This window comes from Leuresthes tenuis, unplaced genomic scaffold (genome assembly GCF_036924035.1).
Source record: "Leuresthes tenuis unplaced genomic scaffold, fLeuTen1.0.hap1 SCAF_3, whole genome shotgun sequence".
NCBI lineage: Eukaryota > Metazoa > Chordata > Actinopteri > Atheriniformes > Atherinopsidae > Leuresthes > Leuresthes tenuis.
The window spans coordinates 29,025,925-29,098,013 of record NW_027325357.1 but is presented as its reverse complement, the minus strand read 5'-3'; the positions used below and the strand labels follow the sequence as shown (position 1 = coordinate 29,098,013).

At 40.8% G+C, this 72,089-nt stretch overlaps 2 protein-coding genes across 4 annotated transcripts; both read left to right on the top strand.

The window, feature by feature from the left end:
- Positions 1-22,878: 22,878 nt before the first annotated feature.
- nucks1a (nuclear casein kinase and cyclin-dependent kinase substrate 1a) lies at positions 22,879-42,858 on the top strand. The gene is made up of 8 exons (XM_072382933.1): positions 22,879-23,188; positions 35,846-35,895; positions 37,532-37,622; positions 37,992-38,038; positions 38,122-38,274; positions 39,668-39,817; positions 40,007-40,159; positions 40,364-42,858. Exons 1-8 carry the CDS (start codon positions 23,172-23,174, stop codon positions 40,612-40,614), a joined length of 912 nt encoding a protein of 303 aa, XP_072239034.1. The 5' UTR covers positions 22,879-23,171; the 3' UTR covers positions 40,615-42,858.
- Positions 42,859-57,655: 14,797 nt separating this feature from the next.
- On the top strand, positions 57,656-68,322 carry LOC140303930 (Krueppel-like factor 15). Of its 3 annotated transcripts, none has more exons than XM_072382919.1 (3): positions 57,656-57,695; positions 60,737-61,889; positions 66,231-68,322. In XM_072382919.1, the coding sequence occupies exons 2-3, from the start codon at positions 60,802-60,804 to the stop codon at positions 66,397-66,399; spliced, it is 1,257 nt and encodes a 418-aa protein (XP_072239020.1). In that variant the 5' UTR covers positions 57,656-57,695; positions 60,737-60,801; the 3' UTR covers positions 66,400-68,322. The 3 variants fall into 3 exon arrangements, with proteins under 3 accessions (XP_072239020.1, XP_072239019.1, XP_072239021.1); XM_072382918.1 differs by lacking the exon at positions 57,656-57,695 and adding an exon at positions 58,585-58,768; XM_072382920.1 differs by lacking the exon at positions 57,656-57,695 and adding an exon at positions 59,812-60,007.
- Positions 68,323-72,089: the final 3,767 nt, after the last annotated feature.

Here is a 72,089-nt window from a genome sequence, read left to right as displayed (position 1 = left end):
CATTGACAAAAACAAAGTCTAAAATCAATAAGAATTGATCCTGCTTATGTATCTATGGATAGATACATCTTATTCTCCTGTGTCTTATAGATGCAAAAACGTGAGGTCACTGAGCGATACTGTTGCAATAGGTGACATCCATGCATTTCCATGGACACCCACACTGCTTTTAATTTAGACTCAGACCTACAAACAACATCCTGCAACTGGAAATGCTTGCTACAGCAAAATACATATTAATCCACAGCTGAAAATAGTGCCCACAAATCCATGGTACCTTCCTGTTTAAGTCAGACCTGCTAAGACTTATGTAACATCAGTAAATTTCTTAGAATTCTTTTTAATCCACTGTACAAACTAAAGCATACATTTTCAGTAATTACCAGATTGTCACATGCAGAGAAGGTCATCTGTGCATTATCAGAAAAGAGGCAGTGTAATTCCACACAGGATAGTCTGGTTATTCGTTAGACAGATCTAAATGCTAAAATTCTAACAAGCCTGCAATGTACTGGGACAATAGTGCTTTTTCTTATTCAGTGCAAAAAAAAACGGATTGTTAGCAAGGCTCCTTGATTGCTGACAGTGCTTTGAAAATATTTTTCTCGTGTTGTTGCCTTGTGACCTGCTAAAATAGATGTCTATCATGTGATCAACAATACAAGCTTGCCACTTTGAAGATGCAAAATAGCTGCAGTTGTGAAACGAAAAATAAATAAGACAAAATAACAACAAAATGTAATGAGCACAAGTATTCATGCCCCCCAAAGTCAATGCTTTGTTGAGCCTCTTTTTGCAACAACTACAATATTTTTGCAAGTCTCTTTGGGTATATTATTGACTTTGGCACAACTTGTGTCACGGTTTATTTTCCGTTTCATGTCTTGTCTCGTCATTTCCTGTTTTATTTTGAAAAAGCACTAATTTTGTCCTCTCGTTTCAGGTGATTTGCCCTTCCTCCAGTGTCAAGAGTCTGATTGTCTTCCCTGATTCCAAGTGTTTCCACCTGTTCCCCTTGGTCCCTCGTGTGCTCAAATAGTCTGCGTTTCCCTTGTCTTGTGCCAGTATGTTGTCTCTTTTGAGCGTCACTACCAGCCACCTTGTCTTGTCTCGTCTCCACAGATTCCACGGGCCTGCAGCGAGCGACTCTCCTGCAGTGCATCTTGTGTGGTCATTTATTTCACAGCCATAGTCTTAGTTTATTTATTGTTGAACGGTAAGTTTCATAGCCTTTGTTTTTCCTCCATTTTCACGGAGTGATTTTTCGTTGTAACCATTCATAGTCGCCTCCGTTAAAGGAGAGCCTTTCAGTTAAAGTTAAAGTTTTCATAGTTTTTGGTTTTCCTCCCGTTGTGGAGAGATTTTAAGTTTAACTTTCATAGCCGCGCTCCTCCTCCCTCGTAGATACGGAGGAGAGCGCTTAGGCGTTTATAGCCCTTTTCGTTTGCGCTGCGGGAGATCGCCCTGCAGTGCCGCCGTGTTCTGTCTTGTGTTTGGTTATTAAATAAACCACCTTGAAACCACGACCCTGCACCTGTGTCCTGAATCCCTCTCTGATACTGACAACTTGTCCCTGGAATTTCAGTTCATTTTTCAAAGCCGAACTGTTACGGCTCCCTCAAGCTGGATGGAACCCATCCAGCAGTCTTCAAGTCAAACCATAGATTCTCAGGTGGAGTGAGTACTGGAAATTGACTCTGCCTGAAATACTGGGCCATTAAGTGTTCCCCTTTAAGCATCCGAGTATTGATTTAGCATTTTTCTGGGACTCTGGTATGCTGATTGGTGCACATCTGTCCATGCCTCAATTCTTTGAAAGAGTGAAGAAGGCCATCTTCGAGAATATGACTGGATTTAGCATCATACATTACTCCCTTTCCCGGACCTTGCTGATGATAAACATTGCCATAACATAATACTGCCACCACCATGCTTCGTTGTGGGGAGGCTGTTCTCAGTTTAAGGTGTTTGTGCCACGTAGAGTTTTCCCTTATGGCCAAAAAGTTCAGTTTTGTCTCATCTCACCAGAGTTTGGGGAGTGTGTGTCCTCAGGGCCTTTTTGGAAAAAGTCAAAACAGGCTTTATTGTTTTACATTTCCACTTTTCCAAAAAAGATTATCTTTGTGGAGTGCTGTGGAGCTTTGCAGCTCCTGATCAGTTAATTTTGGCCTCTTTATAATATATCTGTAGGGCAATTACATCAAATCCCCAAATAAATTAATTTAAAATTTCATATTGTAATGCAACATAACAGAAAATAAATGCCAAGGGGGTAAATACTTTTTCAAAGCACTGTATAAGTTTATATAGCCTCTAGATACATTTAGTTATCTACAAAAGGATGCCAAAGTCATGAAACTCACTCATCAATCTACACCTTAAGTCATTTCTTACTCTCCTTTGGCTTCGGGTTGATAGTTCATGTCAAAGTTAAAAGGTTGATGTAAAGTGGTTGAAATAGATTTTTTCATTTCATAGGGAAATTTAGGCATTGTTATTTTCAACCATTTCAAAAAATGATTAATGATTACTTTCGAGAAATCTTTAAGTAAAATATGGATTTTAAAATTGGATTTTTTTACTTAATATCACAAATGGAATTTTCATTTTTATACAGTTAGGTGCACCCTCTGATAGGACTCACGGGGGCGTTATAACACTGACTATATCTCAGTTTCAATTCAGTTCAGTTTATTTATATAGCGCTGAATCACAGCGAATGTCATCTCAAGGCACTTCAATGATACAGTCCAATTCAAGCCAACTGTAGTTCAGTTCATTGTAGTCATAATCCAATCAAATATAATTCATTGAATTAAAAAAAATTTCATACCTATAGATCCAATTCAAAAACAATTGCCTAGCTAAGGAAACCAACATATTGGACTGAAACTTCTCTTCGGCCCAATCTCCCATCCTGAGCATGCCTGAGGCAACTATGGAGAGAAACGACTCCCTTTTAACAGGAAGAAACCTCTGGCAGAACCAGACTCAGGAAGGGTGGCCATCCGCCTCGAACAGCTGGGGTTTGAGAAGACAGAAAAGAGGAGACAACAAACACCATAACACCAGACCAAGGATACCTACAGAGAAAGAGAAACACAAGTTAATGACAGCAATAATACCAAATGTATATAAATAAAAGGGGGGAAGAACAGAGCAAAGTGAGAAAAGGCATCTCATAGGAGGCCCCTCAGCAGCCTAGGCCTATAGCAGCCTAATTATGGGATGTTTCAGAATCATCTGAGCCATCTCTAACTATAAGGTGTCTGCTTCCCAGACATAGAAACAGAAAAACAGTTATCTGCTTCAACATTAATCTGTGATCCTACAGCAGGCTAAATTGAAGACTTAGTTACTTCTGTCAGAAAGCTTTGTATTCATGCTGATGAGCACAATTTCGGGTTTTTTTTTCATGCCACCCAGCATCACTTTCAAAGTAATGTATTTCAGTAGGACATTTGGTTAGTTTGTCAGTTATTTTGTGTGTTTATTAGAGGAAGTGGGATGCAGTAGCCAGTAATTCAGGAATAAGACCTTTTGATGCAAGCCGTCATTAGTGCACATTAGTACTGTCACTTTACAGCAAGGAGGTTCCTGGTTTGAATCTCTGCTAGGTTCTTCCTGTGTGGCGGTCGCATGTTCTCCACGCGCATGCCTGGGTTCTCTCCGGATACTCCAACCTCTTCCCATAGTCCATGGATAAGCCTGCTAGATCAATTGGTCAGTCTAAACTTGTGTAAGTGTGAGCTTGTTGTTGTCACTGTGTTGTCTCTATGGTGGACTGACTACCTGTCCAGGGTGTACCCGAAACTGATGGGCTGAGCAGTTTTTAAATCCCGACCTTAACTGACTTTATAATAACAAACCCTAACCAAGTAGTTTGTAGTGTGTGAAATAGTGACTATAGAACAACTGAATACTAAAGTGACATTTCAAAGTAAAGATGCTCCATCCCCATCCTCTTTCACCTTCAAATGTGGATTTTTATTTATTTTTAGCAATTTAACAAAATGCAGTGACACTGCATTCCCCTATGTAGTCATGCATGTAGTTGTGTATTTTCCTGTTTGAAAGAAAAAAACTCCTCAGGCATCAGATGAAATTATGTGCAGAATTGGTTCACAGGTAAAAAAAAATAAATAAAAAATTCAGTGGTGTTTCAAAGGTATTGACTGAACATTTAGACTTAAACTCAATATCACTGTGGCAGTGAGAGAAGAAATAATCAAATCCCTGATATCAGGGTGGGCACACAGAAGGATGCCTAATGCAGAATCAGAGACAAAGGTGGAGGTTCAAACAGTTTACTAGACAGCGTTAGATGGTACAATAAATGTACAGGCGAAAGTACAAAACACAAGGCAATAATTGTGGTAAAAAAAAATAAAATAAAAAAAACAGGCTCAAGGTCGATAATCAGGTTAACTAGGAATACAAGACAAAGTAATGCTGGGACGCTGCAGCTACAAGACAAGACGAACTGGCGACAAACAAAGGAAGCACAGGGACTAAAATAGAGAGGGAAAAGGGGAGAGGAAACACAATTAGGCACAGGTGAAACACATTGAGGGAGGCAGGTAATCAGGGAGCAGGGATGACACACAGGAGAAGGCGGAGACCTAAAAGACAAGACAGGTGAGACCGAGGCCGTTACGACCAGTGAGGATACCGAGGTCGTGTCCTCTGTATTTTTTTTATTTTTCTTTTGCTTAAATTGTGGTGATTTTATATTTGAAGAGCCAAGAGTAGCGCGACTGTTTAATAAAACAGTGGCTAAGTTTGGGCATACGTGCTGCGCGTCATCAACAACACGCACAGTCTATCTCTGGTAACAACCACACAGTCAGTCACACCAGTCACTGGAAGAGGAGCACATCAAGCTAAAACTGTAGGTGGAGAGCAGTTTAAGTGGCACATGACTGTGAGGAATAAATGCATTTTAATGTGGAGATATTTTTATTGCAGCCCAGCGTACTACTCGGACAGCAAGGAAACATGAATCAAAGTTTAATTTGGTTAACTCCGTCAGTACCGGTCGTCAATCAATTTCCACCGGTTGAGTCAACATTCATTTTGCGATTGAAATGTCAGCGACGTCTAAGATTGAAAATGAAACGTTTATTCAGTGTCGATTTCTTGATGTTGGATGCTGAACCTGTTATATATTTCTGCCGGAGCACAACGCAGCAACACAGCACAGAGCAGCTCGTGCGGGACAGGAAGTCGTGCGCAGAAACAAAATAAAACATTTTTCCCTTCATTTAATTTTCATAATAATAATAATAAATAATTTTCTGTGGTAACTTGCCCTTACTTCATGAGTCACCCTATTGGTCCTTCAAAAAGCCTCATAATGCCCCATTTTTACCTCAAATTTCAAAAGCTCTGCACGTCCTAATTTTTTTTTTTTTTTTAAGATTTCTGACACATCTGAAAATATGTGAAACGAAACGTTTTGAAATGGCATATTGTTTTAATTTCTATCAGTTTAGTATTGACTGTGTTTCTATATTCTTCACTGAAGGGAAAACAGGATGGGGAGGAAAAGGCTGGGCCAAACCAAGCTCATCTTTGGGCCAAGCAGCAACAAGAGGAGCAGTGAAGAGCGAGATAGAGGGAGCACAGGCACTATAAAAGGAAGAGACTATGCCAGACCTGTATACGTTTTAAAATTCAGATGTATAATGCATGATAATTGAAGTATTGTGTAAGATTATAATAGAAATGTGTTCAAAAGCTGGTTTTCCTTAACAAGATTGAACAGATTAGACACTATCATCAACATGATAGTGTAATAGAGCTTGGGTATCTATTTTAAATACTGAAGGAAATATGAAGCATTTGTATATATTATCCCTCTGTCACAGGACAGGTCATTCCTTTTTATTCCTAATCCATGACTCGATAAAATTCATTGTCCAGTTTTACAATGTAACTCATTTGCAAATCATTTAGGATGAGGGTGATGTTCTCTGATAGCAAACAAAACAAATAAGCCTGAAAGTCATCATGATGTTGTGTTTGCTCCTCAAGACTCTGACAATGGCCAGATTTAAATAACGGAATTAAAACAAATTCCAGGGGAGTATGCCCCCGAACCTGCTTAGAAGTACTCATGACCTCAGTATTTTTTGGCCCTGGGTGAGACATGAGAAGAACTGAAAGCATGATTTATCAAGGCATGACACCTGATCTTTGTATTGCCCGCATAACTTTAAAGTTAAAGTTCCACCATCACAACATCATATGGCTGAAAACATCAAGGCAAAGGTGACATTCTTTTTCTTGTCAGCACACAGTGGTATATTTTTATGACAATTATACATGTTTCAATAAATGTGTTGAAATTACATATTTGTATAGGACACAACATTACCCACCAGTGAAAGGTCATTTTGGACCAATCCCTCATTTGTGGGTCTTTCAACCCACAATGAAGCAACTTGTTGAGGCATTTTATTGAAATTATGTTAAAATGAATTTGAAATGTGTTCACACTAACCAAAATTGTTGCTTTCAACCCATAACTGAACATATTAACAAAATGACTGAACAATTTTGTGTTTTTCACACACTGATGTCATAGCTGCTTTCTCACCGGTTGAAGAGTAAATGTAAAAGTTTGTGCTCGGACGTGTTCGTGAATGCCGCTTTAATCTGGGAGTTTAACACAGAGGAAAAACACTAAAGAAAAATTTTTTGACTGTGATAAATTCTTCTGCTGATATTAAGTTATTCTGAGAAGTTCAGAAGAGACGCCGTGAGCTTTTAAGAAAAACCTTCTTGTTCGTTCGTACTAGCCAACTGGCATCGGAGAGGCCAGATCAACACAGTGGCACATACATTGGAAATGGTGCACACATTATACATCTGCATGTGTGTGGATAATTGCCTGGATTTTCTGCTGAACAGGAACAGTCAACTGTGTCACTTGGATTTTCAGGGACATGGGTTCACTTACAGGTGAACGCGGCAGACAAAGAGCCCTGGAAACACACACACTAAAACCCACGCTCACACACACTGACTGTGTTGTGTGGGGGCTTCCCGGATTAGTGTTTGCACATCACAGCGTTATCTTGTTAACTGAATCTGTGGGATAGAGAATCATTTCATGTAAAGAGATATATGGTGGTGCTCACAGTGACATGTATGCGTGATTCCCAAACAGTGCCAGCTGATGTGCACAGTGTTAATGACTGTCCCACAGATGAACTTTTGCTATTGAGAGTCACAGCGAACCGAAAGGGAGCCTGATCAAATAGTCCAATTCCCTGCTGTTACCCCCCGTGTTTTAATTCACACACATGCACAGACATAGAAACACAGAACAGGACAACAGTTGAATACTAATGTCGGACCTATTTACATTTCAAGCTGAACAACTGTCAGTGCATTTCTGTTTCAGGGAGAGAGTGGGGAATTGTCAAGAACACACGGTTCTCGTCTGCTCTTAGTTTTATTCCAGCCTTTAAACTCACAAAATAAACGGGTGAAACTCTCACATCAAGAGCTGATAATGAAACTCTGGTTAGACCTTTTTCATCTTTCATTTTGTTTACAAATCCCATGTTTACAACTACTTCCCATCCTCTGAGAAACGAGCATAAATTTGGGTCTTATCTGTTGGATACGTTTTTTATCCATTCTGTTTATCTGTCTTCTGCTTCACTGCAGACTGGCCCATTGAAAACAGTCTGCCGTATGAATAGTGCTGCTTTTCAAAGTCTAGACCTATTCAGATATTCTCATTAGAACTCCTTTTCCCTGTTAAAAAAGCTTAACAGGTCCTATGCTCAGTTTTTTCTGAAAGAAGGCAAACAGAAAGCAAAAGCTAATGAATAGATGATTACTTGAAAGGAAACAGTCTGAACTGCCTTCAGCACCGCACATATACATAACAGAAGATTCAAGATTAGAAGATTCTAGATTAGTCTGACTGAGTGAGGTTATAAGATAGCTAGATCTATTACCAAATTACATATTTATTTAAGGGGTGAACAGTGGTGTGGTTAGCACTGTGGGTTCCTGGTTTGAATTCCAGCTGGGGCCTTTCTGTGTGAGTAAGTCGTAGTTTATGCTTTAACGTCATGTCTACCGACGTCGTCGACGTTGACCCCTCGGCCGTAGCCTGACTACACTACAAATTCTAACGACACGTCGCGTAGACGCGGGCCGTAAGGGCTGTGATTGGTCCGCTCAGAACGTAATTTCCGGCACTTGTCTTTTCCAGTCTTAATGGCTGTATACGGCGAAGAATCACATTGACATTCGAAATGATCTAAAGTGCATTTGTTCATCCAGGTTGTAAATTCACCCGTTCCCAGCCCCGGCCGGTCGTACAGACCATCCCCGCGAACGTCTTCTCTGTCGCCTGCGCTTCAACATTTGCAATTTAAGCATTTGTTCTTCAATACTGATGAGCTCCAACTGCAAATACAGCTACTCCACCTCGGTTGCCATTGTTTACTGTTGTTAACTGTGACCGGAAGAAAAAGCAAGGATTCGGCTATAACCCCTGAAACCACACAAACACACAGCCACACCTCCCTACCCCCATGTGAACTGCAGAGCAACGTGTTCCCTCGACGCAGAACTTCGAATGCTCAATGAAGACGTCACGTCAACATCGTCGACGTTCTGGAAGAGTGTAAATCTAGCTTAATAACTGTCCAGATTCCCCACACGAGAAAGACTCTAAAGGTGATGAATTTAAAGGTACATCATGTAGAATACAGTGAGACAGAATACCACCCACACACCCCTAAATAATTTTGAGCATGGTCAAAAACTTTCCACTTTAAAGTGTTTGGTGTGTCTTCAATGTTACACACTGGAACTTTAATATGATGTTCAATGTAAAATTATTATCAGGAACAGCTGCAAATCAGTCAGATCACAGTCAGTGCAGTTGAAAGCTTTTTTGTCTTTTATAGAAATGTTGGCGATTAAATGTGTTTTTGCATGTGAAGTGATCATAACATTCCCCAGAATGAAGAGTCTGTTTGAAAATAGTGTTTATTGTGGCCTGAACTGTAAAGTTTGTTTGATGTTGGGTTCCCTGAAAGAAAAATGGATCAACAAATAATTGTTTTTGGTCATGTAGTTCAACATAAAATGGGTAACAATGTTTTACCTTTGATGCTCCAGTGCATCCAAGTGCCGATAGAAGCCTGTCAGATATTTTTCCCACTTTGTGTATTGTTTTAACCATAAGCAAAGATTTTTCATCTGAAAAGTGCATCTTAATTATTTAAATTTTCCAAGATGTTACGTAATGGGAATAGCTACAACAGGGATGCTAGTAATTATGCGGAGCGCTAAATGAGAAGTCAGTGTCTTACCTGCAGCAAACAGCAGACAGAACGCTCTCTGTTTTGAGAATCAAGGAGGAATACTGGTACTAAAAGCTAGCAGGTACTCTCTCTTTCAATTCTATGGGTTTATGTATCATTTCCAAACTATTTGGAGTCCATCATTCTACAATGAGAAAGATTATTCACAAGTGGAAAATATTAAAGACGGTTGCCAATTTTCCCAGGAGTGGATGTCCTAGCAAGTTCACGGCAAGATTTAGATGAGCAGAAACTGCAAAAAACGGTTAGCATGTTAAAAGTTAAATGGTGGGCTTCCTCCCACTGTCCAAAAACATGCATGTTAGGTTAATTGGTGTCTCTAAAATGTCTGTGGTTGTTTGTCTCTGTGTGGCCCTGTGATGGACTGGCGACCTGTCCAGGGTGTACCCCACCTCTCGCCCGATGTTTGCTGGGATAGGCTCCAGCCTATCTGCGACCCGACTGACGGATTAAGCAGGTATAGAAAATGGATGGAGGAAGTATGGGTCGTTTTGAAGGGTTGCAAGAGAAAGTCTCTTCTCTCTAAATGATTACATCTGAACAAACCACAAGACTTCTGAAACAATGTCCTATGAACAAACGAGACCAAAGTGGAGATGTTTGAACATAAAGTACAGCACCATGTTTTGTGAGAACCAAACACAACATGTCGGCACAACACTCATATTCCACCACCACCATTGACAGTTGGCAATGGTGGTGGTGGAAGGATGATGATTCGGGTTCATTTTGCAGCCACAGTACCTGGACAGTTGATCATGAACTCCTCTGTATACCATACATATACATCTGTTTGAAAGATAAAGCTTGGCTGAAACTGGGTCATGTAACGGGACAATGTTCCCAAACACAGCAGTAAATCTACGACAGAATGTCTGAAAAATTAATCAAGGTTTTGCAAAGGTCCAGTCCATTAGTTTGAAATGCTGTGATGGGACCTTGACATAAACAAATGTCCGCGAACTTCCCTGAACTGAAGCAATGTCGTAAAGAACAGGGCCAAAATCCCTCCACAGTGATGATAGAGGCTGATAGCTGCCAAAGGTGCCTCTACAAGCTACTGGGTTGTACTTAGTTTTTCACACAATGCCTCTGCATTTTGATTCGGTTTTTGTTAAAAAGAATGGAATAGTTTGACATGTCATATGCTGTTGTTCATCTGAGGTTGTATTTGCATAATTCTTTTTCACATCACTGGGTAATTTTGTCTTCTTTTTCATTATTATTAACATTGTGTTGAATTGCACTTAACATGAAAATTTGTAGCTCTGTTTTTGTTGCATTTTACTGTATTACTGTTGAAAGTATCCCTTATCATGGAGAACAGAACTGACAAAGTTCAAACTTGTCAAACTGGACATCTGTATCTTGGCTGATATTCAATTCCTCCACCATACTTTTGCTTTGTTTGTGTGCATCTAGTAATATTTCCCACACGTGCTTTACATAAATCACAGAGTTAAAAATTGAGTTAAGCAGCACAGCCTCCTCTTCATCTATCTCTCTCACACTCTCCGTATTTCTTGCTCCACTTATCCACAGTGTTGCCTGCAGCTACTCATCTGAGAACAGAGCAGAGAAAATGAGGGAATCAACTCCAAAGTGGAGGAGCCTGATGTGTAAGAACAATCATTGTGCCAGGAGGCACGATAAGCCTTTGAATAGGAGGTTCATTTATGGAAGTTCTTAACCATGTTGCTTTTTCTGTTTTTCTCTTAGTGCATCAGTGGGTTATTTTCAGACTGCCAGACAATGAGTTCACCAACTGAGGGTGTCACAGCCAGGTCAAGAGACATTTTAATCAGACTTTCACACACATATTGAGAAGTATTGAGCTAAACACTCGGTCAGCAGCCACTAGTGGAATCCACCACTAGTGGAATTGGAAAGGTGCCTCATACTGACAACCTGTAATCTGTGAGCCTGCACTGCCCTCTTTGGGTCCAACTGTGAAGTGAAGAGGGCTTGATGTGAAAAAATAGCTATCGTCTTATTCCTTTCATCAGTATCAGTAACTTAATAGTTTCTAAATGTACCTTTACAGTTTATCCTCTGTTAGAGGAAAAAACTAAGTGATGGGGTGCCAAAACCAATTCATGTATTTCTCTTGTCGTCTTAAAGTGATTAAAAGCTACTAGAGCCTCAAACCTTTTTTTTATAAACTAGAGGATTAGAGGATTTTTTTAAGTGAATCAGATCTTTTTCTTCTCCTTTCCTCTTTCATTAATCATCTCATGACCTCTAAAACCAGTGGCCTGAATTATCTCACTGCGTACTAAATAGATGAGCAGCTAAATGTACACTGAAGCATTAATGATGGTTATGTAATGATCCTAAATAAAATTAATCATCTGGGACATTTCACCATTGATGAGTGAAGCACAATTTGCATAAGATTCTTTTTCTCAACTGGTTGGACACTTTATTCTAATGTTATATTCTTTATTTTCATTTACATTGATTGCATTCATTTCTATTTGTGAGTTCCTTTTTGTTTACTTATAGAAACATCTGTGACTAGTTGGGGCTCCCTTTGTTGTTTCAGGCACTTAAAGGCATTTGAAACATCAAAAGGTATTTCAGATGGATTGATTTCTAAAGAAATGAAAGTACTTAACTACACAACAAAAATAAAAATTGGAATAAAGGTACATCTTTGTTCAATTTTGCCAGTTTGTTGTTGTTAATTTGCTCTACTCAGTAGTTTTTGAACTTATCACACAATCTTAATCTGCAGAAGGATGGAACTGGTCATGCAGATGTTCACTCTGAGAACTTTCAGCACATCCTATCCATTTCCCATAGAAAGACAAATGCAAACCCCAAAGCATACCATTGGTTGTTGGGGACCTCTGTCCCAATCCGGACCAATTCAATTTCAGCCTATTCAGCGTGTTGAAACGTCTCAAGGAGAGAGACCATTCTCATTGACTGTTCAGAATCCATGATTTCACCCACTAAGTTCAGTTTTTCCTTATTTTTGTCTCTGCCTCTTCCAGTCACAAACAACAGGCGAGACTTGGCCAACACAACTGCTGCTACAAAGTTCTACATGTACGTCTGTCTCTCAATCTTTTAGTGCACTGTCAGCATTGTCAGACTCCCTGATTGTTTTTCAGCTGATTCATAATGTAGAATCTTCATCGCATCTGTCGGTGAGAGAACTTACTCTGATTGGCAGCTTCAACATGGCGAATGAGTGCACCTGAAGAGACGCAGCAGTGATGACAAATGGCTATCCTAACATGTCAGATGCAAGCTCTTCTTATTTGTTATATAAATTTTTTTTTAAATCATGGCTCAAGAAAGAGCAGCCCTGTTTGACATCTCTGTAAAACACAAAGCCCACACAGCTATATTTCCTTTTTGTTTTCTTTTTAAATCAGTCGCCCGGTTTCCTTTCCTGTGTGATGTACATACTACTGCCCCCAAGCTATGTTTTCTTGTGCAGGCATTGATTGTACAGCCTCGCCAGCAGTTGGAGGTCAACTTTAGGGTGTGTTCGAGTGTTGTTTGCCCAGACGGTCGCCATGCATGGAGACCCAGCAGGGGACTCTCTTCGCCGCTGGTTCTTCACGAGTTTGATATATGAGAGCCTTCACAGATGGTCACGGATGGTTCTTTTACCACTGAAATACAATGTTTTCCTTATTCCAAACATATTTTCCAGGACTTTTTTTCCTACAGCCTTCTATATAACCACATTTAGACTACGGTAATGCATAGATATTTTGTAGTGTAGGAGAACTAATTGACAATCTGGCAATCTTAATTTTGATAGATGTGAAATATGTCTAACTGAGCTGTTTCATCAGACAAACTTTTTGCAAATCATTGCTTTCCGATGTGTGCTTGATTTGTATGAACAAGTAAATTGAATAGTTTGAAATCACACCAGTATAGGGTCCTGAAAATGTAATCTTTCAGTCTACTGATTTAAATACAAAAACAAATTAAAAAACCTTTTCACTGTATAGCATTAAATTTGGTATCTTTTGGATGCTTTATTATACATTTTCTCATAGACATCCTTGAAAAATGCCACTATATCCACAAATAAAAGCATTGTGCAATTTAACAGTGCTGGTTAGTGGAAGCAGACACTAAATGGCTCATGCTAAGCATGTAGCATAGATGAATGGATTATGCTGCAGTAGTTTTTTGAATATTTTTGAGTAAAATAGAAAGTATATTTCCATTTTATTCTATTCTATTCTAGTACTTTCTAGGGATGTTTTTCTACTTAAAATTTATTCATCCATCTTCACACACGATGAAAAATGTGCACGTTCCAAACATCAATGTAACATAGTGATATATAGTGATAAAAATGAAGAAAACATGAAAGGTTTTGAGATGACATGAAACTTGAAACCTCCTGAGAGGTTAAGGAGGTCCTTTGTCCCCACAGCCATAAGGCTTTTTAATAGTGACTGCTGACATGTTCTTCTCTAATTTATTTATTTAGTCATTGATTATTATTATTGTTGTTATTGTTATTATTATTGTTGCTGTTGTTGTCCGGTATGCAATCATTGTAAATATTTATAATTTTTTGAGCTCGACTAATTTGAATTTCCCCCACTGGGGGATGAATAAAGTATTTTTCTATTCTATTCTATTTTTATTTCTATTTTGGACTGGATATTAGCGTTAGGTACCAAAACGTGACGCTTCTTCCCAAACAATCTCCATACTTGACCAAATAAAAATACACACTTCAGTGCCTCACTTTGGTGCCACTTGAGCAGTTGATTGAAAGTTTTGTCCTACTGTGCCTCAACTAGGATGCAACAGACAACAGAAGAAGTGTTCAAGCTTGAACTTGTAAACATCATCCTTGCACAGGCAACATGTAGCAATGTTGCTAGCTACTGAAAACATGGTCAAATGTCCAAAACAGTCAAAGGTGAGGCTGTTTTTTTTTATTTTCTTTTTTTTTAGATGTATTTACTTTGGAAAAGTCTGAGAAAAAAACACTTGAAGAATGAAACTTCAGTGTGAGTTTATACACAGCTAATCCAAGATTAATTATATATATTTAAGAAAGCTGCTACTTCAAACTTGAAACTGTTTAGATTTAATACAGTATGTTGCTCAATTTCAAGCACATACCTCATTGACTGCCATGTTAAGTATGGATCAAGGAAGTGCCCTGCCTGCCTATATTAATAAACTGATGCTACTAATAATGAGCTATTATAAGTGATCTTCAAAAAGATATTTTATCAGAATTGATCTTTCGATAAAAATCAAGTTTAAAAACATGTATTTGAGAGGTAAGTTTCATTTTACATAAAATTTTAATTAACACGGAATGATTTATAGTTAGATTCTGAATTAAAGAGTAGTTCATTTAGAACTTCCCGCGTTATCGATTTTTGGAGATAGACCTTTGCATTGATCAACAGAAGAAGTGCAAAATGTACATACAGATATTCTGTTTTCAGGTTCACTTTATTTTTACTACAGTACAAAACCATAAGAGCTTAATTAAATTCAATTAAATTCAGTTTATTTACATAGCGCCAAAACACAACAGATGTCATCTCGAGGCACTTCAATGACACAGAACAATTCAAGCCAATTAGAATTTAAATCAAATCCAATTTATTGAATTAGAAATTTGTCCATATCATACATAAAGAGCTATTTCAAAAACAATTTCTTAGCTAAGGAAACCAACAGATTGCACCAAAACTTCTCTTCGGTCCAATCTCCCGTCCTGAGCATGCATGAAGCGACAGTGGAGAGAACAACTCCCTTTTAACAGGAAAAAACCTCTGGCAGAACCAGACTCAGGAAGGATGGCCATCTGCCTCAACCAGCTGGGGTTTGAGAAGACAGACAAGAGGGGACAACAAATATCGTAACACCATTCAAACGATTTCTCTGCTGAGACAGAGAAACATAATTTAATGACAGCAATAATGCCAAATGTACATAATGTCATATGAGGAAAGAAAAGAAGGGAAAAAAGAGAGCGAAGTGAGGAAAGGTATGTCATAGGAGGTTATTACGTCACCTAAAGTTCTTAACTTCAGTGCATTGAATGAACTGAGCAACTCAATAACAATGACAGCATTTAAAATTATTTTTGGGAAATTTAAGTGAACATAGCCTGTTGGATAGAAAGAAATGTTAATCTCCTCTTAACTATATTGTGTTGGACAAGACGACAGGACATTCTCTGTATACACACCTAAAATAAAAATAAAAATCACATAAAACAGAAAAGGAAAGTAAGCTAACAGTCTATTTTAGTTGTTTGCTGAGCTTATGAATGCTCTTTGTCTGACACTGTGGCTATAAAATCAGTATTTCATTTGTGTAGATCAACAGTCAGGAAACATTTAAGTGACCATGAGCTGACATGTAGTCTTTTTGTGATTTTCAAGCACAACGTTGGACATGTTTGTGAAAAAAAGTGAAAAAAGGACAGGTTTGTAAATTTGACATAGGCCATATGTTTTAGTTTTAGACTTGTTATTCGAGAAAAATGTTTATTAGTTTCAGTGACATTCATTCACTCATTCTACTTCAGTATTCATCTAGTTTTATTCAGTAGCAACCTTTCTTCTTTCTATTCTTGAGAAGATTCTAACTTTAGTTAAATGCTTTAAGAAAAGAAAGATGATTATTTGTAAAACAAAATTGACTATCATATTAGTTTTTAAAAGGAAAAAGTCCTCTTTCAAGTTTGATTTTGATTCAGTTTGATGGTCAGTTTACTTCATGAGCAATTTACCTTTAATCTGAGACAAACTGAGCCACGGGAAGACTATTTTATGAGAAGTCATATTTTTAGAACTCTTTGTCATAGATTCATTCTGGTTGGTTAAATTGACAAGACGCATTCTGAAATTTGGTTTCTAGCTTGCATTTCAGTCTAATTTTCTCTTATCTTGAGACCCAGAAAAGTAAAAACCAGCTCATCTTACACCGTTACCCCTCTGCATTTCTGTTTTTTACAAAAAGATGGAACTTTGGAACATGTACAGAGCACATTGGCCCATTTGAGTCTAGCTGTGCAAATACAAGCAGGAATGATTGGATCAGCAACTGCCTTATCTGGTTGTGTTAGTCTGAGATTGTAATGCTTGATTTCACAGTCGGATAAACACGTTTACATGCAAGTTGGGCTTTGGTCGGACAAATAGAATAAATTTTTCTTCTGGTCGTGTAAAAGTTCTCATTGTCAGATAATATAAAATCCCAGAAATCAAAATTCTATTTCAGTAAAACTATTGGCAGGTGCCTTTGCAGAGGTATTCTAAGTAAAAATGTACTTAAATAATTAAAAGCAAACAAGATGTGCTGTAGTACAATCTCCCTTTTTATAAACTGATGAGTATTTTTACTCGTGTTCCTGTTTAAATAAAGTACTTTTACATCCTGACATTTGGACAGGAAATCACTTCTGAACAACTCTAAGATGTCTGAAAAGTAACAACAATTCCCAACTAGAAATACATTTTTTATTAATTTTTCAATAGGAGATCAAAACCCAGAAATTCAGGAAATGTTTTACAATTTGAAAGTATTTCATGGGTTTATCATATGACTTTGACACAAATCTCACAGAATAGAAAATAAGCTATTTCACTCAGTTTAACGCAGCATAGAAAGAAAATATTGATAGAGCTAGTTACCTCTGAGTTACTCATCATCACCGACATAAACACAAAATAAGACCAAACGTTTCAGAAGGATGTTTTTCATCTTTTTAGTAAAGTAGGATAATTCAACCTTTATGCATGTCTTTGCAGATTTTTTTGTCACCCTGCATTGCAGTTGACTATTTGAGCCTCATGGTGTCAGTGTTAGATAGATGAGAAAATGATTTGATGCACTGCCGACTGATTCTTTTTCTGGCTGCAACTAAAAATTTAATTTGAAGTATGAGTCAACATTTCACCTGAACAACTAGGCATGAGGGGATTAAGGGGATGAAAATTAATTCAACACATGAACACATCTATGTTGACTCCAAATTGTTGTTTGCTACCCAGTACACTAATGGTGCTCCAACTGCATGAGTCATTAAACCCACAGGAGGGATACTGTGAAAGTCAAGGACTTCTACTGCGGTTCAACACTGAAGGATGCGAGCTCAGACTAGAGATCGATCTGGAGGCAACTATGAAGGCTAGAAGAGAGGCTGGAGTCACTTCCCTGGTTGCCATGGAAACATACCTGCTCCTCACTAAAGCATCATCTGCGAACATGGAGACAGAAGTCTGTCCGAAGTCTGTGAAGAAAGAGAGACGAGACCTGAATTTTAACAGATTCTTATCAAGTTACAAGCAACTTTCAAAACAGCGATCAGGATTCAACAGCCTCTCCTAAAATCCAACACCGCATCATTTCCAGGGTCTGATATACACACACACACACAAACACACAGCATGACTGAAATAATTCACATTCCAAACAAGGCCTCAGCACAGCCTACAATTTGACAGAACCTACTTGAACTCACCACATGTGTGGGTGGACCTGAAAGGCCACTTCCAGCCAGAGTCTTCAAAACTCAACTGCCCCTCTCAACAAAAGACTGTAGCAATATATTTATATGATATAACTGTTCATCTTGATGAAGAATCTACATTTTTCAGCTTTCCATGCTGAAGTCAGGCGATTCAAAAGCTATAACAGACAATTTACCATAAGCTGAGCTGTGGAACACATTCATTTTCAAATGCTGTGTATCGAGCTTAAAATGAGTTTGACAATGAAAAATTAACTTGGTGAATATTGATTCATTTGAATTATAAAATATAATCAAATCTACAGGCAACCTAGCTTTGGGATTTCATTTTTTTTACCTTGCATTTATTTTTACCTTTAAAGTAACAAGTTGAGGCTGTGTTTTGTTCGTCACAGTTCATGTTCCCTTTAACCAACGCTGAGTGACACCACTCAACAGCTGTTTCTTAATCTCCATCTGGAGCCACAAAAGATTTGACTCTCTTTGAGTCTTTTTAACAAATACAATCCTGTGATAAATGTGTGCAGTTGGTAGATAAACCTGTAAGGCAGAATAAATGAAGGAATAAATAACAAACATACCTGCTTCTATCCGATTCAGGGTCACGGGGGAGCTAGAAGTTATCGCAGCTGTCATCAGGTGAAAGACAACATCATGGACTGGCCAATCGCTTAACAGGGATTGTCGCTCCTAAAGTCATATTACAATCAACATTTAACCTAACATGCATGTGGGAGGAAGCTGGAGAACCCACACATGCAAACTCCTCACAGAAAGACTCCAGCTGAGAAATGAACTTGGAACCTTCTTGGTGCTAAGCTCCACACCACTGTGCAGCGCCAAGTGAGGAATCAATAGAACCTAATTTACAGAAGCAAAACGTATAAACTAAGTAAGGGGTCGCAGGTACTGACTATATTCAGATGCTTTTTTGCTTTTTGCTTAGGAAGGCTCCAAACTGGGTGAAATGACCCAGAAGTATCTAAGTGACAGTCATGAAGAGAGCTTTAGAGTTCACTAAAATTGCTACAGAAAGCAATTAATTAGCTCATTGTAGTATCTCTTAAGCGGATCAGACTTTATGAAAGGAACAGAGATAACTCCACACTCCGTTTTCATCCATAATTGAAAGCAAAATTCTGTTGCTTTCATCCAGTGGGAATTGTGTCAAATTTTATGTAAACTTTAGTGTTTTTCATTACTTGTTAGAATAATAAACCTTAATAGTGAAGTTGTTATACTAATATGAACCTCTGAAACAATGTGATGAGAACATTATTATCCAAGTACTTAAAAATGTTTTAAACGCTGTAGTTTAACCACTGCAGATCCACATCACAGGTTAGAGTCAGTGTGGTCCGGTTCTTGTTGCAGTGCAGTTGTCATTTCCTAAGTCTTTACATGTTTTTCTATCCATCTTTCCTCAAACTCATGACGCATTGTCTAACAGGAAAACACTAAAGAAGTTTTTTTAATTTTTTACGGTTTAGCCAGATCCATGGACTGACCTCTTCTGCCCTCTGCTTTGATGTGCTGCTAAGCTACTAAAGTTGTCCAAAAGGGATACACCAAACACGTATTCGGTTGCTTGCAATTTACAGTTTGCATAATTAAACGTCACTAACGTCTCCCCGAAGTATCTTTTACTGTCCATTAAACGTGGAATACATGACCTTAGAAAACCACTGGGTGTCGCACTTATACAGTGTCATTTCATTTAAAAAAAGTCAAAGTCAAAACTAAACCTAACTTGGAGCGGTTCTCGTAGCTCATAGCTCTCTTTGCCGTGATAAAACCAGAACAAGGTTGACTTTTGTTTCATTTTGCTCTTTTTGAGAGGCTTTTTAGCCAGAAATTGTTTTTCATTCAGTGGAGAAAAGGCTGTAAGTTGGAACCACATACAAATGGATAGAGACCATACTTTCTGCTTAGAATGCCATTATCGCACCTGTGTATGTTCATATATTATATATATATATATATATATATATCATTAATTTGATTTTGGAGTGCGTTTTGAAAATTACCACCGACTCATGACACTGTCAGGATCTGACGGTATCCGACACACCTCCATGACAGCTGTTACACGCACACACACCATTTATAGTGAATAGTAACAACACAGCCCTTATAGATGGATCCTGTGTGCCATCATCTTTTATTTTTATTTTTTAAATCCGAAATGAGCCCACATCCTCCTGATCCTCCCCTCTGACTGTAGATTTGATCCTTAAATTATCTTTCAGTATCAATTTGATATCATGCAAACATCACAAGCTTTGAAGAATAACAGGCAGAGAGAGGGGGGGGGGCTTTAAGCTTTTAAAGACTGTATCACATCTGTACACATGTCTTAAAACATGTAAAATGCATAAACAGAAAGAAGGGACTGTTATCTGTTGAGTAACGCACATTTGTCGGAATGGCGGGATGTCGGAATGGGTGGCACAACCCATTCTACACATGAGAATGGCAATATTACCTCTATAAAAAGTATTTAGGAGAAGAGTCATTTTCAGAAGGCAAAGAAAAGGAGGAAGTGGAGGAAATGTGCTTGTGGAGGGTGTTTTGTGAGAATTCTGAGGGTAAACATGGAGGATCATGCTTACATGATGCAAGACCAAGACACAGCCCATTAGAGTTCACTGACACTTTTTCCCTTAAGCTTTTATGTAAGGTCAGAGAGACGTTTGTCGGACGTTGATACTTATGTTGAGTGAGGGTTTTATGAGAAATGACTCATGAATCCCAACTGTGAACGAAAACATTAAATCTGATTCCATCTGATTAGCAGTTTTCAACAGCAGATGAGGAGCAAATTAGTCATCCATTCCCGCAAGAATTAAAACATAATTTGAAATGAGTAAGTAGAAATAGGCTAGTTATGTCGTTCCTCCTTGTTAGGTCACCAGGCCAAGTAAATGATGCAGAAAATAGTTTAAAAGTAAACAAAGAAGCCCAGACATTTAAATAATCATCTCAGTAAATGCTGTCTGCTGTTCTGGTGCCACAGCTTCCCAGTGAAGTCATGCAAGGCACAGCACATTTCTTCGTATAGCAGCTTAATGTGGACAGTGAAAGTGTTTTAAGTAAGATATAATGGTATTAAGATAGATATCAAAACAAAACACTATCAAGAAACTTCCACACTTCCACTGCATTTTTTCATGGGAGAGAAAATAAATCTCTATGAGCTCTAAAGCCATATGGTGAAGTCAAGGCATGAAATAAAAGAACTCTTTATACTATGATACTGTTCAGGGATGTGTGTGTGTGTGTGTGTGTGGGTTGGGGGGGGGGATTCGAGATTATCCCAGATGTCTACTTCGTCCACCACGAACATGCTGCCTTTTCATCACAGGTCTATGCAAAGAAACTGACAACTGTGCACACTCAGTTTAGAGTCATTAACTTACCTCATACATGTGCGAAAGGAAAAGAAAAACTAAAAAGTATTCGAACTCCACACAGAAAGGCCTGGCTGAGACTCAAAGCAGGAAATGACCATATGCGTTAGATATTTTATTTTCTTCTTGCTTATCATTATCATCATTATTATATCACAATGCTTTTTTCTGGCCAGCACTAACACGTCTGTCTCTTTATGGTGCCTGTAAAGCTCCTGAAAGTTGCAGACTTTTGGGCTTAAGTTTATTTTGAGCTATGTAGGTTGGTAGGCAAGTATAGAAATAGCATGCACTGCATAGCCTGTGGTCTCAAGACACATGAGAGCAGCCATGAGTTTTTGTTGTTTTGTTTCCGTGAACTACATCAAGAACCCAGCAAAAATGGACACATTTTGGCTGTGTGCAACACTAGGTGAATCAGAGGCACTTTGATTGTGAGTTTGTAGTAGATCTGCTGTATGTCAAATAGCCAAAACAGTAGTGATGAACAACTGCAATTCCAATTCTTTTCACCAAAAGAACATAGAGCACATCAAATATTGAAAGTTTGAAGGATTTTTTTTGTTGTTGTGAAAAATCAAAAATCAGCACATCTACATTTTGATGGCAGCAATCCATGTTGAATAAAATTGATCATAAGCTAGTTGGGAATATAATAAAAAATTGTTTCACAAATGTACTCTGTCAATAATACTAAAACAGTCAGGATCTGCAGCTGTAGGGGCCATAGACCATTCGCTTTTCTTTTTATAAGCTACCATTAACCTGATACTGGAGATTCAACACGGAATGTATAAAGCTGTGCTCATTATGAATAGGAAACTGTACAGTATATTACTCCTAACATTTCATCACACAAGCTCCTGTTCATCCATTTATACCAAAGTGGAGCAACGTGAGACAAGTACAGTTACTCAAGCGTGACCTGAGTACTGTTGAACTATTCAAATGTACCTGAACCACATGGTTGGTACTGCACCAGAGTAGCTCTCTTAAACAAAAACTGGAAGAAGCAATTTCATTATGAAATCTGCTTGAGATCTGTTTTGCATCAACATTTGAGGAAATGTAACAGACTTGAATTAAGTTACATATTCTTATTAATGTCTGAGACTATAAAAAAAGTAAATCTGTGAGAAGTCTTACTTTGAAATGACAAATGCATAAATTGTATAATCTTATAAGCCTTAATAAAACCTGTAATGCAGATGCATCTGCTGCCTACATCTCCTGCTGCAGTAGCCTGCCAGGTGAGACAGAAGAAAAGCCAGTCTCAGTATTAGCACAGTCAATGTGCCTGCTAAAACATATTATATGTCATCATCATATATACATGATGTCCGTGCAGGTTGTAACCTATAATTGCAATGTTACTTCTGCTCTTCTGGGACCCACGCTGAAATGCATGTTTTAAATCCAACCTGAGGGCCTCTTTTTGTTTTCTCAACAGTGCCGTTTCAACCGAGCCTGCTAACGGAGGCGGAGAATTACTTGCAAAAATGCTATAAGGAGCACCTACGTTGTCCAATAAAAATGAAATCTTGCGTTCGAATCAGCGAATGGGAGCAACAGAGAGCCGTACTGGTCCTCTCACGACCCGCAGGGGCGGGACTTGTTGGCGAGGACCCACCCCTCAAGGCCGCGGGGTTTGGTTGCACACGAGCTGCAGTTTCAGTTTGTTTTATTCACCATTTTGAGTAGCTGAGGGTAAAAATAAATAAGAATATTTGTATTTGGAGAACAAGGCGCTGCCGTACTTTTTTTTTCACGCGCTAGCTTGGACGGCGGACTTGTGCGTCAACCTCGCTTCCCTTGGTGTTGCAGAGCGGGAATCTATTTCTTTCCCCCCCCCCTGTGCTTTTTCTTCTCCCCCTTTTCTCACATCCTTAACCTCTACAGTATTCCTGCAAAATGTCAAGACCAGTGAGGTAGGTGTGCTAAATCCGTCCTCTGCTCTCCGCAAGTTAAATAACGACACTGTGTTGTCTGGTAACTTGCACACTCCCTACCATGTTGGGTTTTTATGAGCCGCGGATGTGTTTATTTCATGAAAAAAACAATGGGAATGTGTCGTGAGTGTCTCCCTTCTCGCGTGTGCACCCTCTCTTTCTAACATGGATCCCGGCGGTGTGGACCGTTCGCCATGTCTTGTGGAGATAACGCGCAGCCCGCCGCTGTGTCGTGTGTGTGTCATGCTTTTAAATGAATCCATGATGTGCATTGTTGGCTGCTACATAGGCCAAGCGGGAAATTAGTCGGTGTGATTTAACTAGCTACGTTCAACGGCTCACTTTAATCGGGTCAGAAAACGTTTTCCCCTCTCTGACTGAGAATGAGAATATGGCTACCCATTCATCCAGGGGAGGTTCCAAAATGCTGCTAATACCCCAACAAGAAAAAAAGGAAAAAAATCACCGGAGGAGGTGGTTGGCCTCGGGGTTTGATTTTGTTGCCGCGCAGACTGAGCGTGTCGGTGTTGTCGCCATTATCACGTATTTACAACGCGTTTGTGTGTGTAGAACAATAGAAAACCATGTAGGAGTCCACGAAACTGTCGTGGTTGTGGGGCCAAAAATGCGGGGAGAGCTGGTACATTTTCAGCGCTGGCTGTAAATGAACACTGCTGGCTGATGTCAGAGGAAGGCGGAGAACTACAAAAGTCACCACACCCCCTCCTCCACCCGCCTCTCCACTGCGAGATTCCCACTGTGATGATAGCGCATGAGGTGATTCTGGGCTCTTTTAATCCTGATTAAAATGCCCCGTAGCCTGATAAGACGTCGTTTATGCCAACATATTTGTATTTTGGAATCCATTTGTTTTCCCACGGAATCTAAATAAGGTTTTACCGGTGTGTATTTTTGATTTTTAATTACTATCAAATGAAATGTGGGATGTACATTACGTTACATGTGGGATGTACACGTTTTTGGTCAATTTGAATTGTGCTTATGGGTCCGTGTGCATGTATGGCTGTGTCATCGTGGCAGAGGTGGTCCTGGAGACCCATGAAAGCTGCTCATAGGTAGATATAAGTACTTTGTTTATCTGTTGATGAGCAGATTTTGTGGCACCACAACCGTGCAAGATGAACTAGTAGATCTGATACATGCCTGCTTACAAAGTTATGTGGTCTGCTTTGGCAATGGGTGTCTTATGGCCCCTGAAAAAAGCACCTGAAGAAGGCAGGTCAAGGGGACTTCACACCTATGTACCAGGCTCTTTCACTTCCTATTTATTTGTAACTCCTCATTCGAACTCTCTTTAATCTGATATCATAAATCCATATCAGATTCTGATGCTTGATTTGTCTCATTGGATATCGCACTGATGTTGCCAATCCTTGTCCTGATCCGCATAAAGATCTGGATTCCACAGTGTCGAGTTTTTACTAATGATATAGACTCGTGTTTTGTTCTTTTAAACCTACAGCCAAATAGTCATGGCAGAATTAGGTGATTAAATGTTAAATTTAAGCTGCATATGAAAAATAATAATAATCCATAGACGAGGATAGCACCAGCATGTCTTGCTGGCGTCTCCGGTTGCCATGACAACATAGGGAAGATCGGCACATATTCTGGCATCAAAGCAAAAAGAAAAGAACTTCCTTGTCCACGTAACAGCAATCAGAGCTTTTAATATCTTCACCCTGACCAGTTGTCAAGGATAGTTGTTTTCAGGGGCAAAGAGTCCCGTTTTTACGTGGATGACGGCTGCAAACGTATGGAAAAACATTTGTCAAAGTCCCCGTGTTTGTGTATACACAGCCTTACTTTGAATGGGGGAAAAAAACAGAGTGACGTAGAATACTGAGAGGGAAAAAACATTTAAATAAAACAGTTCTGACACCCCTAATATTGCCAATCCCTAAAACTGCGATTTGGTATTTCTGTATGTTTTACAGTCAATCCAACACATAAGTACTGCTGTTCATAAAAAAAAATCAAAAGATCCGTGGGGCGTTACTGTTTGATTTACGAGCTCGTGCTATGTGCTTTCTGTCAGATTCGCTTTAACCCCTTTAGTGAATAGAAGCTCTTCCTTCATGCTGTGCTCGGATGTGATTTAAGTGCCTTGTGCAGACTGATCAGCACAGTCCTGATTTACAAATGTTGCAAGCAGACTTGTTGTAGCTGACTGGAGGTGCCTTTGGAAACTGTTTAATGAAGTTAGCAAGCTCGTATTTTCACAAACGGAGCGCAGCACAAAGTAGTTGCTTTCTTTTCGATCTGATATGATAGTAACCCTATAACGACGGGAAGAAGATTGTCTGCCTCGCTCAAAGCAGCTGTCCATGTCTTCCTCTTTTCAGATATGCGTGTCCACAGTGTCTCAGCAGGGTTCTTACTGATCTTTAATTTCTGAAAGAATGTGCTGATAGTTCTATGGACAGAGCGAGAGTGACGGGACGACTGTTTGTTCCCAGCCCGTGTCGAGCCGTACATCGAATCTGTACTCCTGATTAAACACACAAACGCACACCTTCGCTTTTCCAGATTTAGCAAAAATGATGGCTTTATGAAGGGCTGCTCGGTGGTTTGGTGGTTAGCACCATCGCCTCACAGTGAGAGGGTTCCAGGTTCCCTGGCTGGAGCCTTTCTGTGGAGTTTGCATGTTCTCCCCGTGTATGTGTGGGTTCTCTCCGGGTACTCCGGCTTCCTCCCACCGTCCAAAAACATGCATGCTAGGTTAATTGGTGTCTCTAAAATTGTCCTTAGGAGTGAGTGTGAGCGTGTGTGGTTGTTTGTCTCTGTGTGGCCCTGTGATGGACTGGCGACCTGTCCAGGGTGTACCCCGCCTCTCACCCGATGACCGCTGGGATAGGCTCCAGCCCCCCCGCGACCCGACCAACGGATTAAGCGGGTATAGAAAATGGATGGATGGACAGCTTTATGAAAACCATTTTAAAAATCAAACAAAAACAATTTCCTGGTTTAATTCTCTCAAACAGTGGGCGTAATTGTAAGTAATCGGTGGAAGAGTGGACCCCTGAATGATAGGCAGGGCCTAGCAATGGCCCACCAACCTGCCACAGAATCTTTTAACTAAGTACATCCTTCTGTTGCAGATATTTTAGTTTGGAAGCACAAGCAAGACATCAACTTGTAACACATTTGCAGGCTGTTGGAACATTTTGAGTCAAGTTTTAGTTCACTATCCAGGAAGTAGTAGCTGCGGTAGCCAAACTAACTCACACAGTTAGCAGCATTTAAAGGTGTTAGATATGTTAAAAGACAACGTTAAGCGCAAAGATTCAGACCCTCTATGTATCACATACCAACACACACAACGATTGAGGCACGCTGGGGGTGTCCCGATCAAGATCTCTCTGTCCCTGATCCCGATCCGAGCCATCCAAGATACTGTCGCTGCCAATAGTCTTAACCTGAAACTTGCACCCCCCAACACACACACACACACACACACACACACACAAATTACCACCACTCACTCACCCAATAAAACGCTGAGCAATTCTTCAGCAAAAGTTTCTGTGGCAGTCTCACTCCGTTCCTCTCTTCAGGCACAGAGAAGAAACATCACTGCAGTCTGCCCTGATCAGAATACGGAGTGTGCTCCAAATTTAGCCAACTGGACTTTCTTTTCAGTTTGTTACGTAGAGGACAAAGAGCATCTCTGTAGCCGACAAGGACGTGAAAGTTAGAGAATGACTCTATGGCTGTCTGTCTGTGTGTCATGTAAATATGAATGCAGCCAAAAGTTGAGAGTGCTGTGTTGTGTCCAGTCACGTGTAAGCTTCCACAATTCCAACTACAGTAATAATCTGGGATCAGAATAGGGTTGGGCGATTAATCAGTTTTATCAAATCATTTGAGTTTGACGTTTATGACGATTACGAAAATTGTTTTTGTTTTTTTTTTTTCTTTAATAGACACTGCCGATGTGCTTGGGCTTCTGTAGTTCAGAGTCGCACAGAGACAAAAAAAACAAAATGGCAGCTAGCGAGGAAGGGCTTGTTACCATAAAAAATGCAGTGTCATCAATTATTTGGAACTGGGTCGGTTTCGCGACCTCAGACTCGGAACAAGTGTCCACATGATGTGGCTTCCTTGTTGTTTACAACGGCAGTGCCTGCCATCTTGTCTTTAGTTGCACTTTAAATTTAGTGAAGGGATGAGTCATTTCTGTCATTTGTAATATGTTTTTAAAAAGGGAAGAAAAAATCAAGTTTGGGCTGAAAGAATTTTAAAGATTTTATTTTCATGCCACATCACCAGACCCTGAATCAGAATGTGTTGGTATCGGCAGATATCCAAATTTACGTGTCTGAATCTAGTCAGAATCTAAAAAAGTGGATCAGTGGGTCTGGTTTGGTGCCATCAAGAATTCTAATATATTGCAAGGAGGAAATTGTGAGATATTTGTTTTAACTTTTGTGCTTTTCACATAAATGCTAGTAATTTACAGTAGTCTGTACACGCTGCTCATTCAATACCTGATTTAATTATTTTTAACTCCCTCTTTGCTTCTTGCTGTTCTGCTTGTAGGGTATTGAGTTTCTATACAATGTTGCTATTTGGGCAAACAGTTCAGTTTTTTTGTTTGTTTTTTTCAAACGCGTGCCTGGTTACACAACATCAAAGTGCCGGCTTTTATAACATCTGTGTTGGTACACAACACTGTGCACTAGGGCGAAAGCAGAGCGTGTAAACAAAGCATCAACATGCATCAAACCTGAAGGGAAAACAGCCATTCAAACAAACCATAATTACTTTAATGTTTAGGACTATCTCTTCCTGGCACAGCTCCTTTCTGCTTCAAGCACAGACAAGGAGACCTTGCACCGCTGCATTATCAATAAAAACATAGACTTATTGATGTGGCGGCTGACTTCTTCTGACTGCAGTCTGTTCAGCGAGTGGCAGAATGCACCAGGACCATAAGCCAGCTGATGGCACTCTGTTGCAGCGTAGCTAACAGCGAATGAAAATATCGTATTTCCTCAACAGGAGGTCAAGGCCTTCAACCCTTAAAGAGGAACTCCGGTATTTTTAAACCTAGACCTTATTTCTGGCATGAAATGCGTTTATCTGCTCACTGAGAACAGTTTGGCGAAAGTCGGCGTCCTTTGGAAGCTATTTAGATAACTCGAGATCGGCGTATATCCATATAATGAATGTCTTTATTTCACCAATACTTTAAGAAGAATGAATGAACGAATGCATTCTATAGCTCTGTTAGCTCATAGCTACTGTTATGTGGCTACTTGCGGCTGTAGGAGAGCTAACGGTGGGATTTCTACACAGGCACTCTACTGGGCCCACTTCATCCACACGCCCCCCTGGAGCACAGTTTATTTACTCCTTTCTCTGTGACAGTCGGCTAACTTCACACAGAGTTTGCTACTGTGAGTTTTGTGCAACATGGCAGAATATTTATCAAATTTTGACAATGTGAACGATGACTTTGAGTAAGATGGACGTTCTTACCGGAGTGAATGAGCTGTGCTGCAGCCATGGGTGTCGATGAAGTGGTCCCAGTAGAATAAAAACCTGTGTGTGTAGAATTCCTTCCGTTAGCTCTCCTATAGCTGCAAGTAGCCACATAACCGTAGCTAACCGTAGCAGTGCATGGTGACTCAAACAGTGAAGACGATTGCAAATTCCATCACAACTTGTTCTGTGACGCCGGCTTGATGCGCGTGAAAACACACCAATGCAGCACTGAGCTGCTCTGTTAACAATGAGATGTAACCAATATGTGAAAATGAGCATAAGGAAAAACTGGCATGGTTAGAAGGCTTTTTAAAGAGTGGCAACTGACAAATCCTAAATTTGTTAGACAAGCTGCTGTTAATGTCTGTAACAAAGTAATCTAATCACTGGCAGCAGCACACACAGCAGCATGACAGTGACATCTGTGAAGTGGCTCTGGATGGGGGATTTATATAAATCTTACTGAAATCACGAGAGCCCAAACTTAGATGGTTTGTGAGTCTGATACTGATTCAAGCATGAAATGCTCGCCAAAGTGGTTCATTTTTAAGGGTTAAATAAAAATCAACCATATCTGTGTGGGTTGCAGAAATTCTCTGAGGTGTTGTTGAGCAGATTGACGATGCTGTCAGGGCCATCGGTCAAATTTTGCTACACATACACGGTTTAAAGTAGCACATGTGTCAGCAGTTAATGTACAGACATCAGTAGTTCAGTTGCTTGTGAGAAGTCTAGAAAAATATCATGCTGTCAGTGGTCCACTGAGCTTCTGCCAAACAGAAGCTGTAAAAGATTTGAGGAGCAAGAGCTCAGTGCATGAACATAAACAAAGTGACGGCTTACATTCAGCTGAAAATAGTGATTGGGCAGGCTTCCCAAAAACGACTGCTGGTATGAAAACAAACATCAGAAAAATGAAAGGGACACTGAGCCCATGTGCTTGCACTGCTGCCTCAGCTTCATGTCACACGCTGAAGCTCGGTTTTTATCGTTCTCTCTTGAATTAAGCAGAGAAGCTACACTGGCTCTGGATTTTTAAACAGGGCGGTGGCAGCTAAAGATGCTCCGGGCAGGATTTCTGGGGCCAACACGGTGTTTTGGGAGCCTTTGATTCATAATGTGACATATTTACTGATGTACAATTTTAAACATTCTTTGATGTGTCACATTTAGAGATGTGAGGGTCGCAGCAGCTGATTTATTGTTGGCCAACATGAGCATCATATCACTGATTTAAACTACAGAATTAAACTGCGTTGGGAACAGCGTAAAAAAAAAACAGCTTTGAAATTGTTTTCTTATTCAATTCAATTCAATTTTATTTATATAGCGCCAGATTACAACAATTGTCATCTCAAGGCACTTAAGTAATATAGTCCAATTCAAGCCAATTGGAATTCAATTTATTGTAATCATAATCCAATTAATTCATATAGAGCCAATTCAAAAAATTAATATCCTAGCTAAGGAAACCAACAGATTGCACCGAAACTTGTCTTCAGTCCAATCTCCCGTCCTGAGCGGGCCTGTGGCGACTGTGGAAAGGAACGACTCCCTTTTAACAGAAAGAAACCTCTGGCAGAACCAGACTCAGGAAGGGTGGCCATCCGCCTCGACCAGCTGGGGTTTGAGAAGACAGAAAAGAGGGAAAAGAGGGGGGAAAACACCATAACGCCATTCAAAGGATATCTGTTGGAACAGGGAAACATACGTTAATAACCACAATAATGTCACATGTACATAAAATCAATTGTGAAATTAAACAGGGGGAAAAAGAGAGCAAAGTGAGGAAAGGTGTGACAGATGAGGTCCCCCAGCAGTCTAAGCCTATAGCAGCTTAACTATGGGATGTTTCAGGATTACCTGAGCCATCCCTAACTATAAGCTTTATCAAAAAGGAAAGTTTTAAGCCTAATCTTAAAAGTGGAAAGGGTGTCTGCTTCCCGGACATTTACTGGCAGCTTATTCCACAAGAGAGGGGCCTGATAACTGAAGGCTCTACCTCCCATTCTCCTTTTAGAAACTCTGGGAACAACAAGTAAACCTGCAGTTTGGGAGCGAAGTGCTCTGTTAGGAAAATACCTTACAATTAAATCTTTAAGATATGATGGAGCTCGGTCATTAAGAACTTTATATGTGAGGAAAAGAATCTTAAATTCTATTCTGAATTTAACAGGGAACCAATGAAGAGAAGCTAAAACTGGAGAAACATGATCTCTCCTGTTAGTTCTCATCAGAACTCTGGCTGCAGCATTTTGGATCAGCTGGAGGCTTTTCAGAGAAGATGTGGGACAGCCCAATAATAAGGAATTACAGTTGTCCAATCTTGAAGTAACAAATGCATGAACTAGTTTCTCTGCATCACCCTGAGACAGGATGTTCCTGATTTTAGCAATATTACGAAGGTGAAAGAAGGCAGTCCTAGAAACCAGTTTTATATGTGCGTCAAATGATAAATTCTGGTCAAAAATAACTCCAAGGTTCCTCACTGTAGAACTAGAAGCCAAGGAAATACCATCTAGAGTAACTATATAACTAGACAATTTCTCCCTGAAGCGCTCAGGTCCAAAGAGAACAACTTCAGTTTTGTCTGAATTTAAAAGCAGACAGTAGTTCTGAGTCATCCAGGTCTTTATGTCTTTAAGACAGGCTTGTAGTCTGACCAACCTGTTGGTTTCATCTGGCTTCATAGATAAGTACAGCTGAGTATCATCAGCATAACAATGGAAATTTATGCCATGCTGTCTGATAATGTTACCTAATGGAAGCATGTATAAAGTAAAAAGAATCGGTCCAAGCACAGAACCCTGAGGAACTCCATGACTTACTCCAACGTGTGAGGAAGATTCTTCATTTACAAGAACAAACTGGAATCTATCAGATAAATATGACATATCTTATGCTGTATGAATAACATTTTATGAAGTAACAATGGAATAATAAAAGCTAAATGATAATAACCAACTAAGTTGACTAATAGTTCCAACAATAAGATCAAGACAATTCCCTCTTTGTTCTGGTGGCAGGACTGCAAGTTGTCCAGCAAAAAGAAAACAAAAAAATATATATATATAACCCTTGCAATAGACATATTATCTACCGGTCATTGTCATGACGTAATGACATTGTTTGCAGTAGTTTTGGACAAATGTTGGTGATTTTGGGAGCATGTTACCGTGTCATAGTTTCCTCTCATAACTTGATTCTGCTGTGTTGTCTAATTTGATCATTTTGGGGAATTTAATGTAAGTACGATGTGTATATTACTAACAACAAAAAATATGACTACAGTGGCTTAGAAATATTTTTGGTCATGCTGTTTATATACTTTGTACTCCTGATACTGTGTATTAGTTATATGCTTAGTGACCGAAGGAATGAGATCACAGCTACAAGCGGCTGAAATGGGTTTCCTTCGGAGGTGGCTCGGCTCAGCCTTAGAGATTGGGGCGAGGAGCCTGGCCATCAGATATCAGCGAAATGGCAAAAAAATCATGATCACAATGTTATTTTCTATATTGATGGATCTTGATCATAATATAGTTTAACGCTGTCAATTTCAGCGGTATACCAATAATGACCGCACCATAAAACAAATGTAGTTTAACTTAAGAGGAGTTTATTTACAAGAGTGAAGCGACTGAATCCAAACCACTTCACTGACATAGTGGGACCTTTTTTGTCAACTGCTTCGACAGATGATGGGAAGATGATGCGAGTTTGGCGACACTCATTCTCGCCTGTGTTTTTCCTTCCTCAGTCGTTGTAGCCTTTTGGGTTTTCTGGGCAGTTAGCAACAAGCTCAGAGGCACATTACCAGCATGTAGTGGACTGGAGTGTTCTGAGGGATGCACAGCTGGTTCTGTAGCTAGATCGACTGAAAATGTTGCATGCTGATCACCAAGATCAACGTCAATTTAATCGCAATCTGATTTTGCGAGCGTGTCATCGCTCATCCCTACGTTTCAGACAGATCAAAGCTTGTTTGGAAACCTTTGTACATTCATGTCCGCCGCACAGTAAAGTTGTTTTACTGCTGACTTCTTATTGTGCTGACGTGATCAGATGAATGCAACGTTTTTATTTCCGTTTGTGTTGAGAGACTGATGGAAGTGTGACACAATCGCAAGGCACGATTCGAGCTGCTGATTTGATTCATCACGAGTTGCTAAGAACCCCTCAGCAGTTTATGTATCAAAACAGCAGCTTGCTACTCGTACAGTGAGTGAGAAGAAGCAGGCAGACTTGCTTGGTCAAGCATCTGCATCTCAGGATTTAAAGGAGAACAGTTATACCCCTTTTCCACCAGTTCACACAGGTCACAGGCACCTTGATGATGATGATGTTTGTGAAATAATTTGGTCAAATTCCTCACGGATCAAGCACAGCAGCCCTCTCTGTACTCTCTCTGTAGCACTCGCGTACTGAGGCGGTTGGATCGTGCCACTGAAGTCGCTGCTAATGCTCACTCCGCCCTCGGTTCAGCATCAGGCTGTTATGACAACAACTGAGCACGAGCACTGGTCATGGCTGCCTACACACCGTTGCAACCATATATGTTTGAGCCATAGTCAGACCCTGAGAATGTAATATAACACAAGCTGCTGTATAAATAATTTATTTCTGCATGTTTGTACCTGCATGAACTAGCGGTTAGCATTAGCTCGTGGTAATGGGATGAAAGAATCACAAAGCACACTTATCTGTCCTTCCCCCATGAATATTCGGTATCGATCCCTCTTTTAGGAAAATTTTTGCTTGTACTGACCCAAATTGTGGAAGCAGTCCATGTCAAAATGTTTGGCACACAGATAGATTTATGCCGACCGTGGCCGGAACTTCGCCTTCAACAATAAACTTTATCCACTCCCGTCGTTGGTCCTCTGAGACTCGGGTCTTATGCAGGGTCTTGTGCTGGTCACTGCAGCCAACAACAGAGCAACTTACATGCTTAGCTCTCAAATTCGTCATAGTGCCATCTGTTTTTTTTTTTGTTTTTTTTCTCGCTGCGATGAATGAAATATGGGCGCCTCACCTGAGCTTTGCTGTTTTATAACCTGTCGGGCGTGGTGGGTGGAGACTGGGTGTTGGCCACTGCTGGAGAGTTCAGATTCCACTCCCCTTTCCACCTTTCTATGTAGGAAGGGGAGCGGAATCTGAATGTGGCGCCCATAGCGACAACAGAGCGAGTTTCCACATCAGCGCACGTGAAAAGGACGCGGTTGTAGTTTTTGAACACTGTATGGTTGTACGCACCCCAAATTCAAATATATTAGTGTAGAAGAGCTGGAAAAGTGATTTTTGCATAATATGTCCCCTTTAATATAGCGTGAAGGAGTCCGTGCAACACATGCAAAAGGAATCCGTGTGTACTCTTAGTCTTAAAGAATTTCAGACTTGTTTCACCATGACAACGGAAACAGAAAAGAGCAGGAGAGAAACTAATATAAAGGGCTGGAACAAAGTCAGCAATGTGACACGATGGCGCCACAAATATGTTGATGAGCATCATCTAACACCCTTTAGCTACTTTTTAAGCAGACTTTGGCTACATTGGAGTTGCAGCATTGCTGCCACGTTGTGCTGCAGCTCGCTCACTTGAGATGCTAACATGTTCCATCCCTATCGGGTAAAACAGGTTTAATTTTATAGTACAGTTAAAGTGTAGATGTGTGACAGTAAAGCTGTTGTGCTTTTTCTCTGCTTTTACTGTCACAAAAATCCAGAATTACTTTATTTTCTATGTAAGTTTGCAAAGACTATTAATGATGGAAATATCTCTCGTTCTTTACCATCTTCTTTTCCTGTTCAAGACCGATCTATTCCAGTCAATCTTGTGACTGAAGCAGTCCCACTGATGGAGAAACCTCCATTCCGCAGGCACTCCTTATTCAACAAGTGAGAGAGTTGGGTTGAACTGACGCGGGATGTTCACTGCTGTGGTTATGATGGCTGTAGAGTTTTGTCATGGTGGCAGCAGTGCACTGCTCATCTGCCATGATCATCACACTCAGTGCACGCTATACGCAGACAGGTGGTTGTTTAGCATTAAGGACTGCTGTGGTTATTTTGATTAAAGTATGAAAAGTGAACCATCTTTAACAACATTTTCACCAACTGTGAACATGAATGTGTATTCAGGGGGAATTACGCTCACTACTAGGAACACAGTGCTGGAATAGAACTGAATACACACACACACACACACACACGTATATATATTTCTATGTACATGTAGTGCATGGGATGTGGCTGTGTGGTGAGAGAGGACACATACACACTCTGCTTTACAGGGGAGCAGCTTAACCAACAGATGTAAAGGGCGCTGTCTGATTTTATGTCTTGTTTAAGGAATATCAGTAGAAATGAAACAGGTCAACATACTGTCATCCCTTTTCCTGCTGCACAAACTCCCCAAACGAGACGGCTCAGACGGGCAACAGCAGCCTGACACAGGCGGTCCTGCTCGTCTGAGTCGCCGCAGCTTGGACACTGAAGCGCTCCATGTTAAGATGCTGTGGTCTCCAGTCAGATGTTTGTACAGAAGAACTAATAAGTTGCCTGTTCGCTTCCAAATCTCAAAAACAAAGTGTGTTTGTGTTTTACAACTCTGCTAATTCAGACTTCTGGCTTTGAAATGCAGTTTTTGAAAGTATTATATTTTTTTGTTATGCTTTTATTTTGAAATGTTTTTGTTATTCGTGCATAAATAACTGTATTATAATGTACTCTTTGCACAAATGTTTATTAGGGAGGAATGTTCTGTAGTTTTAACTTGCATCAGCCCTCCTCTCTAAGTCAGCCCTGCTACACCACTTTCTGAAGGTGTGTGTAGTTGTCTGTCACCCGAGGCTTTACACATCCAGCTGGCCAAATGAAGCGGGGTAACTGTAGAAGACAGGCCAGTGTCCGGTTCAGTGCCCCATGGCTGGAGGCTGTTTGTGGCTTCTCAGTCCAAAAAGTACAATTCAGACATTCATACACAGCTGACCTGTGGCTTCCTGTTCAATCACCAGACATGACATGCATCCACTTAGTTGCCAGCCCCCTGCTTTCTATTTTGCATTGTTTTATATCAGATGAGGACTGTGACTCTGAAATCTGACACCGTGTGTTTGTTCACAGGAACAGGAAAGTGGTGAACTATTCACAATTCAACGAGTCTGACGACGCAGGTAAGCAAGTTTCAATATATGTGGATACAGTTGGCATCATTTCTATTTATTTAATGTAGTAACTGAACAGCTGATCAACCTCAGTCCAAAATCACACCATAATCCAACACTTAGCTGGAGGCTCGCTTCACTCTTTCTCTTTTTGAAAAGCCTCATGCAGCAGGACGTCACCACGGAACATTTTTTTATTTTTATTAAACCATGAAACCTGGAATCATTCCATGAAACCTGGAATCATTCCATGAAACCTGGAATCATTCCATGAAACCTGGAATCATTCCATGAAACCTGGAATCATTCCATGAAACCTGGAAACATTCCATGAAACCTGGAATCATTCCATGAAACCTGGAATCATTCCATGAAACCTGGAATCATTCCATGAAACCTGGAATCATTGCATGAAACCTGGAATCATTCCATGAAACCTGGAATCATTCCATGAAACCTGGAATCATTGCATGAAACCTGGAATCATTGCATGCCTGTTCAGCGACGGTGGCGGGAATGTGACTGTGCTGAGGACAAGCAGCGGTCACATCCACCTTAAATGAGGTGAATAATACCTGCAGCATGCCAGCCAGCGGCTGAGTGTCTTTGGTCCTGACAGAAAGATCTGGACAGCAGTTGGATTCGGTCCAGTCTGTGCAGACATGAAGTCATTCAGATGATACCAGATGATTTGTTTTGTTCCCAGTCCGAATCATCCATCCTCATGTTCACTGGATAATATTTTTCCAAGGGGATACGTCTTTTTACTGACTCAGCTAACCATTTTTTTTGTGTCATGTCAGCGTGTTGACATTCTAAACGAGCCTGAAGCCGGTTTACGTTCTTTGAATATTTTCCATCATTAATCTTTTCTAGTTGTCTTTATTTTAGATCAAATATGAAAGTGCTGACTCATTAGAACACAGGGAGATGTAGTCGGTGCTGTCAGGAGCCACACAGCGACCTCCCGTCCACACTTGGCTGAATGTGCACGGTTTGGCTGACCGCCTTCCACGCTAAATGTATTTTACTGTCAGTTTGTTGAAGAGCTGCGACCTGGAGGCCATTGAGCTCATCTGTGACCAATATGGAACGCAGGAGGTTGCAACAGCACCCTCTGTGCAGAGGGAGAACTGGCTGCAGGATTTCCTCCCGGGGATGTGCTTGCAGAATGAGGAAATCCCTCATTCAGAGTCCTACCGACTCCTGATCACTTCCCTGAAACGTTCCCAGACTTTGGAACACTGGCTGAGGTCCTCAGATGAGTCCTGCGAAGTCATCTGTCCAAAGCAAAGATGCAAAACTTTTTCACACATACACCGAAGTGCTGAAATGTTCTGCTGGTGTTCTGGAGTGGTGCCATGTGCTCACTCCTCACTATTGTGGAAGTGCTCAGATTCAGGTGGTGTTGATACCAACACATAGTGATCATCAAAGAGCCTCACTTGCTCTTTCTTTGCTCTCTCGTTAGAAAGAAAACAATAATTCTGTTTTAGACCTGTTGCATCATCATGAAGGAGCCCAGACCACACGTGTGCCTTACTTCAGTCTAACAGAGCTTCACTGTACAGCATACCTTTATTCTCCTCCTCTGTTTCTAAGCGGATGCATGTTCTGACCTCTTGTCCTTTCTCCCTCTCTGTAGATGAGGAGTATGGTGATGACGAGCCGAAGAAGGTGCGCGCAGCCCCTCGGGAGCCCAAGCACAAGCGCTCAAAGAACTCACAGGATGACAGGTTAGCATTGAGTGGACCGGTAAATATCGGCCTCCTTTTCTGTGTCATTATCAGTGTTTGTTTTACTATTATTATGATGATTCAGTCTTATAATATCTACTATTTAAGAGGGGAGTAGAATAAACCTGAGGATTCAAGAGCAGCTTCTGGAAGCCAATAGAGACACACAGCAGCACTGAGATGACAGGATACTGGTGGGCAGGTGCAGGTTGGGAGATGATGGCATGAATGGGGAGAGCAAAGAGGAAACTGGTAGTTTAACAAATACATGGTTCAGAGAGGAGAGTCTTCTGATAGTAGTGTCAGAGGCGGTGGGTTGTTGATGGACTCCTTTAGTTACCGATAACAATGCTTTTTTTTCCTTTGCAGTGAGGACTCTGATGACAAGCTGTCCAAACCCAAAAATGATTCAGCAGGTAAGTCAGCCTGGTATTTCTGAGATATTTACTCCGACACGGTGAGAACATGACACCTGACTGCCCTCTGTGTCCTGCCGCAGACGACTTCGGCAGCGACGATGAAGACAATGACTTTGGAGAGGAGGAGGATGAAGACGGAGGAAGCGACTATGAAGAAGAAAGAGGGAAAAAGGGAAAGAAAGCTAAGGTAGAGAAGCCCACCAAGAGGGGCCCAAAGAGAAAAAGGGCTGCAGGTAACTCCACTTTCTTACTTTACCACCTTAAAATGCTCCACATCGTGTGTCACCTTTTCCTTTATCACCTGATAGGCTGTAGATATTCATCTTTACGGTGCATCCACAGGAATAATCGGTCGCTGTCACCTGCATTTGTAATCTAGTCTGTGTTTTTGATATCCTCGTTAAATATGTTTCCATCTGTGTTGGCCATTTTCCTGCGAGGGATTAAGAGTTTTCATTTGAAGCTTTTTGGCTAGTTGATGGGCAGTTTAGGGCCAAAGATTTATTTCTGTAGCTGAATTAAATCACTAAAAAATAACCGCCTTATGTCTGCCTCATCCAAGTTGGGATGAATAATTAACCTTTCCAATTACAATATGTGTGTGCGCTCGGTGAGGGAAGTATGGTCATCCACAGCAGAACGTGGCCTGCCTTCACTGCTCCCCTGGTGGAGGAGTTGAAGAGGAAAGCAACAAACAACATAACAGACGCACAGCAGAGACTGAGGCTAAGAAAGTGCCGGGTGTTCCTCAGAGAAGCATCCAAAGCAGCAGCGGTTGTGTTTTTGGTAGGATGGGACCTCCAAAGGTTAGGAGTAACTTCTCGGTTGGAACAGCGCTGACTTTGCTATGTTTATTTAATTTGGATAGTGCAGGCTGATGAACATTAGGAGAATTTAAAGAATTGCAAAATTCCTAATTTGCATTCTAGTCCCACGGCAGGTGAGAAATTCCCACCATTAGTTCCACCCTCCACACATTCACACACTACAAACAGCTCAAACTCTGCCAGGTTCATACTTGTTGGTGATCTGGCAGCTGTTAGCTGGCTACCTACCAGCCATTTAAACTGTCAATCTATACTTTGACACACACATTAGGAAAAATGCTAAAAAATAACTTTACATTAACAACAAATACAGTGAAAACAACCTAAAAAAAGAACCCCATTCATCTTCCATTCGCACATTTTTGCCCTGCATAAAGTATTGTGCGTTTTCAGAACGTTTAGCATACACAGAACCTGAAATTCCTACGAGGATCTTTAACATCGGAGCAATCCTTACACAAGAAGTCACGACGTGGTGTCCCAGAAACACAGCCTTTACGGATCCCTCCTGGAAGTGAGCAGAAGTTGGCCGAACTCAGACAAAACACCCGTGCCTTTTGGGATGTTTTTGTTTTATCGTTAACACGCTGCACTTTGCTCTTTCTTTTTTCTGTGAATTCTGGTTGTTGTTGTTGTTGTTGTCATATTTAAATGAATTGATGGCATTTTCATCAACACAGTTAAATTAAAAATATATATATATTCATACCTCATTCCAGGAAAGCACTTTCTTTACTCTTGTCTTGTTCTCCTCCACCTGCCACACTGAGTCCTTGTGTAACCTTTTTTTTTTGTATAGATGACAGCGATGACGAGAGGGAAGTGAGTCGAAAGCGCACAGTGCGCCAGGCAGCCTCCAAGGCCGTGTCCAAACAGAGAGAGATCCTGCTGGGAGACGGAGGCAGCGAGGACGAGGAGCAGGAAGACCCGGAGGAATCCTACATGGACCGTATGTACAACACAGCAGAGGCGCAAGCCTTCACCGAATACCACAGCCAAGAGCATGCTATCGCCTGATAGAGTGTCCAAACCAGGACATTAATAAGCTGATGTTTCCAGCTTGATAAAGACAAACACTATATTAGAGCAGCCCGTGTGTTCTGTGTGTCATTCTTCTGTGCTCCATCTGCATGTGCAGCTGATGAGTCCGGCAGTGATGAAGACTTCATGGTGGAGGATGATGATGACAGCGACTATGGTCACTCCAAGAAGAGAAGCAAGAAGGTGATTCGACGGGGACGGCCTGACAAGAAAGAGAAGAAAAGCCCCAAACCCCGACTAAAGGCCACAGGTGAGGTGCTACTGCTGATCCAGCAGAAACCCAGAGTTCAAAGTTGGTTCATGATTTGTTAAGAGGATCCGTGTGGTGGTTCTGAGGTCCATTTGATAGCCACATCACTTCTCTATCGGGTCCAGTTTAGGCTCCCATATTCCTGTAACTTGTTCAGAAAACTGTACAAAGTACCCAGGCTGACGGAGTTCTTTCTTTCTGTAGTGACCCCCAGCCCAATGAAAGGAAAGGGGAAGGGGCGCCCCAGCACCAAGACCGTAGAGAAGAGCTCGCCCAAAGAGGAGGAAGAGGAGGATCCCGAGAGTCCCCTGGAGGAGGAGGAGGAAGAGGAAGAGAAGAAGGAGACTTCTCCTCCCCCCAAGACAAAGAAGGAGGCCACTGGAGGAGAGGAGGAGGAGGAAGATGAAGAGGAGGAGGATGGCTCAGAAGAGGAGGCACCCTCTGGAGAAGACTAGAAGATGGTACCTGTTTAAAGCCCATCCTCAACATCTCTCTGTCTCCTTCTTTGTGTTTTTGTCTGTTTATTTAGTTTTTTTGCTCTGCATTTAGAGTGTTTTTGTTTTATTTTCTCCCTCCTGATGGCCTGGCCCAACGGTTTGAATGTCTCTCCCTCAGAGCAGCAGCCTCTGCCTCCTCTCTGTAGAACGGTTCACCAGCTTGTGAGCATCCGTCCCGTGTGAGCGTTTCACCAACTCTTACCTTGTGACTTTCTCTCCGCGTGCGATCACTGAGCATGTTGTTCGGTATCCGTGAGTAAAGCGCTGTATTTCATACACGTCGTCGTGCGCATGGCTCAGCCTCCGCCCTCTTGCTGCTTTTTTAGCAGAGCAGCATTGGGTGATAGTTTTAAACAAGTCTTTCGTTTAAAGCGCCGTCTCTTTTCCTTTTTTCTCTGAAAGACAACATCGCTGCCCTGACAACGGGCTGCAGCTCTGTAGACCAGTTCCCGGTGTTGAGTGTTAGCTACCTGCCACCATCGCACCCTTTGAAACTGTGTGTGCTCAGATTTATATGCCTGTTGAATTACTTCCTGTATTTTTTTCTCCTGCCCATCGGCTGCCTTTATGAAAAGCTTTTCAGTTCTTTACATGATGCACCCACGCTATGTGAAGCGTCCCCTCCGGTCACAGCTCTCACACACACACACACACACACACACACCTCCCTGCATGGCTGTGGCGTCCCCACATCCAACCCCTTGTGCCAGGCACCTCGAAATCCTTTCCGTTTCTCCGAAATGCAAGAAGAGATGTTTTTTTTTTTTTGTTTGTTTTTTCGGTTTGTTTTGTTTTTGTTGTTTTGAGAGTTAAAAAATGAATGTTTTTTTTTAGTTTTTTTTCTCCTGTTGGTTCATTGTTCTAATTCTCTATTCAGATTTTTTTTTGTAATGTTTGTTTTTTAAGAAAAAGAAATAAAATGTATCTTGATTTTAAAGAAACGAAGTCGATCCTATCCAATCTGTTCTGCTTGATGGTTGGAGCAGCCATCCCCTCCCCACTTATTCCTGTTATTCACTCTTTCCTTCCTTCCACTCCCATCAGCTTAATGGTTACTGTTGGTATCCATATTTGTTTGTAGGAGACTTTTTGTTACCCACATTAGTATTTCCTAAGTGGATCCATTCTAAATTCTGCAGTACTGAGGCTGAAAGTAGACTAAAAGCGGGCAGCTCGGTATGCAAGTGGCGTTCATTTGTCTGTTAATGCCTTAATTTTCATTAAGTTGAGTTTCAGTCGTGGCTCTGATATCATCACTTGAGGCCTGAGAATGTAACAAGTCGTCACGTTTTAGGTCTTTGCTTCAAACAGCAAATTAGGCTTAAAACAAGTCAACAATTTGTACGATCAGCAGACCACCCAAAGCCATAAGCAATCTCAAAACTTGTGACTCGGAGATCAGGTACAGCACTTGTGAGATTATCCTTTTTTTTGCGATAAGTAGTGTTTGATGTCAAAGCAAAAAAATAGAAGAAGAAAACCAAGTTGCTATCGCAATTGTGGGAGCGCGTTATCGTGTTGAATCGTCCCAAGACTGCAACAGAGATCTGTCCTGGGTGTGAACGGGACGCGCGAGCTGACTTCTCGGTTCAGAAGCACATTTGATTGTTTTCCGCCTGTCCTCGCCAGCGGGTTAGTGTGTTTTTCTACGTTCAGGTTCTGAATTGGTACCAATTCCGTACAGTCGTTTTAAGACTATTGGATATGTTTGACAACATAAATAAGCGAAAAGTTTATACCAACCTAACACTCTGAGAGCCGTTTGCTGTAGGACCAGATATTGTCTTGTATTTCACAACACTGAGGGCTTGTGTGAGGCTCCTCTTCAACATCCCACAGGGGGAACATGGCACGAGGCTATGATCTCCTCCACTTTCATCCATACTACAGTTTCTTCTGCTGTACTGTGTCTGTTTTTACTTTTATTTCATTTTTTAAATCTACTCTCAGTTGTACTGGCAATGTTAATGTAAGCCAAGTTGTGATTTCTACAGAGACCAAGTGAAGAAGCCTTTGTCAGTCGTGTGAAAAAGGAACGCTGAACTCTTCAATCTTTTTGCATGTTTTGGAAAAAGTGCGAAGCGATAATGATGATTATGCTGGCAATGGTAATATTGTGGTCTTAAGGAGAAAAAAAATATGAACGATGATGTTGATAATGTTTTGGTTTCCCAGCTTCTAATAAAGGCAACCTACTTTTTATACAGATTAACTACTTGTTTTGTGACATTGAGCTCTGTGTGGGTGCTAACTGGGGGTACTGTGCCAGATGTTTTGGTGGGTAATGAACAGCAGTGCTCAATGTTCAACATTCAGAGGCACCAATCGGTTTGGAGACACTGCTGATCCAGATCAGTAACGTTTTATGTAACATGTTTAAAAGCCACACTGTATTTACATTCTTTGCAAAATGAGGTACTGGTATTCTTCAAAGATGAGGCTCCAAATTTTCAAATATATCAGATCTCCTACTCAGAGATTATAAAACCTTTGATATTTTGTTACACAACATCTTGGCAACACAAAATAGGGTTTGGGGAAAAAAGAAATGATGAAAATGTGGAAAAACATTTAATGTAAGAAATGTAAAAAAAAAAAAAAAAAAAAAAAAAACTGAGGATAGATGCATGTACTGTGACCCCAAATTTAATGCAAAGTGGAAGAGAGCATATCAAATGTCAAAACAATTTCCAAACGAACTGTGAAATTCTTTCATTTGTGCTTCACTATCTTACCTTTGAATGTACATCAACATCTCATCAAGCTTGTCATTTTCCAAACAATTCTTTCTTTTTATAATAAAGAACACAAGGGCAAATTTAGTCATTTCCAATAAAAACTAGGGATAACCTCTGAAATGCTTTTTATTTCATAGTTGTAGTTTATTCAGAGGCCGAGTAATAAAGGTTTTAGTGGACAGAAATGATTCTGCCAAGTATATTTGAAAAGCTTCACTTTTCAGGATGCTCCTCTGTGCTTCAAGCTCTTTTCTTTGGTGATAATGGCTTGAAATTATTGTCAGTGAACACAGCTAGTTGCTACATCCACAATGTCAGCCAAAACTCTACTATCCAAAGAATCAGCATCTTAACCAGATCCACAAAGATCGTTTGTGCTACATATTTCCCTTTTGTCAGGAGCTGACTCAATTCACAGAGGCCTTGAATGGATTTTCTTCTTTAAAGTGGAGCTATGTGGAAAATCTTTTGTGAGAAGTCAACTTGCAATAAAGAAGCAGTCAGAGCGCCTTCAGTTTGGAGAATCTGAAAGTATTAATGATGGATGAGCTACGCCAACTGCTTCTCAGAACAGGGGCACAAGAATACTTTATTCCACCGTCGAAAATAACTCGGATTTAAAAAATGTAAGTGATTTGAATGAACATTGTCATGCATTTCTACACCGTCACTTTTGAGTCAGTTGGGCCCGGGTTTGAGAGAGCTGACTTCCAAACCCTAACTGTATTACACTCGGCTCCAAATTGCTCAAGTGCACACTCAAGGTCATGGCTTGGAGAAGCCAACAGAACCACATCATCTGCAAAAAACAGAGATATAACCCTGAGGCTCTCAAACCAGAGACAATGCCTTGAGATCCTGTCCATGAAAATCACAAACAGGACCAGAGACATGGGATAGCCAACACGCATTGTAAACAAGCTCAACTTTGTGCCAAGAATGCTGACACAGCACTTGCTTTGGTTATACTGGGACTGAAAAGTCCACAAAAGCAACTTCCGTAGTTCATACTACCACAGCAACCCCCACAAGATCGCTTGGGGGACATGATCATAAGCCTTCTCCAAGTCCACGAAGCACATGTAGTCAAAGTCCCACGACCCCTTCAGGAGCTGAGGGTGAAGATCTAGGTCACTGTTCCACGACCTGAGCGAAAACCACACTCACACATTCGAGGTTTGACAATCGGGCAGAGCCTCCTCTGCAACACCATGGAGTAAACTTTCCAGAGGAGGCTGAAGAGTGAGATCCCCCCATAGTTGGAATACACTTTTTGGCCCCCCTTCTTAAAAATGGGAACACCATCACAGATGTTGTTCACCTCCATGCCATAGTGAAGAGGTGTGTTCCATGAAAGCCCAACAATGTCCAGAGCTTTCATGATCTCAGGGAGTCATGTCCAGGAGCTTTGAATAAATACCTTAGTAACCAAGGCGATAAGCGGGTCTTCCCCCTGGTCCCAGGACTGCCTCCTCAATGGAGGACATGCTGGCTCAGTTGAGGAAACCTTCAAAGTTCTCCTTCCAACACCTTACAATATCCTTAGTTCAGGTCAGCAGTTTTCCACTCAAACCGAGCACAACCTGGGATGGACCCTGTTTTCCCTCTCTGAGTCACAGAATTGTTTGCCAAAACACCCGGGAAAATGATTACTTTGACTACCATTAAATCACTTAATCTGATCAAAGTGTACATGTTTTACCTTCTACCCTAATGACAGCATACCTTCAGAAATACTTTATATTTGATGGATGATACTGCCTGTAGCAGTTCCCCCCTCCTAAACTGTCAAATGTGGTTGAGACCACTTATCTTCTCAAGTTCTTTTTAACTCACATTTGAAAAGAAGTTTGGCTGGTAAAAATATGAAAGGAATGAGGTGAAAAGCCCAGGTGTTAAAAAATAACAAAATAAAAGACAGATGTCAGAGGGTGATGCAGCTTTTTTGAAAAAGTCAAAAAAAAAATTCCAAGAGAACAAAGAATTGGAAATTACTGCTGAATGTCACATTGTCAGCGTGTTGCCATTGAAAAGTATCAAATCACTATTCTAAGAATTTTCTTCAGATGTCATTGAATAAAAAAATTAGCTAAGATCTTTAAAAAACTTTAAAGTTTGAGCAGTGTTTTGTTGCCTTAACAAGGTTTTTTTTTTTAAATGTACAGAATCCAGTTTATTACTTGCCCGCTATGAGAAAACACTCAACACAGCATATTTTGGATAAATGGACATTTATTGACTCACTACGTATCTAACAGACAAACGAGAACCTAAATCGATTAAAGGTCACAACTGTGACTGTGTGACTTAGGATGAACCATTTTAAAAGTTTAGGGTGTGGAGAACATTAATGACATACAATGGATGATGTGCATTTACTTGGAAAGATTAGGTGGCCTAAGACATATGGCTTGATTAAAATGAAACATTTCATAAATTCTTATATTAACCCCAATTACGAGCACTCGGAAGGTGAGATTGCCTCAGGAGGAAACATTTTTCTTAATGTGAATTGGCAGTGGAAGCAGGTGGCCAGAATTTCCGACTTATGTGGTCGGATTGACCCAAACAGTTCAGGTCAAGGTGGGTTCTGCAAATGTGTATCTGCTGGATTGGTTCTGCCTTGGTTCTATTCGTTCTATTTTGTTTCATGATGGAAACAAAAAATGTAATTCATGTGAACAAAAAGACAAAACATAAAACGAAGACAGACGATGAGGACGGAAGTGTCGAGGAGAAGAACATCAACAGTCAGTTGTTTTATTTGGCTGAAAGTTGAGACACTTTAGGTTGGTGTGGATCTTCACAGACCATACAGGCTCTCCTCCTCGGTGTGGACAGGTGATGCAAGATTTGAATGAAAGTAAGTATTGTTGAACATACACGCACAACTCCTCCACTGTATTCCCTTAGAAGTATTTCCATTTTGGACGCAGACTGTGAAACAATATCAGACTGAAAGTGACTTTTAAAGAAAACACACATTAATGATTCAACTTTAGGATTTTTTTTATATAGATATATGTTCAACAACAACAACTTAAAACTTATTGTATATCCTGGATGTGTAGAGATGTACCTAAATTAAATTACAATGAATACCTCACTTATTCAATCAGTAAATGTAAACAGAAAACTTGATTTTTTTCAATTCAGTGACCAAATGCTTTGTCAAAATTGACCCTTGGTTTTTAGTTCAATTCAATTCAGTTTTATTTATATTGCGCCAAATTACAACAAATGTCATCTCAAGGCACTTACATAATATAGTCCAATTCAAGCCAATTGGAATTCAATTCATTGTAATCATAATCCAATTAAATCCAATTAATTAATTTCAAAATAATCCAATTCATTCATACAGAGCCTATTCAAAAACAATATCCTAGCTAAGGAAACAAACAGATTGCCAACAGACTTCTCTTAAATCCAATCTCCCGTCCTGAGAATGCCTGAGTCGACTGTGGAAAGGAACGACTCCCTTTTAACAGGAAGAAACCTCTGGCAGAACCAGACTCAGGAAGGGTGGCCATCTGCCTCGACCAGCTGGGGTTTGAGAAGACAGAAAAGAGGGAAAAGAGGGGGAAAAACACCATAACACCATTCAAAGGATACCTGTTGGACCAGAGAAACACAAGTTTATGACCACAATAATGTCACATGTACATAATATCATTTGAGAAATTAAACAGGGGGAAAAAGAGAGCAAAGTGAGGAAAGGTGTGACAGATGAGCTCCCCCAGCAGTCTAAGCCTATAGCAGCTTAACTACGGGATGTTTCAGGATTACCTGAACCATCCATAACTATAAACTTCATCAAAAAGGAAAGTTTTGAGCCTAATCTTAAAAGTGGGAAGTATATGTTAAATGGTCATGGATATCGCCTCCCTTGAATGTCTGGAACTGCAAAGATGGACAAGATCAATTATACCGGTTAATACTTTGCCATCAGCTTGGTCAGACAATAAAAAACACAGCTTCAATCCACTAATATCCACCAAGCATAAGGGATGTTTGGTCCTGGTTGGCATTTAGTGTGAATGATCGAGGGGATCTGTAGCAGTCACTTACAGTCATAAGACAGAGATGCGTCATTGTTACAGTCGGGGGAAGGAAATGGAACTGCAGTAGTTTGAGCTCCTCAGACTACTTTTACAGCCTTCACTTTATATATATATATATGGTCCTGAACATGCACAAGTGTTACACAGAGAACAACAGATACTGAAGCAGTTCATCAATAAAGATATGTCAATGTAGCTTTTCATTTGTCCATGTAGTGAAATAAACCTTTATCATTTTTTTTCTTGCCTTTAAGCAGCAAATATTTCCCTGCTGAGAATGATGACCATGACTGAAATCAGTCATGAGGAATCCGACTGCTGAGGGGGACAGCTTGGATACCAGTTCAAACACTATATGTAATTAATTATTGCATTTTAGAAGAAAACAAATACAAATAAAAAGCACATAAGGATTCTACAAAAAATCTCTGTGTTCAGAGGCCTCTGATGTTCCACTGTAAATTCAAAGGACAACAGAGACCTACTATGTTAACCAAGCCCATTCAGTTTGTTATACATTTCAAATGTATAAATTCTGTACGCTCTACTGTAACTGTATTGTATTATTAGGAGCTAAATGAATAGTGTTGCTGTTAAATGAATATCTCACAAGAACTTAAAAAAGATTACACTTTGGAGCATGAGCAGAGCGCCTCGGTCCATTTGAGTCTAGTTGAGCGTGAATACGTAGGAGCGATTCAGTCACCAGCCGCATTATCTGTATGAGGTAGTTCGGCTTTGAGAAGCTCAATTTCATACTATTTTGGTCGGACAAATAATTATTACAGACAGACAGACAGATTTTTTTTTTTTTTCTGGTACCGTCTAAACATGCTGGGAGACATGCTAGAAGAACACGTATTTACATGCTTCTGTAGCTCCCGTCGTGCAAGTTTAAACCTCTTTAGAGTCATAAAAATGGTGACACAAACCCTTACTCTCATATTGCCCGCATGCTAACTTATGAGCAAAGTTCAGACCTGTCCTGTTGGGTCTTCAAATGTTTTACTGTTCATGGGTGGAGTTTACAGAGGTGAAGCAGACTGCACCTTGGACTCACACAGAGGGTTTGCATGCTGAACGGAGCTTAAAACTATAATCTGAAATTTGATCTACTACTGTGTATTCATACTCTGTTAGAGCGAGCATTTGCATTTACTGATTCATTTACAGTTAAATATTTGCATCATCTTAGTTTAATTGATTTAGCGAGACTAGAAATGTACAATTTGTGCAGGGGAACGTCTTTGTGTTATCAAACTCAGTGTGTAGGCTGGCAATCAGCTTTAACAGCCTCCATTTTTAAAATCTGTGCACTGTTACTGCAGAGCTTTACCCGCAAGAACACAAGCAACATTTGCCCTGAAGGTTTCCGTTCAATATGTCAAAAAGTTTGTCTGCGACCTTTTCCCAAAAGTTCCTGCGAAAACCCAGCGTGGGTGATAGAGTAGCAGCGGAGCTGGGGGCATGCAGCTGTGGTTGGAAACCTGTTTGAGGATTGAACCAGTCTTCGTAAGTTTGGGTCTCTAACATGGAATCTCATGCATTTTAAAAAGTTAGAAATGAAAGATGAAGCTGTTCATATATATTATATAAAGTGTTCCACTTTAATTTACTGACAGTCTTAAATGTTTGTCAATTTTACATGAGAAGAGTTGATGTTTTTCTTAATGTAAGCCTGTTGGAACCACAGATGTTATGGAGTCAGCCCAACACTCCTTAGTGGTACTGGACTTAAAGGGGAACTCCGGTTTTAAACCTAGACCTTATTTCTGGCATCAAATACGTTTATCTACTCACCGAGAACAGTTTGGCGGTCCCAGTAGAGTGCCTGTGTAGAAATCCCTCCGTTAGCTCTGCTATAGCCGCAAGTAGCTACATAACAGCACCTATGAGCTAACAGAGCTATAGTACACGTTTGTTCATTTATTCTTCTTAAAGTATTGGTGAAATAAAGACTTATTTAGAGGCTGCATCGTCCCTGCCCCATTCACTCTGTTATATGGATATACTCCGATCACGAGTTATCTAAATAGCTTCTGAAGGACGCCGACTTTCGCCAAACTGTTCTCGGTGAGTAGATAAAAGTATTTCATGCCAGAAATAAGGTCTAGGTTTAAAAATACCGGAGTTCCCCTTTAAGGGCACTTCAACATCAGTTGCAGGTGTGACTTGAATACGTCCATTTTTTTCATATGGTCTATGACTCCAAAACAGCTACTGATTAATTGTTTTTGGTGTGTCAACCTAGCCACTGTTAGAACAAATGTGATTCAAGGTGATGTCCTTAAGTAAAATAAGTAAAGCCTGGACTAAAAATGTAGCAATCGACACAGGTTGAAAGGAGTTCAGTGGGAGGGATTAACTTCCTTTGGTGTGGACTCTGGACATTTTAGCATAGAGTATTGCTAGGAAAATGGAATATAGGTGCAGCAATTTAGTGAAACACTTGGAAACATAGCATATATGACGAAAATAAAGTTTGTACAATTCTAACTTAAAGTCAATATTTAGTATGAGCAACTTTATTCTTCAACACAGCCTGAACCCTCTTTAAGACAAATCCAAACGAACCCAACAGACTGGTTGATACATAGTAGTTGAGACATGATATAATTAGATAAAAATTAACTTTTTTTTAAATCCCCAAAGGGAAATTATTTTGTTGCAGCATTATAATGATGAAATAATTATCAAAATAAATAAATAGTAATTGTAGAGAGTTATTGCTGTGGGCAGGGATGACTACGGTTTCAGTCCTTATCGAAGAAGCCTCTGACTGAGGGTGCTCTGTTGTCTGATCTCTATGCTACGCAGACGGTGTGCTGCGCTTTCCATTATGTTTAGCAACTTTTAGAACATTCTTTGCAAAATCTGCTTCAGGGGTTTCAGAGCAGTTTCCAGCACAGAGCCAGACCATTTGCTCAGTCTCTCTGAGGCATTGACTCTGATGCTGCGGCACCAACATCTTGCAGCGCTTTCCATCACAGACTGATGGAGTCGATGCAACATCTTGCTGCAAACATTACAACCTCAAAAATCTGAGTCTGCTCTGTCACATTTTGTAAACGGGCTCAGTGTTGCTTTTCTACATTAACCATATCTGGATCATTTAGAAGATAAAGGAGTTATTGTACAGAGGTCGTTTCACATCTGCAAGTGAAACATTTGTAATAGAAAGCATCAAATGTGCATTCAAACAGTGTTCACCGAGCCATGGTTCAACAGAACAGCTGACCGACAGTGTGAGGGCTTAACTTGGGCCACGGCTGCAACTTGAGCCTGCTGGCTGTTATCTGTGCATCTATGGCCGACAACAGCCAAGCCGACTTCCAATGATGACCATTTCTCTGTGAACATCAACACACAGAAATGCAGAATCTCTGTTGGAGTTGTTGTCGTGTTGGAAAAGTGCATCTCAAATAATTTTGAGTCTGAAAACGTGTGGGCTTTCCAACACGAAGTAGCTCATATATACGGCAGCCCAGTAGAGATTTAGCAGCACGTGCTTTGTGTAAAAAACAGATTCTGCTGTAAGTGATAAGATGTCTGAGAATGCTGTGCTTTCATCATATTTACTGTGAACAGAATCCAACACAGAATGCACTGCACGATTTAATGTCAAATAAGTTTGCTTTTTATAATCTTGTGCGGAGAGTGATGGGGAGCGATACCCTGCCGTGCACTGTTGCTAAGAAACCACACTGGAATCTTGAGACTCCTTGTGTGGTGCATTATGCTGCAGTGATCTCATCCATATGCTTTACATGGCTGCTGTAGAGGATCAGTTTCAGCTAGCATGTCAGGTAATTACACTGGGATTACAGATCACTAATAAAATATCTTCTTTCTTCCATCTGTGTGTGCCAATCTGATGGAGTTATACTGGTGAAACTGTGACCCGTGAAATGGCTGAAAACAATCCCTCTGTTAACACATCTGACACCAGATTATGTCGGGATCATCTATGGACAGTATTGAGTTTATCAAAGTTTACAGTGCACGTGTCAGTTTTCCTGGTCTGTGTGTACGTACACTGTGACCATGGACACTGAAATGCTGCACTAATCAGTTTTTCTTATTAGTTTTATTTTGTGTTGTGAGGAATGACAAGCAGCTGGTGTCCCTGTGAGCTGTAAGACTAAACCCGGGCCTAAAGTCCGTTCAGTGGACATGACAACAAGAAATATCATTTGTTCTAATTTATCTGGAGCCCAAGATGACTTATTTGAAATTGAAGTACAGAATTGGCATAATGCTGAGCTGCAGTTTATCAGCTACAGACACTCATCTGAGTTAGAACGTTATTGTTCCCAAAAGAGGGGCAAATAATTTGCACCGGTGAAGTCCACACACAGGGGCAGCTGTAGCTCAGGAGGAAGAGCAGTCGCCCACCAATCGGAAGGTCGGTGGTTCGACTCTGGCTTCCCCAGGATACATGTCGAAGCGTCCTTGGGCAAGACACTGAACCCCACGTTGCTCCCCCAGTGTATCATTGGGGGTATGAATTAGAGTGTGTGAATGATTAGAAAAGCACGTAGTTATATCTTAAGACGTGCTGTGTGAGTGGGGTGAATGCGGCATGTAGTGAAGCGCTTTGAGTGGTCAGCTAGACTAGAAAAGCGCTATACAAGTACAAGTCCATTTACCATTTACACACAGCCCTCCAAATGTAACAATTAGTCACTTATCAGAGGCTGTGGTTCAACGTACTCAGAATGAACATCTTGGATAAACGAGCCAAACTGTTATCACTCCGATGTTGAAAGTGAGATGTTTTTCTTTGCCATGAAAAGTAAAGCTAATCTTAAATTTGATGGCAGCAACGCATCTAAAAGAAAAGAAAAGTGGGGACAGGTCCATGTTTCCCAATGTGTAGCATCCCCTTTTCTTTTAACAACAGTCTGTAAACATCTGGGAACTGAGGAGAGCAGCTGCTGGACCTTTGTGAGATGAACCTTGTCCCATTCTCGTCTTATATACGATTCTAGCGGCTCAACAGTCCGGGGTCTTCTTTGTCGTCTTTTGTATTTTGTGATGCTCCAAATCTTCTCAGATGATCAAAGATCTGGACAGCAGGCAGGCCAGTCCAGCGCCTCGACTCTTCTGCTAAGAAGCCATGCTGTTGTAACGGATGCAGTTTGTGGTTTAACACCGTCTTGCTGAAATATACAAGACCGAGATGTCATCTGGATGTGAGCACTTGTTGCTCTACCTAGCCTAGCATATGCAGGTTTCAAGAGCTTGACAGCAGAAGGAATAGGAAAAGGAAAAAGATTTCAAAAGGTTTGTTCTCCTCAGTGGCACACAGTAATGTCTGCTTTTTGAGCTGATTTTAAAAATGGTAAAACATCTCACTTTCAAGATTTGATGTTTTCAGTGTTCTCTTTTAAATAAAATATTGAGATCATAGCATTCTGTTTTCATTCATATTTAACACACAGCATTCTAACATCTTTGGAAATTGGCTCGTACATGATAAGTAAATCGGGCTGCACGGCGGTGTGGTGGTTAGCACCGTCACCTCACAGCAAGAGGGTTCCAGGTTCAATCCCTGCCTGGGGCCTTTCTGTGTGGAGTTTGCATGTTCTCCCTGTGTGTGTATGTGTATGTGTGGGTTCTCTCCGGCTACTCCAGCTTCCTCCCACCATCCAAAAACATTCGTGTTAGGTTAATTGGTGACTCCAAATTGTCCGTAGGAGTGAGTGTGAGTGTGCATGGTTGTTTGTCTCGTTTGTCTCTATGTGGCCCTGTGATGGACTGGCGACCTGTCCAGGATGTACCCCACCTTTTGCCCAATGACTGCTGGGATAGGCTCCAGCCCACCCGCTAACCGATTAACGGACTGTCGGTATAGAAAATGGATGCATGGATGATAAGTAAATCAGATAATTTTACCGCTTAAGTTGAGTTTTCCATTATTCTATTATGTTAAACTTTGTTGTTTATTCTCTTCAGTTATGGATTCTATATCAAGTCATGATTTGGTTTATAATACAGGTGAAAATAATGAACGACTTCTCCACAAAGTGACACCCTGGCCATGATTGATTTGTCCAACCAACAGCGAAACAGTGAAAAACAGGGTGATACTTTCAATAAGTAGAATTTTGAACAAGTTTTTCTTAAAGTAATTTTGTACAAACAAAATTATCAGTAAGGGTCCTGTTTTCAATCAGCTTTTTGTTTGAGCTGTTGAACAGTTGAACATCTGATTCAATGACAAAGCATCGTGTTTTCTGAACTTTCTTATGTTTTTTTTCCCATAAACTCTTTATTTGTAAAGCATGAGCTCCATTGAAAGAAAGCCGGATAGATGGATGAATGCCCTGTGCAGGTACATGAATGTGCACATATGGAATGTCTGATAAATAGCTTAAATTAATTAGAGTCCATGTGTTTAACATTTCTCAACAACAGTTTCATTGTTTATCAATATGTTTGTATTTTTCAGAGGCATGTAAGTAGGCTTCGAAGTATAGTATGTTGACGGATTAATTAATTGGTTTTGCAGCTTCATTGCAGATGAATTCAGTTTGCAGTTTGACCTTTCATGGCTTTAATGAACCACCAGAGGGCCCCTCAGCACACCACACTATCATGCTCATCCAGTACATTCTGATAGGGGTGCTGGCACCTGTGCACTTTTAAGGCAAGGAAGACAGGATGTTGCTTATTCTGAAATACTTCAGTTAGTTATTTTTTCTAGCCTTAAACCTCACAGTTAAACAGTACAAAATTAACAGATGCCAAGTCTGCTTTTAGAAGGAGGCCAGTGCGAGAGGTGAACAAGAGACTTTGAATATTACCTGTCGCATCTTTTATCAAACCAACAGGAGAGCTTCAGGAGCTGTTCAGGATCACGTTGGACCAAAATCAAATCTTCTTTATCACCCTCTCTCACACAAACTGCACATTTACAGAGTTTGAGGAGGATATGTTGTCTGCAAGTTAATTGAATGGGGATTTTGTGATGATGCAACGGTTATAAAATCAGGAATTTCTTCGAGCAGAGCGACAGACTGGAAATGCTTTACGTGACCACGAGTTGATGTGTAGTCGATTAATTTTCAGTCACATTTTCAGATGCTTTCGCCCGATGACTGCTGGGATAGGCTCCAGCCCACCCGCTACCCGATTAACGGACTGTCGGTATAGAAAATGGATGGATTTTCAGATGCATTTAGTCGTCTGACAAGAAAAACACAAATATATATAAATGGGAGCAGCTTTATTGGGAATTTGGCTTTATTAATATACACTTACATTTGACTGCTTTTACAAAAAGATGGAACTTTGGCACATGTGTAGAGTTGAGTGTTTGCATACAGGTGTGATTCCATTCCTAACCGTTTTCTTTTGTGTTGGTCCGGTTTTGAGAACTGTGGCTCCCTCTGATTTTGCTCAGACTAAGATGTGCACATGCGTTTTAAATGTCCGATTTGAGCCAGAATAAAGATATAACACAATCATGTTTTATTTTGTTGTTTTCTAGTATCATTTCAACATTCTTCCCGTAATCAGACAAATGTACATCTGAAGACTGCTTGTGTCCACTTTTTCATTTTCACAGGCTACCAGACATTGAACAGCCATCTAGAGCTCAAATAATTAATCAAGGTTGCAGTTAATCAAATCCTGGATGCTCTCTTCGACTCCCTAATACTCCTATAATAACACTGCATCACCCATAAACAATGACGTGGCACCATCAAACCAACCTGGTTCACAGTTGTTCTAATCCATATATCTGCTCTTATTTTCTCGTAATAAAATAGATTAAAGAGGACTGTTTGGAGAAAACTAAGGAAAGAAACATCTACTGACATTGCTCATTTCTGGCAGTTGTGTCCTTTTCCACTAAGTGTATTTTATTGTCTAAAATATTATGTAATCAACTGCTTGAAAACATATCTCAAGGCCCAGCAGATGAAAGAAGGGTGAAAGGAACAGCCGCACTTTCTCCAGCAGCAGCATGTAGATACATGATCTACTTGTATGACATTGTAGGGGATGAGTTGGATTGTTTATACGCTCTGAGGAGATTAAGACGTTTGGAATTCTTGGAAACAGAAATCAAATTTTAACCAATCTCGTGTTTCTTCACAAAGAATTGTGTTAAGCTGTAAATTTTAGCCGTGCCTCTGTAAAAATGTATTCTGTTAGAATCACGGAACAGTGTTCCTCGGGGAAACTTTGTGTCCTGACCCTCATGAGAATCTTCCTTTGACTTGAACCTCCGATTTAAGCACTGCTGCTGACCAGAGATCAGTTCGTGCAGATCTCCAACTGGCTATGAACGTTTCTCAAAGGCCTGCAGCACATTCCAGAAATGATCAAAATATCAACGAGTTAAGAAAAGAAAATACTGATGTTTTTTCAAACGGCTCATAATGTGATTTGAACCATCACACAGCAGAAATGTGTATTGTGGTCAGACCAATCAGTATTCCAGATCTTTGCTGGAAGAAATGGATGTGTCTGGATGTCTTCAAGACCACGCTGCACCCTCTTCTCCAGGTGGTAAATATCCTGTCCTGTGCTCAGTAGAGAAGGTTGGAGAATTATAGACACAAAATGCAACTTTGAGACCACGTACTATTGTATTTTTTTTCAAGAAGAAAGAGATTACATACAATACAGTTAAAAAGTCTGGAGCTACCCCTATTTTCTTTATTTGTTCTTTATAGACTTAATTATCATCTTCAACGTTGGCTGGAGCGGTGGTTTTCCAGGCTTTCTAAAGGTTTTTCAAAGTTTTTCTTTGGACATTGGCTGCTTTTTCACCTATTTTCAGTGCAATCCCTGAACTTTTTCAGAGGAATGTGTTTTTTGTTTGTCACTTCACATTGACCTATGAATTATTCAAACACATAAAAGGCCCCGAACTCAAGGGAAGAACCAGTGTTGTGTCTCCACATAACGGACAACAATTTTAACAATTTTAAAACGTATCTGTATACACTTTGTTATGAGCAGCCTGACACAAACACACATTTTATTCTAATTTCTTAAATTGCATCTACAAAAAACGCTAACACAGTTTGACTGACAGAAAGATTAGATTTAGATTTATTGTCATGCATACAGTCATACACACAAAATTTGTCCTCTACTTTTAACCCATCCAGGTTGGCACCTGTTGAGACACACATGAACATTCACAGGGTCACACACACAGAGACGGATGCCATATGTACTGGAGTGGTGAGCAGCCATTCACAGCACCAGGGAGCATGGGGGTACGGTGCCTTGCTCAAGGCCACCTCGGCCGTGACAAGGAGGTGGACTGACACCCCTCCAGCTGTCAGTTTCACCAATCTTTTTGAGTGGCCATTGAACCACGGCTGCCCTAAAAAAATAGTATTTTTGCACCAAATAAGTGAGATAATTGTAGAGCTATTTGCTGAAAACATATCTCAGCATGGTGTGCAATGTGTCCTTAGAAAAAATTAGGAAACTGGACAAGCGGGAAACAAAAGAAGAAGTGTCAGGCCTAAAAAACTATCTACAGCAGAAGAACCATATCTGAAAGTGATGTCCCTAAGAAAGAGTGAAAAATCTAACCTGACACAGGACCTGAGAGATGGATCTGGACCTTCAGTTGATCTATCTACTGTTCACTAAAGCCTCATCAGAAATGGTCTCCATGGAACGTGGCTGTCAAGAAGACATTCTCGAGGAAGGGGAACGGGGACAAAAAGGCTGATTTATGCCAAATGACACAAGAAGTAGACGGAAAAATCATCCCCGTGAATCCTCCCCAGAGCCTGGACCTCAGCATTATTGAAGCAGTGTGGGATCATCTTGATAGAGAACGGGACAAAAGGCAGCCAAAATCCAAAGAAGAGCTTTGGGATGTCCTTCAAGAAGCCCGGAGAACTATTCCTGAAGACTATTCCTGAGGTTCAGCACTCTGCAAAAAAAACTCGAGTTGTTGGCCAATTTCGGAGTATTGTTCAAAGAGCATCAGGCATGTTTTCTCTGTTCTTTTGTGAAAATATTATTTTTTGTTTTTATTGTATTACTTTATTTTATAGGAATATCCATAAGATCAAGAAGACTGAAGAACTACTATATCACTATATCATGAAAAAATTGAGCTCATCCAGTTTTATGACAGCGACATGTCTTTAAAACATTGGGACAGGGGCAACGAAAGACTGGAAAAGTAAGCGATACTGGAGAGAAACAGCTGGAAGAACATGCTGCAGCTGATTAGTTTGATTTGCAACAGGTCAGTAACAGTATTGGGCTTAAAAAGAGCACCTTAGAGAGACTGAGTCTCCCAGAAGTAAAGCTGAGCAGAGATTGTTGGGCAACAAAAAGTATTGTTCAAAGAATGTCAGGCATGTTTTCTCTGTTCTTTTGTGAAAATATTGCTTTCTGTTGTTATTGTATTAGTTTATTTTATTGGGACATCCTTCAAGAAGCCTGGAGAACTATTATTGAAGACTACTAAAATAAATGACAAGAAAGCTTTTCTCAGAGGGTTCAGGCTGTGTCGGAGAATGAAGGTGCTCATACCAAATATTGACTTTCATGCTTGTTAGAATTGTACAAACTTTGTTTGGCCTTATATCTTGTATCTGATTCATGCTTGCAAGTTTTAATAAATTGCTGTACCTAAAGTGGTCAAAGCTGAAAGGTGTACATGGAATGGATGTTTATCAAACACAGTAATGAATTTGAAGAGCCAAAACATGAACAATCTTGGGTTCACGCTGTCTTTAATTAAACGAAGGACGAAGTAAATGTTACATTCTGTAGTCATTTGAATTCGGAATTCTGTAGGAACTGAAGGTCGCAAATGTGGAATAGGCCATGACGTATTTTTATCTCATTTCAAAACTATCAGAATTGCCTTGGAAAACATTTTAGACCTCATCTTACTTGTTTTGCTGTTAAATTCATCATCTATCATGACTTCACCCTAATTCTAACTCCTCTGTGTCACAAGTGTGGACCGAGTGCCACCGGAAACATCCGATCGCTCCAGCCTTTGGCTTTTGAATCTGCTTTTGATCAACACATGGCAGTCGGAATTTATCGAGCGGCAGCCAATCAGCGCACTGTTTTTAGGGCGAGCCTCCGCGGCGCTCGCCCAATCACGGCCGCGGAATAGGACCCGTGCCTCCGAGTTGTGCAGGGGATGCGGTCACGTGACACTGGGAACAGGAATGCCAACATGGACCCGTGGCAAGGACGGGATGTGAGTGAGCCACGACAATAACACGACGGAGGCGAAAAGAAAGCAAAAAATACCGAGAGCCGTCGACGGTGGACCGAAGCCTCCCCTTCAAACGCGCGGTAGGTCGAACCGACTCCCCGGGATTCTCCTGCTCCGCTCACCCAGAGAGACGCTAGTATAAATAAATATATATTTATATATATATACATTTTCTTTTGACCCAGGCGAACTTGAAACTCGTGGATTCCGATGCAGGCGCAGTTGGGTTGCCGTGCTGTCGGCTGCTACAGTTACAGCCCACCGGCGGTTTGTTTTGCGTTTCTTTCACTCGGTGCTTGTTTGTGCGCGAGGAGTTGTTCTTGTGGGCGACTGTGGGCGCGTCGCTGCGGGCCATGTCACTGTTTACCCAGCACCGTGTTGTGCGCGCACTCCGTGGAAAGTGTGAGGCCCTGCTGCAACATGTGCCCGACGGTGTGACAGCAGCTCCAGACATCCTTTACATAAGCAGCCGGGGTTACCCTCCCGCTGCAGGAGTCTGTTTGGATTTCAAAATTCGGGCTGTTTGGAACTGGAACGGGTCGTAGATACGCTACTCGGGGAGAAAGAGCCCCCCCCCCCCCCCTTGCTACTTAATGCTTTAACTTTGGGATTTCCCGTCATTAATTGTCCGTATATCGTACTTTTCAGATATTTTTGGGAAAATAACAGGAGCGTGTATCTAGACGTATCTAACAACAATATCCTGCTGTGGGCTCTTAACTGGAAGCTTCCTGTCTGGGTTGCCAACGAGGCAAACATGTACTGAGGCCATAAAGCCCTGATTCACTATGTCACAGTTAGTTATGGTAGTTTAACGAATTGCTGAAATGTTTCCTAAACATATACGCAACACTATTTAACCTTGTGATCGCCCTTTTTATGGCAGTATATCTAATATTTTATATTTAGTCATAGTTTGAAAATAATAACCCAGCTGGAAATCTGTTGTCTGTATTATTGCTGTAATTGCTATATATATATATATATATATATATATATATATATATATATATATATATATATATATATTCCAAAAAGATGGGAGACTGTGTAAAATTAGATAGAAACATAATGTAATTGTTTCCAAATTTCATAAACCTTTTTTATTTTTTTGCAATAGAACAAAGAAAACGTATCATATGTGGAAAGTGAGACTTTTTATGATATCGTGAAAAATATGAGCTCATCTCCAGTTTGCTGGCAGCGACTCGTCTTTAAAATGTCGGGACAGGGGCAATAAAAAACTGGAAAAGAAAGCGGTGCTGAAAATAAAACATCTGGAGGAACATGCTGCAGCTGATTAGTTTGACTTGCAAAAGGTCGGTGACGTTGCTGGGCTTAAAAAGAGCACCTTAGAGAGGCTGAGTCTCCCAGGAGTAAATCTGTGCAGAGGTTCAGCACTCTGCAAAAAAAACTAAATTGTTGTTGTCGGGCTGTATTGTTTAAAGAATGTCAGGCATATTTTCTCTGTTCCATTGCATTAGTTTATTTTGTTTCATTGCATCCTGTTTTCACACATCGTCCCCACCCTTTTGGAAGAAGGGTGCAGTTGCTCATCCACACGCTGAGCTCCTCTTGCAGTCTCCAAAACACGACTTTTTGGGGACCAAATACTTTTGACTTTTTAACGCAATATGAATAATCTTTAATGGCAGTTTAATCCAGTTTCATTCATTTGGTACGAGTTCACAGCCTAAGTCAGCTGAAGGCAGTTTACAGAGAGGGGATTGTATTTTGGAAGATATCGTCACCACCTCTTTTTAAACAACCGAGTCAACTGAAATTGGTAGAATTTTCAGCAGTTCTGTCACCAGATGAAAAATATTGTTGTGATCATTAAATATTGAAGAAATGACACATTGTTTAACAAGACTGAAGTAATGGAGGTCAAGCTTTGTCATGGCACAAGCTTTATTTATTTATTTTTTATCTCCATAAGACTCTTCTCTGCTACACTTCAGATAAAATGTGGGGGAAAAAAATAAATAACTGGAAAAAGTGCTTGTTTTGCAACTTTCCATAATCCAATGTCTCTGCTGTTTTTGCAGGTCTTTGTGATTCCTCCTGTGGATATTTTCCCCAACACACCCCGTGCAGCGTTGGGCCCGGATCAATGGTGTCTCTCAGCAGCAGAACACTGAGTGTGGAGACGGACCTGTTCAGGGACAGCAGCAGCCTGTTCTCCCTCTGCCTGGGGGATGCCGCCCACTGCGATGGTGGCAGTTCGGCCTCCTGCGACAGCCCAGAGGCCGAGGAGCAGGCCGCTACGCGCAGCTCCAGCCCTGGAGAGGAAGAAGATGAAGAGGAGGAGGACGATGAAGACGAAAGTGCGCGTCTGCATATCTTTAGTGGCGCAGTGGGAGAAGACGGACCAGCCTGTCAGGAGCCCAAGCTGCCAGAGTTCCCCTTCCACCCCCCTTCCCCATTTTCTCCCACCCTGGATGACATAGAGGAGTTCCTGAAGGAAAAGATGGAACTAGTGAAAGAGGAGCTACTGACTCCGAAAGAGGAAGCCTCCCCTCTGTCATGTGGCTTCATTGACTCTCCACCATCCTCCATCCCCCTAGTTGCTTCCACAGAAACTATAATTGATGCAGGAACTAGCACTTCCCTTTGCACTTCCAGCCCCGACACATCTAAAATAGAGTCGGACCCTCCCCCTTCTACCCACTCGAACCCCACACCACCCACTTTGACCCCATCAATGCTCCTTGGAGCTCCCATGGTCCTCCAGCTCCAGCCCTTACCTCTGGCCCAGCCTCTGGCTCCAGCAGGCTCTCCTCCTGGTGCCCAAAGCGGCATTTGGCTCACTCATTTGGTCATGGGCCTCCAGGGTGCAACGGCACAAAATGTCACCCTGCTGGCCCCCCAGGTGTCCTCCACACCCACCACCACCTTGTTATCACTAAACAATGTGGATAACAAGTCATCTGACCAGAAGTATGTAAAGATTGCCCCTCTGCCCATCACTACGAGGACTTTAGAGATCACAAGTCTGACAGGAGTTGGAGGGCAGAGCAACGGTGTTTTAAAGGCAGTGCCCCCACGTGTGACCAGAGTGCCCCCAACAGAGAGGGTCCACAAGTGCTCCCACCCAGGCTGTGGGAAGATGTACACCAAAAGCAGCCATCTGAAAGCCCACTTCCGTCGACATACAGGAGAGAAACCGTACACGTGTAGCTGGCCTGAGTGTGGTTGGAGGTACGTGATGTGATGCGTACTGTAGCACATCAACAGCACACTTATCTAAACTGTAGTTTAAATCCAGACAGCTTTGGGAGATTACTCCACACAATGCTCTTGGGTGGCATTTGGTTTCACAAACCAGCAAGTGTCAGAATGAGGAAGTCCAGTTTGTGCAGCAGGTTTACTACTTTTAAGGCTACGGAGATACGGAAACAATTCAGATGTTTTTTATTAATATTAGGAAATAATGTGTTATGTAGGAGTGACAAATCATTGTAACCTTTGTCTCAGTGATTGGAATGTAGATCAGTCATATTTGTGTGGCCAAGTGCCTCCAAGTTTATGTCTCGTATAGCTCCACCTAAATCTGAACTCACTTCAGTTACAAAGAAAGCTTCTATTGTGTGAACTGAGTGGTCTCACTGAAGAGAACATGTAGGCAGGTGATGTAGTGTCCACATCAGGTCAAAAGCTGTGCTGCTACCATGTGAACTCTTTTTTCTGAATTTAGTCCATCAAATGTCTGAAAATAGCTTAAAGGAGAGAATTTATATCCTTTTCTGTGAAAAAATTCCTGAGCTTAATGAAATGTCTGTGACATGCTTTGGTCAAAATACCACGGTGAGTCAGCACAAAACTTCTCTTAAGAACAGCTTTTTTCATTAAAACAATGGACGTCTTACACTGCCATAATCTGAAATGCAAAAATATATAAATGGCTTAAGATATAAATTAATATGATGATAAATGCTACAACAATGAATAATAATAATAATGCATAATCAAGCAGAAATGAACACAGGAGTTTAAAAAAGGAAAGAAAAAATGGGTTTGGGGAAATAAAGGGGGACAAAATGCAAAGAGACAAGTAAATAGAATAAAGAAAAATGACAATAAAATGTAATGTGAAAATAGAATAAAGAAATTAGTCATTTGGAGGGGATAAATGCAGGGAAGACATTACATAAATACAGGGATAATGAACTCAAAAGTTTATTTCAGATTGTGGCAGTTTCGGTCCTCCAAATGCAACTAGTTTTAGAGCATGGAGTGAGCACCTTCATTCTGTTCCACGCCTTTCTTCTGTGGGGTGTGTCTCACATTACCTGTCTTCCAGCTTCCAGCTACCATGATAACATACATTTGGACACAGTTTAGTCCCCATAATCCCACAAGCACAATATTACATCATAAAAGAGCACACAGGAGACTGAGAGGTCACACAGTAAACTGAGCTCACACTAGCACACACCAAAGTGAAAAATACAGGAGTCAGTTTAATTCTCATATACTTACATTTCCCTTGTCTGCAGTTCAGCCGTGGACATTTGATTTTGATCCCTCTTTTAGGCACAGTTGAAGTAATCTTGGTTGTGAAACAGCACCACTGATAAGAAGGCTGAAGTTATGTTCCGGAACATTAATACATCATTCAGAAAGTCTGGGCTTCGCTTCAATCCTCTGGGTTTGGTTTAAGTTTTTAGGGGCTAACATTAACTGTCAATGGTATTGGCTACTTTTGACCAATGTTATTTATTCTTTTTATTTTATTTTGTACCGACAGAATACGATGTATTCATTGTCAAACTAGAAGTCAGGAAGAAGGAAAGAATGCCAATTTGAAATCAGATATTCTAGTCTAGAAATAAAACCTTGCGGAAAGTACAGGGTGGGGGCATTATTAACTAATTTATTTAAGGGAACTATGTAACTGCAGATGACAATTTGCTGTTCGAAGTAAAGCAGAAAGCAAGAGTTTCAACTCCCCACTTCTGAAGTGCAGTGAAAGCAGCATGATTTGAAGTTTACGATGAACTGAGTTAAAGATGAGGACAAAGTGCAAGGGTTCTGTTTTCTCTGAGATGTTGTGTTGTGTTCAGACACAAATGTATGCTTTTAAGCACAGAAAAAAAGTTGTTTTTCTTCAAATTCTGATTTTATAAAAGCTCCGGCAGTTTTATGAAGCCTATGATGATGTCTTGACGTTCCTTTTTTGGTTACTTGATTTGATGTGGTTTGCATTCTAATAATTTCAGAACTGAATTAACCCAAGATTAAAGGAATATTTGGGCAGTTTTTTCCACCGTGAACATCATTATGTTCTTACACTGAACTACAATAAGAGGGTTCTCTAGTTTCAATGACCACTGTTGAAAGAATAATTCATAGTTTTAAAACTGCCCACAGCTTCTACATATTAAAACAATTGATCAAGAAATGTGTTTAATTGATTTAAAATGTGTAAAATTGTCTGAAAACGTTTACATTTTTCTCTGATTCCATCCCTTTCAGTTTTAACATAAAATGGATTTCCTGCTAAAAACCTTTTATTTCTATAGGGCCTGATGTGTGTAGCTGCTGTCATCTCTACAAACTAAAGCTTCTTTCAGCTCTTTATCTGCATGTTGACTGCAGTATAAAGCCCTGCAAAGATTAGGCGATTTCACCAGCTGACTTTTCAGAAGTGGGAGCTGTCTTCCTGTGTCCCTTACATAACAACTTGACGACCCTGACACATTTTTATCATAAACCCTGTCGTTGTGGATCATTATCTCTGAATCTAACTGAATGCCTTCTTGGGATTTGAACCGTCAGTCTTCTGATTGGAAGCAACCGCTCTTAACCCCTGAATCATGGCTGCTTCAACAGTCATGGGATTTTCCCTTTTCTATAACTTAAGTGTTTCTGTTAAAGACAACTAACTAAATCTGGAAAAGCTGGGAGTGTTTGACCAGTCACCAAACCCCTACCCCAAAACTCCCAGAACCCTCAAAACAGTTCCTCAAAAGGTTACTCAGTGCTCAGGGAATGTTCCTGCTGTGGAAATTCTGTAACTGTAGACTCCCATCAATCCCCGACAAAAACAGGTGTTATTAATAGAACTGTAAATTACATCTGCAAACATCTTCAGCAAAGTTCAGACAGATTGTTGTATTGTGCACACTGCACAACGTGCTTGTCTTGTGATGAGGATTTTTGAAGTCGTGCTATGTTCACACTACATGACTGTTGACAGTAAACGGTGATACCAGCTGCTCCTGATGATTTTTTGTTTAGCTCATCTGGTTGTTGAAGAGATTTAGTGATTTCTTGCTTTGTCTCAACTCTGTTAATTTGTCGCGGGCAGGCAATATCAAAGAAACGCGACGTATCCTCTCCAAAGTAAAACCAAATAATCCTCACTATCAAATCTGAGTGCTTTCTCCACCGTGATCTCTGAGATGTTTTTCGTATTCCTCTTTGCCACCATTGATTTACATCAGCTAACCAACCAATAGGAAAGTATCTCGGAGGGACGAGTCAATCAATGCAATGCTGGTTCTGTTAAAAAAGAAAAAGTGTAGATGGAGGCAAAGCGAGCTGAATGGAACTTGTTGAATTCATCTTGTTCAGTAGTTTCTGTATGTCCTCCAGCTTGAACCATGGCACCATAGGTCCATTCCAAGAGAGATATGGCACTGAGAGAGAAACAGTGAAGGAATTAGGATTTCTTAGTGAGTAGCCCAAGCCTCAGCTTACTCACGTTTTCTAATAGCGTCTCTCTCAGCTAACGAGCCCACTGATTTACATTAAAGGGCTAATGCGAAATGTTAACTTGTGTTTGTTCCTCTCAGTGGACTTAAAACTTAAAACATTTAAATTTTTTTCTCTGATTTTACTCCAAGCCTCGGTGAGATTGAAGTAATGGTAAATAGCTCTTCGCCCGCTGCAGAATTTGTAGTCTGTCCGTGGTACAAAGGGCTCACGCGGGATGCAGACATGGATGAATGCTCTGTTGGGATGCTTGTTTCTTTTAGCCTCCTGAAAAAAGAAGCTGATCTGAAGGGGGCTTTAAAGTGACACTAAAGATTTTCTTTGGCTCCCCCTACAGTTGTGGGATGTAACCGCTGTCATAAAAACAAAACTCCATGTGAGCCCTGCACATGTACAGCCATACACACACATTTGTTGTCATGTTAAAGGGGCCACAAAGACGCCTCCAAAGCCCACAAAATGTCAGGAGACTGAAGGAAAACAGTGTGAGGCAGGGCTGGAATTCCAAAGTTGTGAACTGCGGTATCTCTGCCAGCAGGTGCTCCAAGGCAGAGTTCACAAACTTCTTTAGTGTTTCTTTAAAGGAGTCATTGGCTGCATGAAAGGTCAATATTAGATATTAATTTTCTTCTTTTTTTTAAACGTTACTCATGACATCATACATTTGCTCATAGTGCCTCACAATTAAACAAAAATATGAAAACACCTGAAAATGTGCCTTTTAATGGATGATTAATGTATCGTGTTAATCTAAAAAAGCTTGCCTCATCCTTTGACTTCTTTCTGCTTTGTAACTCCACCTCTCTGCTCTTGTGTCGCCAGGTTCTCCCGGTCCGACGAGCTGTCTCGCCACCGCCGCTCTCACTCGGGCATCAAGCCGTACGAGTGCTCACTGTGCGAAAAGAAGTTTGCCCGCAGCGACCATTTATCCAAACACACAAAGGTCCACCGCAGCTCCAGGCCCAGCAGGATTATCAGAGCCACTGTGTGACACCTTCAGCTGGCCCTAAAACCAAGCCTGCAGCCCAACACCCACCCGCGTGCCTGCCAAGCTGGCGTGGGTGGGGGCCCGGGTGTCCCTCAGGACTTTTGGTGCTTTACAAGCAGGTCTTTTCAGAAGAATCTGGAGAACTGGCTGTTGTCTCACCCTCGTAGTTTCCTTCCTTTCTCTTCCTCCCTGCTGTTTCCCTCAGAGTGTTCCATCTGAGCAGCTCGCCTTATTCAGAGCGAACAGTCATGGCAGGAAAAACTGAACTGAAAGTGGACTTCCTGGCGTTCTGAAGCACATAATAGGAGATGTCCTTACAGAGGCCTCTCTTGCAACCATTGCTTGCACTACTGCTCCTGTAACCAAGTCACCAGGTGCTGTGGGAAGTGAGATGTTAACCAATGATGGGAACATCTGTTATTGTCTTCTATTTTTTTTTTTGTCTTACTTTTGCCGTCAACACTCTTCCTCAAAGCAAAACATCAGGGTTCACATGCACCGTCCAATGATTTTACTCCTCTGTGTCCCACATGTCATGTGTTCTAATTAGAAGGCTTGGACAGACACGATCCATGTGACGGAGTGGCAGCAGCAGTTTTTTCTTTTATTGAAATTATGATTGATGCTCATGCATTTTTAAAGACAATCCAGTCATAGTGACTTTGCTCAAAATGAGTCAAATCTGAGACTAACTCTTAAGTCAACATTTCCTGCATCCAATGCTGGCCTTTATTGCTGTCATCCAATCACGATCCACCTTATTTGGACCTGAATGCCTTCTCTCAGCCCCTGTATGACCTAATCTCTTTATCGATGCCTTTGTCTGTATCACAAAAACCTTTCTTGATCCTATTGTCGTGCTCTTATCATATGACTGCTCTTATTTAACTGTGACTTGTAGCAAGGGGTTGCCAAACCAGAAATCCCCGTTCTGGCCCTGTGACAGAGTGAAAACGACACCCTTGGTGCATGACGGTTTATAAGCTCCTTGTTCTCTTAAAAATCATGGCACAGTCAACTTATGTGGCCTAGAATACTGCTCGGCCTGTATTTTACACTTTGACCCAATGGTGCAAAGGTGAAGTTAAACACTGCTCTTTTTTGTTGTTTTTTTAACTACAGTAGCACTTACTGTAAACATTATTCTGTTGGTTATAGCAGCAAGAAAAGCTAGTAGTGTAAAGAGCTGAAAAGGCAGCTAACATCTATTCAATCTTCTGTATTAGCATACTCAGCATAATGTGTACTGAATACAAAGATAACGTGTACAGCTTGTTGCCTTTATGTAGATATGTTGTTTATTTGTTTCGTTTTTTTTTTTTAATCAAAGAGGATTTTCAAACAGTGCATTAAGCTATTCAGTCGTGTTTCTGGAGAAATGTTTTGGTCTGTTGTGTGAGCTTGATTGTAGCGTGATCAATCAGTGGAATGTCAGCTTATAGTCTGGGATTTGGAGTCCCACTCTGCTCATTCACAAACCATTAAGCTCAGTCTGCTGGTCTCAAGTGCACTTGTGTTTGAGGAAAGAGAGAAACTGTCATAGCGCTCAAATGGCAGCTCCAAAGAAAAAGAAAAAAAAACTTTTTTCCATTACTGGACAAAAGATGGAAAGAGTTCAGTCTCGATTATCATTTGTTGTGCGATCTCTACACTTTGGTGCTTGCTAAGCCTTCGGGTGCTTCACTGCGCTTCTGAAAGCCTCACATAGCTGGATCGTCTTCGTTGAAGACACTTACTACCACAAACTGAAGGCCACTGGCGATTTGAGCTCGAGCAACATTGGTGCTTTAGGATGAGCACTTCTGCATGTAGCACTCGCTCACTTAGCAACCAACCTCACATCTTAGTCTCATAGCGTTCGGGATACTCTAGCTTTCATTCTGTTTGAACAAAAAAAAAGGAAAGGAAAAAAACAAACAAAAACAAGCCGACTCTGTAACGTATGAAGCAGACAGACGGGCAGACATGTTTATCCGTCTGAACTAGTGCTGTCTTTGTGTCTGAGCCTCCCCAGGCTGCTTCCACTGACCTACATCCAGACCTGTATTCCCTAATCATCATCCAGTTCTCTCTCTCAGCCATGCCTGAGAATCCGGTGGAACAGACAACCTGTGTGTGTGTGTGTACACACACACACACAAGCTTTTTGTTTAGTTTTGTTTTTGAATACCAGAAATGCTATTTTCCTATTTGCTCAAATAAAAAGCAAATTAAAAAATGAATTCTTTGTTAAGTTGTCATTTGAGGAATATTTCTTTAAAAAACTCGCCTGCCGACATCAGCAGCTGGAATAAAATTGTCTGTAATCTGTAACTCTTCCAAGCATATGAGCTGTGTGACCGTTCCAGAAGTGATGTGAATCGTTTTAACCTTCCTCTGCCTTCCACAGAACAGTGAAATCATCTTACTGTATTTCAATGAGACTTCTCAGTAAGAGAGGACCCAACATAATGCTTCACATCAGAAGTGGAAAGTATTTATTCCAACACTGTATTTAAGGCTGCGACGTCCCGTTGTGCTTGGTGGTGACCATGAGGACACACACCTGCATGGAGGAGATTCTCCACACAGTTGTGAAAAAGAAAGTAAACGCTATTTAAATTCAGTTACAGTTTTACATATCAAGAAATCATATTGTATAACAGCGGAAAAAGGCAAAAAAAAGTAAATTTACACCCGATGCACTACGCTGATATTTAAATTTTTCTACTTTCACAGAGGTTTGTGAACATTCTATGTTTGTTTCGCCGCAGCAAGTAAGCGTATAAAGCTGAAGAGAGTCTATCTAAAAATATGAAGGCTGCTTCTCCAAACACCTGCTCTATAATACCAGGGGCTTTTTCATTGAAATGACAGTGATCTGGGTCTCCTGCTGGGCTCAAAGACAGCAGGGATTACAGCAGCGAGTGGGCGTCTCTGGCTAGAAAAAAAGAAAAAGAATGCGGGCAGGTTACAATCCTGTAATTACTTTCATATTGGGATGTGACTGCTGCAGCACGGCGCAGAATCTCTTAGTTCTGCGCTCTACAGAGCAGAGAGGAAGCTGCAAGCATACCATTGTGGTATTTCTGGCTGGTGGTGCTTTCCAGTTGTGTTTGGCTGGCAGGTTGCACTCAGAGGAAACCGGGGAGCAGCTTCAAAGCAAAAACATCCCATCTTCCTCCTTTCCTGCACTGCTATTTCACGTTGTGCCTAACGCGAAACAGCTTCTCATCAGATTCTTGTTGTGTGGTTTTAATTATAAACCGTAGGCATGAAAAGACGCCTGAACAGAAGGACAGAAGGAGTGAGGGAGTTTCCTTTCAAAAATAAAATGAGGCCATGGGCGGCAATGTGACGAGAGCAGTTGACAACAGTCATGGCTTGAGGTTACTATAGGACACAGCTCTGTGCTGTCTTTTAAAGAGGAACAGTGCTGCCTTTAAAAAGCTGCAGATTTACTGTGATCGGTGACATCTCCCTCCTAAAGCTAAAGAGCTGAGAGCGAAGCATTCGGATCTATTTCAATGGATAGCTTAAAGCTATGTCTTCGTCTCCCTCTTTTATCTCTGCCTCTTTACTGAAAACTAAAACTGATTTGAGCAGGAATGTATCAGCGGTTTGAGAAAAACTTTAAGCATAACTCCATTTTTAAGTGTCGAGAATGAATCCTGTTTGGAGGGAATCCCTGAAAAACAACAACAAATCAACAACCATTATTTCACAGTTCCATCTCCTGGCACTAAGACTCAGAGACTGTGGTGGGCATGAATAACCTACTCTGTTGGTCCTTTTTGCAACTGATTTTTCCTTCTGACGTAAGGCTCTCTGTTGTTTAATAACTCAGCACATTTACATGACACCATAAAAACCAAAATAATCATTGAATCAGTATCATAAAACCAGACTTATGAAATACATGTAAACATGTTAGTAAAATCAAAGTAATTTAAAACCACACTAACAGGCAGACGATGGGATTGAAGATCGAATCCCTACTGCATGTATGCGCTAATTCACACTGACATGGGCCTTGGTAAATGCTCCAAAGTTCCATTTTTGTTTGTTAATTCTTTTTTAAATGTTAAACCATATGTGTCTATTGATAAACCTGAATTCCCCAACAAGCTCTCAAAGGTCCACTCTCATTCACATATTTTTCTGTTTCTTTTGTCAGACGGTTGAACGTGTCAGAAAGTCAGCCCATAAAGACTATGTGAAGCTGCTTAAAGCATTCTTAGTCACTCTGCTCTTAGAAAATCTTGATTTTATAACCACATCATTTGACACCATTCAAGTAACTTGAGGACGTCTCTGCAGTGATTTTGGCTCTAGTTTGAAGTGGCAGAATGTCAGAGCACTTTCGGACGTATTGTTGTTGATGACGCAATTCCCCTCCTTCACCTGTATTCTGGGACATGGATAGTGATCCATTTGACTGATAAAGTTGAGCCATAACAGTAGCTCAACTCAACTGTGCATGTAAACGTGCTGACAATGTTGTGTAGAGTGTGTGCTGTGTTGTCCGTTATGTTTAGCAGCTTAAAAATCAGCTCCAGGGGCTCCAGAGTAGAACAGAGCCAGCCTTCTTCATCGGTTTGATCGGTTTCTGTGAGTCACTGGCTCTGATGCTGCTGCCCCAACAAATGCTGCAAAGAAAACTCCCCATTCCACCACAGACTTTGAGAAGATATGCAACATCTTGCTGCAAAAGTTGAAGGAAGTCTGTCCCTTCTTGTAAACAGTCTCATTGTTGCATTTCCAGTCCAGTCTGTTGTCCAGGTGTACAAGCAGGTGTCTGTAGTGCTTCTCCACCTCTTTTTCAAAGATGGAAAAAGTGTTTGACATATTTACACTTCTCCTGAAATTCACAATCATCTCCAATGTTTTGTCTTTCCATGTGTCAAATTGAAGTACTGGAACTGGAGTGAAACACCGACAATTGGATTTGCAGACGAGTGCTCTTCCTTCTGAGCTGCAGCCAACTTACGGTTAGTACAGTTAATGGTTGGAGTAAATCCAGATGCACACTGGATTTACGCTGGATAAAGATTGAAAGTTATACTCAAACGGGTTATGGTGGCTTCATTCATTTTCACCAGTCAACAAGTCTTTATAAGGATATTCTTAAATCAACAGCTGCTACAGTGGTGGCTTCTATCGACTTGCAGAGGAGGCAGTTAATGGGAATCCATAACGAGCAGTTTTCTCCCTCAGCTACTGTAATGCAGGGATATAATCAGAGCCACCGCAGAAGTCGCACTTTAAAATTTGTGCTCATCAGTGTTGTGTAAAAACCTGTTTGTACTAAAGAACTTCTGAATTGGATGCACCAGATAAGAAAGTGTGCGAAAAGGCAATTACAAATAACATCCAGACGTGATTTCAGGGCATTGTACAGAGTGTGAAAATGACTTTGGATTGAAATGTGATGGGAACTGATGCATGACAGTTTGCCACTGCTGTGATGTGCTGCCACTCGGTGGTTAATTCAAAGACATACAAATGATATTTTCTTTTTCAAAAATGTGTTTATACTATTTACAAGGACTTCTGTGTTTATGAAATATGATTCCAGATTTGGTAGAAATCAAAGGAAAAAATGTTTGGAAACACCAAGTCACTAAAATCCTCAGTAACAACCACAGAAACAGACAGTGGCTATTCTGAGACAAAATTGTAGTCAACTGTTGATCATTGTTGTGACAGACTCA

Bases quoted from the DNA above. Each gene is read 5' to 3' on its own strand.
- LOC140303930 (XM_072382919.1), top strand. From the start codon at position 60,802: ATGGTGTCTCTCAGCAGCAGAACACTGAGTGTGGAGACGGACCTGTTC. The intron at 61,890-66,230 runs GTACGTGATGTG...TTGTGTCGCCAG, and splicing joins TGGCCTGAGTGTGGTTGGAG to GTTCTCCCGGTCCGACGAGC.
- nucks1a (XM_072382933.1), top strand. The intron at 38,039-38,121 runs GTAAGTCAGCCT...GTCCTGCCGCAG, and splicing joins ACCCAAAAATGATTCAGCAG to ACGACTTCGGCAGCGACGAT. The intron at 38,275-39,667 runs GTAACTCCACTT...TTTTTTGTATAG, and splicing joins AAAGAGAAAAAGGGCTGCAG to ATGACAGCGATGACGAGAGG.